The sequence below is a fragment of the Rutilus rutilus genome (genome assembly GCF_951802725.1).
Source record: "Rutilus rutilus genome assembly, chromosome: 20".
NCBI lineage: Eukaryota > Metazoa > Chordata > Actinopteri > Cypriniformes > Leuciscidae > Rutilus > Rutilus rutilus.
The window spans coordinates 10,510,025-10,582,113 of NC_140225.1; the positions used below are offsets into that span (position 1 = coordinate 10,510,025).

General features: G+C 37.9%; 3 protein-coding genes and 2 long non-coding RNA genes across 6 annotated transcripts in view; 4 read left to right on the plus strand and 1 right to left on the minus strand.

Annotated features, from left to right (window-relative positions):
* Window positions 1-905, plus strand: part of LOC311279988 (complement factor D-like) — a 3,453-nt gene extending 2,548 nt beyond the window's left edge. The window contains exon 5 of the mRNA XM_084391852.1: window positions 1-905. This exon is cut by the window's left edge and continues 1,268 nt beyond it. The gene's annotated coding sequence lies outside the window, so the exon portion shown is untranslated.
* A 30,559-nt stretch (window positions 906-31,464) lies between these two features.
* LOC311280218 lies at window positions 31,465-33,331 on the minus strand. The gene is made up of 4 exons (XR_014625652.1): window positions 32,587-33,331; window positions 32,461-32,500; window positions 32,260-32,350; window positions 31,465-31,862 (listed from the first exon to the last, which is right to left on the minus strand). It is a non-coding gene; the product is annotated as an uncharacterized lncRNA (long non-coding RNA).
* Window positions 33,332-34,669: 1,338 nt separating this feature from the next.
* On the plus strand, window positions 34,670-50,164 carry eif3s10 (eukaryotic translation initiation factor 3, subunit 10 (theta)). 2 transcript variants are annotated; one of them, XM_084390791.1, is made up of 22 exons: window positions 34,670-34,880; window positions 35,580-35,770; window positions 36,327-36,463; window positions 36,662-36,825; window positions 37,525-37,724; window positions 37,986-38,194; window positions 38,383-38,554; window positions 38,895-38,999; window positions 39,806-39,904; window positions 40,014-40,130; window positions 40,326-40,511; window positions 40,600-40,947; window positions 41,057-41,161; window positions 41,314-41,427; window positions 41,658-41,780; window positions 41,952-42,105; window positions 42,315-42,496; window positions 47,188-47,267; window positions 47,363-47,898; window positions 48,338-48,467; window positions 48,999-49,162; window positions 49,522-50,164. In XM_084390791.1, exons 1-22 carry the CDS (start codon window positions 34,832-34,834, stop codon window positions 49,701-49,703), a joined length of 3,747 nt encoding a protein of 1,248 aa, XP_084246917.1. In that variant the 5' UTR covers window positions 34,670-34,831; the 3' UTR covers window positions 49,704-50,164. The 2 variants fall into 2 exon arrangements, with proteins under 2 accessions (XP_084246917.1, XP_084246918.1); XM_084390792.1 differs by having other exon boundaries at window positions 47,363-47,883.
* Window positions 50,165-55,252: 5,088 nt separating this feature from the next.
* On the plus strand, window positions 55,253-59,166 carry emx2 (empty spiracles homeobox 2). Its single transcript, XM_084390527.1, has 3 exons — window positions 55,253-55,896; window positions 57,243-57,427; window positions 58,878-59,166. Exons 1-3 carry the CDS (start codon window positions 55,506-55,508, stop codon window positions 59,043-59,045), a joined length of 744 nt encoding a protein of 247 aa, XP_084246653.1. The 5' UTR covers window positions 55,253-55,505; the 3' UTR covers window positions 59,046-59,166.
* A 9,428-nt stretch (window positions 59,167-68,594) lies between these two features.
* LOC311279281 overlaps window positions 68,595-72,089 on the plus strand; it is a 3,600-nt gene continuing 105 nt past the window's right edge. Inside the window, exons 1-5 of the long non-coding RNA XR_014625544.1 lie at window positions 68,595-68,656; window positions 69,680-69,712; window positions 69,859-69,917; window positions 70,102-70,267; window positions 71,693-72,089. The exon at window positions 71,693-72,089 is cut by the window's right edge and continues 105 nt beyond it. This is a non-coding gene — a long non-coding RNA (uncharacterized lncRNA). The remainder of the gene's footprint in view (window positions 68,657-69,679; window positions 69,713-69,858; window positions 69,918-70,101; window positions 70,268-71,692) is intronic.

Here is a 72,089-nt window from a genome sequence, read left to right on the forward strand (position 1 = left end):
GAGATGATGATCAATTGAATTGAAATCTGGGGACTTAGAAGGCCAAGGCAAAACATTGAACTCTGTCATGTTCCTCAAACCATTCCTGAACAATTTTTGCAGTATGGCAAGGTGTATTATCCCACTGAATGAGGTCACTATCATCAGGGAGCACCATTGCCATGAAGGGGTGTACGTGGTCTGCAACAATCTTTTGGTAGGTGGTACATGTCAAAGTAATATCCACATAAATGCCAGGATTTTGAGCAGGTTTTGAGCAGAATATTGCCCAGAGCATAACACCGCCTCTGCCATCCTGCCTCCTTCCCATAGTGCATCCTGCATCTGTTCCCCAGATAAACAACATACATGTACCTACCCGGCCATCTCCCTGATCTAAAAGAAAATGATTCATCATCCTCAGACCATGCAGGCAACCCTCTTCCATTACTCGATGGTCCAGTTCTGATGCTGTGGACAGGGGTCATGGGCACTCTATGCAGCTCCACACGCAACAACTGCAATGTACTGTGTGTTCTGACCCCTTTCTATCATGAGCAGCATTCCATTTTTTTGTAATTTGAGCTAGAGCTCTTTTGTGATTGGACCAGATGTGCTAGTCCTTTACTCCCCATGTGCATAAATGATCCTTTGGCGCCCATGACCCTGATGCCAGTTCATCGGTTCACCTTCCTAGCACCTTTTTTGGTAGGTTCTAACCACTGCATACCAGGAGCACTCTACAAGAACCAGTCGTCTAGCCAGCACAATTTGGCCCTTGTCAAAGTCACTCGGATAGTTTTTCTTGCCCCTTTTTCCTGTTTCCAAAATGAAATTCAAGATCTGACTGTCTACTTGCTATTTAATATATCCCATCCCTTGACAGGTGCTATTTTAACAATAAAAGCAATGTTTTTCGCTTCACATATCAGTGGTTTTAATGTTGTCGTTCATCAGTGTATTATATTATATTATATTATACATTAAAAATATATCTCTTCATAGCCCTTTTACTTTGACAATCACTTATGCAAACCAAAACTGTTTTTAACAGCATTTTTAAGAAATAATTTTAGGAGGAAGTAGAGTAGTAAGTAGAGTTTTATTTTATTAATTAATTTATTTGCAATTAAATGCATTACTAGCTGATAAGAGTGGTGGTCTTCTGTACGACTGATAAAAAAAGAATTTCCACATATTCTGACAGTTTAACGGCATGATGTTAAACTTTTGTGGATTTGTTTGTAGTATGTTGCAATGCTAAACTGCTCATTGTGTTATGTAAGACTTTTTGAATGCATCATTAAATCTGAGTTATGAAACACAATGTTGTTAATATTATTTACAAACGACATGCCAGTACAACCCAACGGCTGGAGCTAACGGAATCTTTCCCCAATCATTATGTTAAACAGACCACTCAACACACATCTGTGTTGCAATCTGTTATCTCTAACTGAAACAGTCCTTATCTGGTCTTTTGAGGAGGGTATTTTTCAGTTGTTGGTGTTGCAAAACCTCCATACTGTATGAGGCTGCAGGCATTTAGAAGCCAGATCTGATATTATCAGATTAACCTCCTTGACCTGGTTATAATTAACAAAGTGCAGGAAATTTCCATTGTTTTGTGTGCAATATTAGTTCCCAAAGACTGCCCTGAGATGGACACCACCTGGCAGAAGAAAACAAGTGTGACCTAAAACAACATGGAAAAGCTTAGCTCAGTGATGGCAGAATTAAACGAGATGAGTCTGACATGGGCAAGGCACAGCACGCTGGGTCGAGTTAAGTGGAAGGAAATTGTTGTTGCCTCATGTCCCACTAGAAACGAAGAGGAGTAAGTAATAGTCAAGGAAGATTTTTGGAAGACTTCTTGAAAAATGCTTGATAACCACTTTAGCTTACTTTGGCAGGATGACAAGGAACATTACTGCCTCAGCTGCTCATTAGGACCTTTCCCTCTCTTCCCTCCTTTCCTTTCCAAACACTTTGAAACGAAAAGGCCTGTAGGGTCAATATTTCAGAAGAACTGAATTTTCTCGTGTATTTCTTTTGGGTTCAGTATACTCTTTTTGTTCTTTTTTTTTTTTTTGCAGCCTGATACATTTATCTCATTTTGTAACATGTTATACTCCTAATGACTCTGGTTCATGTCTTTCCATCTCCCATGCTGTGAGAGTAGAGAGTGGCCTACCTGTGTCCAGTCCTCTGGAAATAGGCCAACAACAAGAATCTGAATTAAACACAGAAATTTAACACCAGTACTTACTCAATGATGTTGCACATGTCTTCTCACGTTCAGAAGTGTTATGCTAAAATTGTTTTGTTTAGAAAGTACAGTTGTCAGTCATGTATTTGACTCCGTATACGGTTACGTTCACACACAGTACGGTTATTTACGGGTGTGACAACCGCAATCTATAACCGAATTCACACCTGTAAATTTTCAGGACTCAACGGCATTTCCGGAAAACCAGCGCTGTGTGAACGGAACCGTTACCGGACATTTATAGTCATGTCATACAGTGTGAGAAAGCCGCACTGCTGAGGGGTTTTGTGTGTGCCATCGTTCTAAATCAAGTCACTGTTCTCCACTGGAGAGGCTCCCGTCAGTTTTGTGTTTTCTTTGCACGACTCAAATGCCATGCAATGCATGAGATACCAGTGCAACAGTTAAAGGCGTTCATCTAGTGTGTTTACATCAAAGCTTCTGTCGGTTAATGAAGATTTGAATTGTAAAACTCTCTAATTGAATTCTTACTAGTAAAAATGCAATTACGACGAGTAACGCTGGGAACATTTTAAAGGGGTCATATAATGCCATTTTTGTACAAGCTAATATGATTCTTTAGGGTCTAAATTAAAAGTTTGTAATATACTTTAATTAAAAATTCTCATTAGTATTGTAAGAAAACACTAATTTTACCTGGTCAAAAACAGCTCTGTTTTCAGCACGCCGTTTCAGTGCATGTGTCTTTAAATGATAATGAGCTTTGCTCACCCCGCCCCTCTGTTCTGTGCGTACACCGTTTGTAACACAATAACCACGCGTTGTTCATTATAAACGTGGGATTATGAATTATATTGAGAACGTCGTACATAGAAAACATGCTGTAATGTACCCTGAGTGTAAACCTTAGATGCATTCATCATGAAGCCTGCAGCAAGGTTTGCAAATTTCGCAAAGATTAATATAAATACTAATATAAAGGTTAATAAAACATTACACTCACATCTTCTGGAGGTTCAGCAGTAACACGTTGGTACCGATCCGTTTTTTCTCGTTTGTAAAGCTGTCTGGTGTGAAATGATTCGCGTAAACATGAAAGCATGGACGATCGTGGGGAATCCCCGTGAGGGAATCCCCGCGTCAATCCTTTGGGCATATTGCTTCAAAAACAAAACTCAGCCACTGCATCTATAACGGCTCAGATTTAGGAACATCCAAATGACTGCTGTGTTCCTTATTACATCTAAGAACAGAACACCACAATCGCGTAGACGCCATTCTACTCCAGCATATCAACAATGGCGGACTACTATGATGACGGCTGTCACAGCTTGCTCAGGGCGGGTCTTGTGTTGAAGCACGGCTGTCAATCACAATCGCGGGAGGGGCATACGATCTTATGACGTCACAATATCGAACGGCTTGATTTCATAGATGGTCAAACATATAAGGAGATTAAAACAAAACCACTGGATGGATTTTAATCATGATAGGATGGTTGTGTACAGGCACTGCCAACAGACATTTCAGTGCAATCAACTTGTAAAAGTGCATGTACCATTATAAGACCCCTTTAAGCTAGACCGATGAACTTGTCGTGTCAAAAGTGACAAGACTTTTCAGTTTTATGGACATTGCCATCTTTGATATTACTTTGGTCACTGTTGCTATGGTTACTGGTTAGAGAGTACAGGCTTGACTCTTGTTGCTCGTACATACAGACAGTATTGGAGACGCTGCTGTAAGAACAAGACATTGAGACTCACAGCTGTAAGTTTAGTTATCAGTCCCAAAAATTTAGTGTAAACATAGGCAATATGTCCGCTACCTTTGTAACATCAGCAGGTGGAAGACGAAGGTCAAGCGAAGAAACAAAATACTCAATATTTATTTCCATAGGCAAAATCCAAACATACACGAAACAGTGTGCAAGTGCACAAACAATAACCGACAATGAAAAGGAGTGAGAGGGGAACTTAAATACACAGATAATGACAAAGACAACAGGTGACGGTGATGATGACGGTAATGAGCAGGTGCAGGTGATGATGACATGATTCTGGGAAGTGTAGTGAAGACACAAACGATGACAGACGGTGAATGTGACATTACTCCCCCCTCCCGCTAGGCGCGACCCGCGCAGCAGAATGCAGAACACGGGAGGGGGGGGTGGGCATCCTGGAGTCCTTGACGGGGAGGCGAACCAGGCTGAGGAGGTGGCCACGGCGAACCAGTCTGAGGAGGCGGCCACGGCGGAGAGGACCCTTCGGGCGGCCACGGCGGAGAGGACCCTTCGGGCGGCCACGGCGGAGAGGACCCTTAGGGCGCCCACGGCGGAGAGGACCCTTCGGGCGCCCACGGCAGAGAGGCCCCTTCGGGCGGCCACGGCGGAGAGGACCCTTCGGGCGGCCACGGCGGAGAGGACCACGGCGGAGAGGACCCTTAGGGCGCCCACGGCGGAGAGGACCACGGCGGAGAGGACCCTTAAGGCGCCCACAGTGGAGAGGACCCTTCGGGCGGCCACGGCGGAGAGGACCCTTCGGGCGGCCAGGGCGGAGAGGAACCTTCGGGCGTCCACGGCGGAGAGGACCACGGCGGAGAGGACCCTTAAGGCACCCACAGCGGAGAGGACCCTTCGGGCAGCCACGGCGGAGAGGACCCTTCGGGCGGCCAGGGCGGAGAGGAACCTTCGGGCGGCCACGGCGGAGAGGACCCATTGCCCCCCCCCGCTAGTTGTGATGCTTAGCCAATAACAGGAAAATCAGATAGATAGCAGTAACAAACAGGAAGTCAATTCCTCAGGGTCAAGTACTGGAGTGCTTTCCAGGGTCTGTGTTCCTGTTTTCTGGAGCAGCAGTCAAGTTCAAACAAGTCAAGAAAAACATTGTGGGGGAGTTTGAAAAGGTGTTTTCTTTCCAGTGAATTACAGTAAAAGCAAAGGTGTTCAGCATCCATCTATGGGGTATTTTCTTTACCGTGGTCCTGACACAGTCTCAAGATATTTATATAATCTAAAGTGCCTGTGCTTGCCAATTAAAGGTACTCTAATAAACTGGAAAATGAAAGTTGGCTTGTGTTTGTCTGAGTGTGTCTTTGTTTTCGTATTTTTGGCAGGAGTTTTGTGTTTGTTTAAGGGAAATTCAACAAACTGCCTGCCAGGTCTTTATCTTAAGTCTTAATATACACAAAGCCATCCACCGATGTTCCTGTTTTTCTATTTTTGCAGCTCTCAGACCTAACGTTACACAAATGAGTAGGCTTGATAATTTTGCGATAATGTTGCGAAATGTGTTCTTCATTTTCCAGCCCCAGAATTTATCTATGTTTTGGATAATAATAATAAAGGCTTAAGACATTTCTAAAACTTTCTCACAGGACAGATATGGAAAAACAAAAACATGGGAAGAATCCCCATGATAACAGTAGTAGGCTATAGCCTGTTTCAACAGCTAATGTCACACAACACAAACGTGGCATTACAAATCGAAGACAATAAAACAAAACAAACATTAAACATAACTAATATAAAAAATTAAAAAATTAAAAAAAACTTCTATTTGAATTTTTTCGATGTTCCTTTAGTAATATAATTTCTGAGATTATTATTATTATTATATACATATGTAAATCCGTTTTAATAACTTAAAAGATTATTGTTGTTTAATGATTTTTTTATTCGCATAAAGAAAGAATAACGTTGCTCGAGGATTGCATGAGACACTGATAATATTTCTTCCTTTGACCTCAGCGGAGGAGGCGGCACGTTACACGGAAGGGGCTGAACGATGGAAAAACTAAGTAATTTGTTTACAGGTGGCATGTAAAAATTCTTTTAAGTAGTGTAAGCATTGTTTCCAACGATATAAGTAGTTATTACTTCTATGAGTCCATTTTGGACCATCTGTGAGAGAGCGCCCTCCGGCTTCATGTTTGAATGAAACTTACATTACTTGAGAGGGTTTAGCACTCCATAATACTTATATTGCCCTGTTTTGGGTAAGAATAAAACTTCAGGTCATGCATAGAATATGTTGTCTCTTTTCATTTAAATCTAGATTTATTCACATGACAACCTCGTGAAAGATTTGAATGTATGCCCATAGATAGGAAAGCTGGACTGTAAAAATGTTTATTCAAGTCAAATATTGTTGATGTCTTCAACCTGACTACACCAGAGAAAGTCATTTTTAATGGTCAGGACAGGTAGAAATGTCTCAGTATAGTGATGACTACAAGTCACCTTCATTTATATAGCGCTTTTAACAATATGAATTGTTAAAACTACACAGTATTCTATTTTTGCAGTGAGTGTGAAAGTGAAATGTGAGGGGCTACAGAGGAATGTGTGTCATTGCACCGCGTCCTCATCCTTCTGTTCTTTGCTTTTATTTTTTAATTGGACCCGGATTGCAATTTGCAGCTCTCTGGGGGCCACTCTCCCCACAGGGGTGTAATAAGCTATTAGACGCTCACCCCCTAACGCCTAACACTAATCGACATGGACAGCCCTTTGTACAGTACTGGGACAGGGGCCGCTATTGTACAGCTGACCTCCTGCCCTGGGACAGCAAAGGCAGCTTGGGGTACAAGGAGGGAACAGCTTCTCTACATACATTCTGTTAAAAACAAAACAAACTTTAACACTTCATACATTTCTTCTCCCTCGCTGGCAGCCAATGCAATCATAAGCTGATCCTCTTGCAGTTCACTTGTATAGTCAACACTGCTTCATCCCAATAAATGACTAACTAGTGAATTAAACACAGCTATTTATGGAACATATATCTGTGTGAACCACATTGCGTACATGGATGTTTGTGTACTACAAAGCCTCTATGAAAAGTAGAGCATAACTGACTACTGCACTGCTGTTGCAGGTTTTTTTTATTATTTTTTTTATTGCTAACAAGGAGACAAGCATGTAAAGCATGTAATGACAAAAGTGTTCATTGGTTTTGGGAACTGTGATCATGAAGCAATGAAAAATGATTCACAGTTTTGGTCCGCATAGACTCCTGTTTCACTGAATGTGTGAAGAGTTTTGAACGTGACTTCAGAAGGATTTTATTAACAGATTTTATTGAAACTAACTGACCCAGACTTTGTCTTAAAATATAAAATATGAATGACTTTTATTGACTGTAATGGGATTACTTTACTAATCACTCAGTCTGAAAAGTATCACATCTCCAATTAATTTACTTAATCGTTTAATTAACCTTTACTAGATGGACAATAAGACAGAGATTTCAAATTCTGTTCAAAGCATAAAAGCATAAGTCACACGCTGTTGTTTCACAATTATCTTTTATTATTTTTCCACATGGAACTACTGTTAGATTTACATTCTAAACAGGTCAAAGTCAGATTTATTGTACTGTTCAGTGTGAAGATATAAGCCTTGACACAGATTCTTTGCACAAGTGCATGAATGGCTGTTGCAGTTGAATGACAGATGAATGTATGTGTGTGTGTGTGTGTGTGTGTGTGTGTGTGTGTGTGTGTGTGTGTGTGTGTGTGTGTGTGTGTGTGTCAGACACATGTTGTGCAAAGCTGAAGCAGGTGTATAAAGTGGGAGGTCTGTCTGCGGTCAGAGTCCTGGGACACTTGCCAGTGCATGTCTGCCTCTTTGCTCTCACCTTAAATGCTTTAGACATCTTTGCCTTTATCTTTCTTTCATTCATTTCATCTTCCAAAGTTTCCATTTTTCCAATGTTGTCCTGTTGAGTCAATTAACAAATCACTCACAAGTGTCACTTCCTGGGGAGTTTCTAGCCGAATGTTGTTGGCCCACTGACATAAGGTCAGAGCCGTTATCTGGAGCTCCATTAGATGCGCTTTAGTGTCACCCTTTCGCCATCCCCCAGGCTGAACATCTGGTCAAGCCGGGTTCTCTGAGCCATGGAGAAGAGCTCATTAAGAAGAGCAGCGTCCAACCTGAGCAACAGGCCCACTAATCCAGCCCACTGCCAACCCACTGCCCTCACAGACAGGTTCATCTGGAGGACGAGTGCAGTCTGCATGAAGGGAGAGGCCGAGTGGGGGGTTGGGGACTATAGTGAGTGAGTGCATGTGATTCCTTATGCCTTATGAGTCAATGAACACCTGAAAATGTTTAGCACATTATGCTTAAAATCTCTCATAATGTGTTTTATGACACTAAGGAAGCTAGCTAGCTCCTCATTGGTGAACGTTGAAGTACAATATGATCCTGGAACAACATTCCAATCAACCGATCAGATTTGAGGGACATGTTTACAGTTTATGTCAAGTTTAGGCTTACAGCCAAGGTTGGGTGCTTGTACTTCAGTGTTATTCACCTATCATTTCCCCACTAACTTTAGGGGTACGTTATTGGTAGAATTAGGTTCAGGGGTAGAGGTGGGGATAGGGTTAGGACAAAATTTTCAGACAGGAATGTTATTCCAGGATCAACAAATGATGTTGATTCAGGAACATGTCTTACTTGGCAAAATCACAGTGACCCTGCTTAGTTATTCTCTAAGGGCCGGTTCACACAGAATGCAGTTTTGCCATTAAAATGTGAGATGGTCAGTCGAAAGAAAAAAGTTCAAGGTCTAGAGAAGCTTTTTTTTTTTTTTAAGTTGAACTTCTTTTAACTTGAGCAACGTGTTTTTAGAATGCCATTTCTTGTGCGAGATGCTGTAAAAGAGGAGAGCGCAACGGTTAAACACGTCCATCTAGTGCGTTTTACGTTGGAGAGCAATGGAAAAGTTGCACAGTGGACACAACACTGAGGTCAACTGTAGTCTGATTAACATGTATAAGGTGGACAAAACCCAGCTAGAATAGCATCATTCAGATCCAACTTCATAAAAACTGGAAACATTTATGATTGGATTTGAAAATAACAAAATGTTTAAATCTGACTGTAAACTAATTTTTGAAGTGCATTTAGTTCTGAGTTCTGTGTATGATGTAAAACAGTTTCAGGCCAGCTTCAGAGGCACCAACAGCACATAGTGATCTAAATCAAACTCAAGTGAAACATAACCAAGCAGATATTTTGTGACTGCTTATTTCTTACATTTACATTTATTCATTTAGCAGACGCTTTTATCCAAAGCGACTTACAAATAAGGAAATGCATGCAACAAGCGATTAAGGGAGCAATAACTCGATAAATTTGCTAGAGAAGTGCTAGCAAAGTTCCAAACAGACAGATGAAGACTGCATACCGACGACTACATAAAAACCCACTGAAGCTCAATTATAACCACGCATGTAAAGGGTCAGATTCAAGCATATTTTGAACTCCTCAAACATATTTCCCTCCATCTCACCACCATATCCCGCTTTATTATCCTTGTTTTCCAAAATGGTGTTGTGTTTTTTAGGCTTTGCTCAGTGACTGCTAAATAATTCCTGAAGGTCAGCTCCCACCAGGTAACCCTGTATGCTTTGGATGGGCCGGCATTCTGGACACTGATTGGTTTAGACAGAGGCAGGCAGGAGGGACGAACATCTGGAGAGGGAAAAGCTCCCTCGAGTGTGGTAGCTCCTTCTTTTCTTCATGACCAGACATGACCCAGCAGCTCAATCTACAGTAGATGTACCCAGTCTTCCATATACTCCGGCTCACTCTTTCCCCAGACTAAAATGGACAAACACCTCAAGCGATTAGGGCCTAGAGACCTCTTTGCTGGAACATGGGAAAAAATAACAGAGCTGTGAATGGATCTGATTCTGAACATATTACAGTTTATATTTTATTAAATAAAAGTGGCAGAGATTACAACTAACTGCACAGTTGGTGGTGGTTTGGTCTGTAAAGAAGGGGGTGCTGCATGTGTACTGGCACTGTACTGTGTTATTATTGTTTAAGCTGACCCAAGAGAGGGGGGTGGGGGGGGTGAATGTGCGACACTGTGAGAAAATGAGAGAGGTGGGCACTGGTGACTTGTTTACAGTTTACACAGGTCCGTGGTATTAATGCATCAAACTCACAGCTTTGTGTTATGGGTAAACACTCTCATCCGCCATGACACCAGCTCGCACACACTGGGATATGTTGACAGTTATCGTTTCAGGGATTGGACTCAGTGTCGTGGAAGAGGCAAACTTCCTGCTAGAGAGCTTCTGCTGAAATTACACCGTGCAGTTGCAACACGTCGACAATTGCGAAGGAAGTGCATCACACTAATACGCTCCCACAGAAGCGAATGAGGTTCAGTCTGTGATGGTTGTTGTGAATGAACATGGTTTCTAAACTTCTTAATCTGTGAGAGCTGGAGCGATGGTGGGCAGGCGGGGGAGGGAGTTCAGGTGCACGGCTGGGTCATTGGCGTCGCTCTGTTAGCTTTGGAGGGTCGGGAGGAGGGAAGGGTCATACCCCCTGCGCAGACGGACTGATATTCCTGTCAAAAACTTGAAGCAAAGCCCAAACACACTTACTGGAAACTCAGTGGAAACTCTCTCTCACTCTTTCTTCTTACATTTGACAATGTCAACAAGTAAACATTGTTCATTGGTATCACTGATGCATTTGATCTTTAGCCTTTACATCAATTATGGTAAACACAGTAGCTTATGTCATCTAGCAAAGTGAGATACATTGCTAGACCGTATTGTAGGTTAAAAAGTGAAGACACTAGTGTTGTCACAATACCAATACCAGTCAAATTTCACTTTAGTCGCGTTTTCACCACAGGAACTTTCCCCAGGAACTGGGGACTTTGGAGTGGTACTCGGTGTGTTTCGACTGCAGGAACTAGGGTCTTAATTAAGTTCCGGGTAAAAACTTCCCCCTCAGAAAGTCCCTGCTCGTGAGGTAGTACTTTTTCAAAGTTCAGGAACTTTTGGGGGTGGGACTTGGGCACTGAACATGCTGATTGTTTGAGTTCACACAGCATTTTGATTGGTTGAATCACCAATGGAGTTTAGAAAATATGACCAATGGACCGGCGGAGTAGGCGGAGAGTAGGCGGTCTTTTGGCTGTTCAAACACATTCGACCACATGAGCGTTTACACTACAAAAGCAATCCAGTCGAATGCGTTTTCGACTCACTCTGGAAGTGGTCAAAAGTAGAAAAGCTCAAGATGTTTTAGACCCCGTTTACACCCTTAATGGTAACACTTTACAATAACAGGGCATGAATGATCATGCACTAATACCTGAATTAATAGTTACTTCAACATGAACTCATGATTAGTGAATATATGAACCAAAAAAAAAAAGAAAAAGAGCCAAACAGGGAACATGAACTAAGGTCAGGGGAACATTTGCTGGGATCAGAAGTTCACTCTCCATCCAGACGCAGGCCGTGATGATACTGTACCTCCGTTCTCTGACTGTTTGAAAAGCCACACAACATCACTTAACTGGGCTGAATACTAGTTGTAGTACATGTGTATTTGATAGTAAGATTATGTTAAATCATGAGCTGAAATTGGTAAGTAGTTAACACTGAATTAATTATGATGTGCCCCCTCAAGTAAAGTCATGACACAGTCATGCAATAATAAGCCATTACTTTATGTTAGTGTACGGTTAGTTAATAATGAATTAATTATAATGTGCCTCCTCAAGTAAAGTCATGACATAATGATGCACTTACAAATCTATTAACTAAAATATGAATAAACATATACAATAAGAGTGCCATCCTTATTCCTTTCCTTCCATGGTACCATAAAAAAAACAAAGATAAAAATGATGTGTAGTTCTTTTATTTTTATTTATACAATTAAACATATATGGACTTAAAAGAAAGCCCAAACATACCTGTAAAGACACACATAAGGCACATTTACATGTAAAATAGGGCATTAGCTATAAGCTAATGCTAATCGAAGCATATACATTTAAACAACAAATGCAAACATTTCTTTGATTATTAATTATGTTTACAAAAGCAGTCATCATTTATGAGATAAAAATGCCAGTATTACCAGAAACACAACTAAGGTGCGAGCGAGCACCTTGTGTGCCACTAATGAGTGTCCCACCAGAAACAAACCCTACATACTGTAATTCCAGGATAGCTATTACTAAACATAGGCCTAAATGAACTATAAAAATCAGAAAACAGTTTAGATGAAATTAAATGTATTAGTGGAAGTTATTAGTCTATTTTCCACATTTGATTAGACGGATCTGTGAAATTAATGGATAAATAATCATGTGCCACTCCAATTATTTGTCACAAAGCTGTAGATGGCAGATTGTGATACTACAGTTTAAATTATGGCAGTGTTAAAGCTGAAGTCCGTAGCTTTTCCACTTTGTCGCCATCTCTGTTCGAAATCTGCAATTGCAGTTATTTGCGGAATTATCCACTTTACGTGGGTTGTACATCGGCATGACACAGCGCGGATGAATCCAATGTTTTGAGGTGAGTGTGCGGCTGTCAATCACCGCGCCGGTGTGGATACGGGCATTCAGAATCAGAATATACTTTTTGGAAGTATGACCAATATTAGAATTTTCAACGGAAAATGACGTCTGAACAAGTAAGTAACATCCAGTTTTGTTCTGATCAACTAAGGGAAAAAAAGCATTGCAGTAAATCGCGCTGATTAAATCTAACGATCGCTTATTATATCATGTCAAACCGTGCAAATCATAGACGAGCAGTTATTTTGTACAAACAAATAACAATCATAGTGCTATGAAATAAACGGTGTATGAACGGAATCCCTGTTATGCATAAACATGTTATAATATACCGTAATATAAACATCTTACGTCAGGAAAATTTTCACTTTACCTATCTGATTCAGATCCAATACTTGACAACGGAGGAGGCGGGTTTGATTTTCTTGGAGTAGAGGTGAATTGCTCCCTCTCATAGCTAGCACAAAATAATTCATATTTACCATAATAGCAAAAACGAGAAAGGCACAACAAAGGAAACTCCGTGACTGTGTAAATTAAGCGAACAAGTGCGCTACGTAATTGAACTGTCTTACCTGTCTAGCAAAAAAAAAAAAGCCGTCTCTGCGTCCGTTTTGAACCCCTTTAAAACACAGAGTTTATGCCATCTTTCAAAAGCCCTGCCGATGTTTAGGCTATCCTTGTTTTTGCATGGGCCCTTTGCAGTCTCTTTTTTTCTCTAGCCACTCCGAAGTCCGAAGTTTTTTGGGTTTTACAACTGGTTAATCTCCAGTTGTCACTGGTGATTGTCGTTTGAAATATTCTGGATCCGCTATAAGTTTAAAGTCCCTGTAAAGGCAATTCTACAAAAAAATTCTAAACACATTATAAGTGCTAGAAATGTATTGCTAAAACATGTTACAAAGACTGAGAACTGTGAAGTACTAAATTGTGGAGTTAGACCGTTTAACAGTTTTTCACCCTTGCTGTGAGCCGGATTTTTTGGGCGGGGCTAAAACGGGGGCTCGATGACGCACTGCGACCCCCTGAGCTTGATTGGGCCCCTACTTGATGACGCACGGAGTCACTAAGCCTATCGCTCAATCGCGAGTTACTATCAGACAGCCTACAGTTTGCTAGCTACTAACGTTATGCCCACGGCTCTGGCTATGCCTTCGTCATGTAAATGCGTATTCCCTAGATGCAATCACTTAGAAAACAGATTGGTGTCCTTATTTAAATTTCCGAAAAATGATCATATCAAGAAGAGGTGGATTTATCTTGTGAAGAGCTAACGTTACCTTGATGGAGAGCTGATGATCACCACCACACCCGCCTCTGTAGAGATCAGGATAGTTTACTTTCGTTGGAGACAACTGGAATTCACTGATAATCCGCTGTTACTGGTGAATGGGGCCGAACCGACTATCTCCCGCTGTCCGCTTCGGCCTTCATCCTCCCGTCGCGCCGACATGCACGAGCTGTGCGCGAGTCATATTTCCCGCGAGTGGGCGTGGTTTCAGCGCAGCCAGCGGACACGCCCCCAGCGTTTGAGAGCTGAGACTACTGCTCATTTTTTCGAGATTTTGATAGCTTATTTTATTTACTTGGCGGCTTTTTTAATCATTGAAATTGGGCTGGGTGGCTAATAACACATTTTTCGGTGGTATGACAAACTCAGAACACATACTTAATTTTGACTTTACAGGGACTTTAATTATTTCAAATGCTGTGAGAAAAGGCTATAAATCTACACCTCGAACATCCTCACACACAATATAGCCTACTTGCCTGGACTCCTTCTTTATGTGGACAGATATGACGTAATGATGCACAGACATGCTCGAATTTCCCGCGGAAATCCACCAGTACCACTGGAATTAAAATCATTATTAAAAGCTAACCGATTTGAATCGAGCTAAGGCAAGCAGATAGTGCTGGTTATGTTTTTTTTTTTTTTTTTACACAAAAAGTTACGGACTGCAGCTTTAAATAATATGTTTAATTCAAATTTAGATTACTTCTCATTTATTCTTACGGAGCCTGATTGATTTAGTTTACCCCTAAACATGAATTACTTCATTAATTATCAAACATGTACTAACATGTTTAAGGCTGCTGTTATTCATGCATGAATCATTATGACTCCTGTCATATAGTTAAGGATTGCTCTTCATTGGTTCATGATTAGGTCATATCTTCACTAATCATGAGTTCATGTTGAAGTAACTATTAATTCGGGTATTAGTACATGATTATTCATGCCCTATTATTGTAAAGTGTTAGCTCTATAATTAGTGTTGTCCACTTGTGAACCGAATGACCAAAGCTCATCGTAATACCAGGTGTAAATAGGGCCTCAATATTAGGAGTAAACATTTGACGTATGCTAAGGAATGTTATAGGAAATGGAGATGCTCACTACACTGTAATGTAAATTCCTATAGGTAATGGGTTATGGTGAATGGTGTGAATGAGTTGATGATTAGAGAGCAGTGTTTCTAAAGAGTTGCTTAAAATGATTCATAACAAAAAATGCATCATTTGTCTATCAACACTTGACGGAGAACAGCCTATCATTGAACAAATAGGGCTGACAACACGCATACAGTACACACACTGACAGAAGATGACTGTAAACACAAATGACATTAGCAAGAAGTTGAGCTGCAGAGCAAACCTCAGTGTTGCTCCTCATTTTTATACAATACAGTAAACGTACATGCACACATCACAGTGGCATTCTGATACATTGACGGTGGGGGTGTTTGCTCTGTTATTCTGTTGGATTGGCAAAAGTATCAAAGGGCTGAAATCATATTCACTCTTTGCACTTTGATGAGTCCCTGACTTGCTGCGGCGTGTAGAAGACATTGTAAGAAAGAAAACCTTCAATCTTGAAAGAAAAGAAGGGAAACCGTTTTAAGTTAAAGCAAACAAAGCAAATGCACATAACACAGACTAGAACAATAAAAAGTCTGCTATTACTGCGATAAAATCCATTGGTTGAAATATATAAAGACCTTTTGAAAATAATTCAGTATTAGCTAAAATCCCATTTCTAAAGTCTTAAAAATCTTTCTTCAGCAACCCTTCAGAAGACACACACACACTCACACATCTCCAGTCTGAGACTTCAAAGGCAGGTGGAGTGAAACCATGAAATTACAGGTACGGTGTCACTTACCCCTTTGAAACCCAGCACTGCTCAAATCCAGGCAAGACCTGGCCAGCCCTGGAATTAGAACAAATGAAAAAGAAAAAGAAGAAGGGAAGAGAATGACAGAAGTGGAGGGGAGTGGCTCTGAAAGGTGATTTAACAAGCCATGTTGACAATATGGCAATCATATAAAAAGGTCTAATTTCTGCTGTAAATTACCTCATATTACACACTCATGTTACGCATACCACAAAACACTGCACTCGCACATCAATACTGTATGTACATCAACCCAATTCGATTATTATAGCGATAATTCACTTTTATCATTTTTCATGTAAAGGCACCCACACACTACAAGATAATAGGGGCGATTTTAGGAAGAACACTATGGCCGCACTGGTCGTAAATATTGATCGATCAATTGGGGCCTCAAATTGTAAATATCCATGTTGAATATTTTTTTACAATCAGAAATCCTCTTATTGCCATTTCTTCTTACCCGTCCTCTGCTATGTTTGTTTACTCTAAAGTCACGTTTGACCGCAAGAGATTTTGCGAGATTTCTCTTGTTCACAGTCGGGATCTGTGAGTGTTTGGTGTGCTGTCTTGGTCACATCGCGGCACTCCACACACTATTGGAACAAAACTGTTAAATCTAGGATTTTTTTATCGTCATGTTTATAGTCTGTCACACTTTGAAAATCTGTTAAGACTTTACGGTGACTTACGGTGATGATAAAAAAAGAACTTTTCTTTTTGTCATATGAAGATCACATTAAAATGCATTTTACCAAACTTTTCACCCTGACTTTGACATTTATATTTGCAACTATTAAAATGTATGTATAGGTTTTATTGTCTAAGACTTATCTTAAAATACAAATGCATGATCTTTCTAAATTCTAAAATGGTTGCTATAAGCATAGTTCCTATTAGCCTTATTAAGACGAATTTTATTAATGTTTAAAATGTCAATTGCATCATAATTTCCATCACAGAACACTATTAAATTATACATCATTTGGAGTGGTGGAAATGACAGTTATGAAAAATGACAATTCTTCTGTGGTGCATGTAAATCCACTGTTAGACATTTTTAGCAGACAAAGTATATAAACTACTGAGAGTCTGAAGAGGGTTTGGAGAGAGTTTATTTGTTTAATGATCCACAGGGCCAAAGCTGAAGAACAGCTCAAGAAACACCCATATAAATTACAACAGTATTTTTACTGGAACCTGAAACATATTTATGACCTGCTTCACCAACAGTAATCAATCCTTGAATTATTTGGAATTACGCAGATGGAATTATTTGTACATTTACATAATTCATAATCAAAATGAAGAGAAGCAGATCATCCATATATCATATGGCTGACATGGATAAGATAATGACTCTTATTTTGAAGACTTATTTCCATTATGTATTGGCCACACAGGTATATTCAAAGATGAACTGATACACAAACCTGTCTGGGTATGACAGTGTTTGCGTTTGTGTCTGTGTGTTTTAGGGTGCTGTGAGTGTGTCAGTACAGAGATTTTTCAGATAACTGCTCCAGTTCTAATAAAACACGTCCACTCCGTGTGCATGCAACGCCGTAGGTCTGTGGTGAGAAGAAGATGACAGGAGAGTGTTTTATACTCTGCAATAACAGCGCTGTGCTCTGTGTGAGCGTGTCTGACATATAGCGAACACATGCCAGCCAAACCACTGTATTTTTCTCCACTTCCTCAGAAAGCTCATTATCACTCGTTTTCATCGCCTTATTTATTGCTCTTTTGGTTGTTGTCATTTTCTTTTCCTTTCATCATCTAAATGTCTGGGCACTTTATATAGTGTACTAGTATGCCTTTTTATATTTATTATTATTATTTATATCATATAAATGTATGCATTTTATATATATAATATATTATTAAATGCATCAAATAATAACTGTTTGAGTTACCCGATTCACATTTTTGGTCACACTTATATTAGGTGTCTTTACAGCATACATTAAAAAATATATTGTTAGGTACAGTGTACTTATTGTGTTCATGTTGTGTTGCTATTGAGGTGGGGTACGGGTAAGAATAGGGGCAGGTTTCATGTTATGGATAGGTTTAATGATGGGTTAAGGAGTCATTTTTAAATATAAGTACAATGTAAAAACATATTTTTACACAATAAGTGCACTAAATATTAGTCATAAAAATATTTTATATAAAGGGCGACCAAAAATGCAGAAGAAAGCTGCTCATGACAAATTTTTTTTTTTTTGTCTCACAAAAAAGTGATCCAATGAGGAACCTGAGGCTTTCAGCTAAAATCAAAGCAGCCAGAGAAGGGTTCAAACAGACCTATATGCACCACTGCTGATTTATCCTAGATATGACTGTACACTACAGTAAATACACATGTCAAGATACAGATACACCAGTAGTTGTGTAAAGCTAATAAATACCAACTGTTTTGCCTGAGTGTCTTTCTATGCGTGCATGCGCACATGTGTGTGGGTCGGGGGGGATGGGGTGTTAGAGATGGATGTGTGGCTTCCTGTGGCTGCTGACAGGCTCAAACGAGGCCTGAGCAAAACAGGAACCTCAGGTGTGACTCATGAAATCACAACAACACGGATTAAACCTGGCCAATCCTAAACCAGCATCAAATATATATATATATACAGATTACCTCTGATAATTAATGATACAACTATGCTGTCCGAATATGCAGGTAAAGTATTTGATTTAGGCTTCATGATATAGGCTTCAAACTAACTGACGACTGGACTTTTTATTGGTAGGCCTATTTTAATTTATTTTTTCAAGACAAATACTGATGAATTTATTTATCTGATTTGTCAATGTATTAAGGTGTGTGTGTGTTTATGCTAAGAATGAATTTATTAAATCATAAATTAAATCACCATATTGTTTCCATTAAGTCATGAACTGACAAAATGTCCTGATATGCAACATCAATAGCGTTTAAATCCTTTCACAGGTTTCAAGGTTTAGTCAGTTAATTAGTCATAGGTATTTGGATGAAGTTTATTTACCTTTTATTTCATGACCCTCCCTTTAACCACAGTTCTGTATACACACTACACACACAACCTCCTTTGAAGGAATTTGTAAAAGTCTTTTGCGGGACTACAAATACTCAGTTTAGATTTGTAACTGTTATGGGATTTTTTTATGTTTGGTAAAGAAAGCACAAAGATTGTTGAAAGTTTGTGGTCTCCCTCTAAAATCATGATCTCTACATTTTGTAAATAAGTGAGGTGAATGAACTAATTGGGTTGTAATTAGTTTGCCTCCTTATGTGGAGAAAATTATACACCCGAGTTTTCAGAGGACTCAACCTCTAGGACAAATCTAGTGGTTGACGCTTCCTCCATTCCATAAAGGAAATATGTGGTGGTTGATTAATGCCTGGTAAATGTCAATCAGACATTATGCATATGCTCTACATCTGCTAGAGCCTTATCATTCAGAATCATCTCTAGGGAAGCCACTTACCAAGACAAATATCTCAGAGGGTGGAACCTTCTATTAGCGAAACCACAGAGAAAAACAGTCTGCGAGATTGCACAAAGCTGCTATTGTTCTTCATTGCATCAAGATGAAATTAAGTTCTTTAATATTCTCATATATCTTTTCGCAGGCCGGCTTATGAGAACCTTACTCTAGATCAGCCGCAGGGAAACAGGTGGAAAGGACTGTGGTCTTGCCACCCACCCCATTACAAAAACGACATTGCAGCTCAATATGAATAAAAAAAAAAAAAAATTTGGAAAAAAATTTCATTAGATATTAAAAGCTTTATTTTGTAATGAATGAGTCACCTGAATGCCATTCAATATAGAAAACCAATAAACTGAGATAACGCTTTGGTCAGGCACGCTATGTGCTGTGTTTTTGGCATGGCATGGCATTTTTTTCAACGCAAGGGCTTGTTGCTTCACTAATTACATGGCAGGTAAAGGCAGATGATGCGGCCCTTGCTCCTGACAGGTGACAGTTGTTGACAATCGACTCGTCTAGCCATAATAAAGCCTAAGGGAGAGGAACCGACACTTCCAACCTAAACACCGTCAGAGCAGGCTTCAAATGCGTCCGGCTTTGCCCTTGACAACTGTAACTATATTCAACAAATTAGTCAGAGAAAGCGGGAGTGTTTACAAGGCTGAATATGAAAGAGATCGCCTCTCTCTTGACTGACACCCTGATCCACATTGGTCCTGGTTTGTTTTTATAGCAGGAGACTCTGAATGTGAAATGTGGGCATTCCTGTCTGTCAATCACAAGTTCAAAGGAGGATATGGGTTTCTGCTCTTGACAGAGCATCCTCGAGGCGGAGCGGTAGACGTCCTGTGCATGCAAAAAGCCGTTGACGTACTTTTTAATTTTTAACTTCTCTAAGGCCTGTTCGTGTCATTCTTTCATTCACGTGACATCTGCTCGCCCTGAAGGAGCTTCCCCTTCTGGGAAGATTACGGCTGATGCAACCAGTGTCACTGGAGCCTCTCCAGGCTGACAGGCTGAAATGGGCCGCACTGGGTTCTGCAGCAGATATAAGGTGCTTTCCTGTTTGTGGACGCTCTGAGAAGAGATGGTGCTTGCGTGTTCGAGTGTTATCAGTTACACTCAAAGCAGTGCTGAGTGACTGTTAGTGTTGGGTGGAAATAGGCCGTGGGTCAGTGACTCTGAGTTCCTCTTCGCCACTGCTCGGGTCCACATCAATCCCAAAAATGCACTCACACACTGTTATCTGAGCTTCAAAGAACAGTTTAATACTTCAAAGGCTCCCAGACACACATTCTGCGCATATACACTAAGATCAATTCTGTTTCAAATAAATAACAGATCTTAAAAAAAAGTATTACGCATTCATAAATATACCCAAGATACTATCCTCTCAGCAATCAAGGGCTTCTGAATGCTGTGGGATGTGGCCTGAAAACAGGTCTCAGAACTATTAAGTGAAAATTAAGTGCAAATCACTATAAAAAAAAAAAATAAACAAAAATGAAAAGTTGCTGCCTTCATTTTTAAGTACAATCAACTTGAATGATTAAGTCATTTAAACTTAAATCATTCAACTGACTTGAGTTGAAAAATTTGTTGAATATTGTATAACAAAAAAAGTAGGACTTATTTTGATGAGTTAAATCAATGTAAAAACATGTTGTCAAAACTTATTGATCATAATTTTGTACAATATATACGGTTATCTTGCAAAGTTAGGATACCAAAATAAATAGGTTTATCTTAGTTCAAGTTTCATTTTTAAAAGGAAGGAAAAAACTCTTCTTGTGTCTTTTGTTGTTGACATCAAAGGCTGTGCAATCAGATATGGTATTTTGGCATAAATGCATCTGTCACTTTCTAGATGCTTGCCAAATTAGACAGATGCATGACATGCCCGTGTCCTTATCAGCATTCAAATTCAAGAGATGTTTGAAAACAGATTATTCATTTAAATAAACAATTCATATTTCTGGATGGTAAGTTAGTAAGTTTATAGGGATAGTTTTTTATTTTTACATTTTAAAATTTTTATTGTCATCATTTACTCGCCATCATGTTGTTCTAAACCTGTATGACTTTTTCTTCTGTAGAACACACACACACACACAAAAAAAGATATTTTGAAGAATGGTGGTAAACAGGATTGGTTATCATTGACTTTTATTGTATGGACAATATATATAATATATATATACTTCAAACGTAAAATCTATTACAATCTACTAGCAGAGGTGTCAAGTAACGAAGTACAATACTTTGTTACCTTACTTAAGTAGAAATTTGGGGTATCTATACTTTACTGGAGTAATTATTTTTCAGACGACTTTTTACTTCTACTAATTATCTGTACTTTCTACTCCTTACATTTTAAAAATAGCCTCGTTACTCCTATTTAATTTCGGCTTGTTTTCATTCCGGCTTGTCGTCGTAAAATAAATAAATAAAATGAATTGCATTAATTGCATTTTTTTTCCTTACATTACTTTTACTTTTATGCTTTAAGTAGTTTTGAAACAAGTACTTTTATACTTTTACTTGAGTAAAAAGCTTGAGTTGATACGTCAACTTTTACAGAAGTCTTTTTAAACCCTAGTATCTATACTTCTACCTGAGTAATGAATGTGAATACTTTTGACACCTCTGTCTACTAGTTTAGAAACTAATTATATATACAGTATTGTATTTCATGCAAAGTTTAGATTTTCTGGTGAGTACAAATATTGCACATTATGCTGGCAACTTCACACAAACGTAAAAAATAATTTGACTCTATAGAAATAATCCAGTTGACAGTGAAGGACTCACAATGGAGTGAAAGTTTAAAGAATTCATCAAAGTTAATGCTAGCCCCATAATGTGAACAATATGTATGTTAACATGATTTTAGAGTGAAAAGAATTGCTTACTGGCCCTTTCTATGTAAAGTTACAGTATATCCAATTTTACTACTTTGTAGCAATGACAAAGTAATGCTTAAAACTCTAAAAATGACAATAAAAACAATGCTACAACTTTAAAGGTTTAAAGGTGAAAGGTTTAACAGAATAATTAATGTAAGTGCTTTTATAAAATTATATGTTTCACATTTACTGAACCCAGAATATTCTTTTAAAATATATGCAGTAAGAGATAATACTTGTGGAATATTTGAGGTGAGGTGAAGTAGTCAGGAGATCAGGAACTGCATGATGTCTGGGAATCTTGGGAATCCCCATCCAATATTCTCTGGCCCACCACTGAAGCGGATACTTGCTTCACAATGAAGAGAAGACCTGGATTACTGCATCCCATGGGAAAAAAAACAGAAGGATAATGATAGGTAGCCTGCAGACTTGCAAGTGGACTTGTCAGTAGTGTTTGACAGGCAATATGTTATAGATTACTGACTGTTTGTTATCTGCATTCATTTAGACTTAAAATGAATTTGACCGTGTATCCAATGGTGAATTGAGCCTGAAGGCTGCACTAGGTGTGTAATGAACCACTAGGATGGACATAATAATTATTATAGACAAGCTGTGTGAATTGTTTAAAAGTCTAAAAAGTCAGATTCTCTGGAGGAAACACAGGAGATTATGTGAATTTAACAATAATCCCTTCCATTGGAAACTGTCCAGAACTGAACACGGGACTCAGGAGAGGGAAAGGGGGGAGGTTACGTGGAGTGATGGAGAGGTGGGACATTACACTCAGACACAAGATAAGAAACGTCTCTTAAGGCACAGAAACTCCCACTTTTGATAACTGTTGCCACACTAGACCACACACACACACACACACACACACACACACACCTGCGTGTGGTCTTAGCAGGGTCTGGCGTGCGACAGGTCTCAACCACTGTTTTTGCCAAAAACAATTTTTTCCTTTTTTCTCCCATACTACCAGAGGGCACAGGTGCAGGCTGTTCCCTTCAGTACCACAGAGGAAACTAAGGCAACACACTGTATCATCACTCATGTTCATTAAATCTTGATAGACTTGATGAAGCTTAGAACTTCCAAATTTACAAGGCCTCTTTCATTCACAACAACACTGATTCTGTTCACCTTCAATTGTGCATTAACACCCTTAAAATAAAGATTCCAGTGGGAGCCTCGTGGGTAGCGCTCCGACATAGCACAGTTGCGCTTTGGACGACCCAAGTTTGAGCCAGGCTCGTGGTCCTATCTCTCCAGCTAAACTAAATATAAAGAAGAAAAAAAAATCTTAAAAATAAGTTAATTAATAAAAGTTCCAAAAGGGGGGTTTTGTACTAGTGATGCCATTGAACAACACTTTTGGGTTCTCCAAAGAACCTTTTAGCGAAATTGAGTTCCGGGGGGCACCGCAATACGACTGAAAGGGCACTTTACTAATAGCGATTAAAGGGGCACGGGCTCAAGCCTTACTAAATTAGAAATTACAACTTTTTATAACATGTGTCAAGGATCCACCAGTGCTTTCATGTACTGTCTTTGGCCAGTAGAGGCCAGACATGAGACGTCTTTAATGTTAATCTCCTGTCTGTGAAATTCGTCTCATTTCAAGATGACTTTTGGAAAATATTCAAAGACATACTCAATAATGTAATCAAGACTTTCAGCAGGGTTGATATACTTAAAGTTATTTATCAAACTATGATTTTAAAGTAATGAAAGTAAAGTAATTCTTTGATTTGGACATGAAAACAGGCAGGAAAATGACCAAATGAGATACAATAAGATACCAAGATACAGTAAAAGAAACCAGTTTTTCGAGATGAAGAGGACGCATAATGAGGATAAAGACTTCTTGTGCAGTGCTTCCTGAAATGGTACACAACCTCCTTATAAACTCACACAACCAAATAAGTCTGTCAAAGATACTAATCATCATACAAACATAGGCAAACATCAGCTGTGCTAACCGTAAATGTGTAAATACTAAATATGCAATTTCAATACATATCAACATTTTTCTTTAAAGGATAGGATGAATCGAGAGCATCCTGGTCAGCCATAGTCTTTAAGAGGATTTGTGCTCAACGTTAATTTGGTTGATTTGTTCTTATTAATGGTGAAAAACACTGGGAAACACTCATCCCAGGGTAATGCACAGGCACAGAAACACCCATCCCAACACAGCACTGGGGAGTGATACTTTAAAAAGAACATTTTACATTGTGCTACACTACAGAAGATGTTTGTGATTAAAAAGCATATAAAAGTTCTTAACAATGAAACACTTTTTTTGTCTTTGCTGTCTCTTTTGTCAGTGTGTCTTTTCCGAATAAAAGTATTCATTTCTTTTTTACATTTATTAAAAAAGAAAACAGTTGCTTTAAATTATATTTCACTATATTACAGGTTTTACTGTATTTTTTATCAAGTAAATGCAGCTTTGGTGAGCATAAGAGACTTCTTTATTCATTTCTTTTTTACATTTATTAAAAAAGAAAACAGTTGCTTTAAATTATATTTCACTATATTACAGTTTTTACTGTATTTTTTATCAAGTAAATGCAGCTTTGGTGAGCATAAGAGACTTCTTTCAAAAACATTTTTTGTTAAAAATCCAAACTTTTTGACTGGATATGTAAACATTCAACACTCACATGCTGGGTTTCTGTGTTTTATGAGGACTCTCCCAGACATAATGATTTTTATACTGTACAAACTGTACATTCTACCCCCTAGCCCGACTCCTAATTAACCCTTACAGAAACCATTTAGCATTTTTACATTTTCACACACACACACACACACACACACACACACACACACACACACACACACACACACACACACACACACAAAAAACTGTAGTTTGATTTATAAGCTGTTTTCCTGATGGGGACCAAAATTTTGTCCCTTAACATCAAATTTTTATTTTTTTACCTTCCTTGTGGGGACATTTGTTCTTCACAATAGGGAATACCTGGACCACACACACACACACACACATACTGTAAACAGGTGTTCAAAACTGTGTTTTCTCCTTATCCCAATTCACTATTGTAAGCCAGTAATTCTGATGTATTTGATGCGTGAATGGGTCTGATTTGGTTTGAAATTTCAGAATTACATAATTCATCCTTGCTATTTAGTACATCATGCTGTGAAAAAAGCAAAGAAACTATTCCTCTGTTCTTGTCATAAATTAATATAAAATAACACAAAAAAAGACAAAAATTTCGTGTGCATGTGAGCATATGCATGCCATGTGAGAAGACATGAGAAGTCTGTCTGAACTGAACATTGTGTCCTGGTCAGTTGTTGGCGGGCCAGAGCGGTTTAACAAGAGGTCATGTACAGTATTCAAGCACAAACACCGTGTTACAGGCCTCTTCAATGCCTTTGTGCCCTTTTCATGCTCACAGGCTGGACCGAGCCAACCCCATAATTATCTAAATCAATTAATTAAGGATCATTTGGCTCGCAGACAATCTTTTGAGCTCTCATTTGTTTGGAGATGGTCATTGCGGTCATCATGTTTGATTTGATAATCTGAAGTTTGTTATTTGGTGTATTGTTTTTTCCCCTCAGATGAACCGATTCTGCTTTATTCTTCTTATTTGTCAGATCAAGTCATTTTGTGTTGAATTTTTCACAGTCTATGTTGTTTCAAAGCAGCTTTACATATAATAAAATCCCACTGGATAAAAGTTTATTATGAATACATAAGAGAAAATGACTTTTCACACTGTTAAAAATGATATGATCAATAAGTTATGACAACATATGCTTTACAAGTTATACAAGATTCAACAAGTTGAATGTAATTTAAGTTGAAATGACCAACAATTTAAGGCTGCATCTTTTATACAGTGTAGTAAAAAGAACAAAGTGGGAGTATCACTGTAAAAAATTGTTGGTTTAACTTTAAAAAAATTATTTAATACAATAAAGGAGAACCAAACCAAAATAAATAGAAACTCAAAATATTATGTTATCTGAACCACATTAATTATCTAAGTTGATTTGACCAAAGAAAAAAGTTTTTCGATAACAAATCATGAGAATAATTTTTTACAGTGTATTTATTCATTCTCAACCAAAAAGGAGGGACAATTCAATGGCAACACTAATCCCTCAATGCCTGTTAGTGGGTTTCTAATGGGGGAGGTATTTGTCTGTATCCTATTTTTAGGCTTTGAAGATACTACTAAGTACTTGAGCAGAGGAAGACGTCATTCAATGGCGGTTTCTCATGTTCCGAGAAACCGCTTCTTTAATCCCAGCTGCCACCTCTCGAAAGAATATGCTCTCCCATGGGGATATGAGCAGAAGATCAGCAGATGCTCGAGGACTCTCAACCTGAGAAAGGCTTGGGTGGTATCTCCTGCATTACCTCTAGTTCTTGATAATCTGTTGGATTACACCTTGACTAACAGAATGTAGTCTCAGATTAGATGCTGTGACAGACCGAGCTCGGTCGTGACCTCGTTGTCTGACCCCTTTGTGACCATTCCATTGACAGGTCATGGTTTAACAATGCAATGTAACTGTAATTTAAGTCCATGAAATGTAGAAGTGGGCTCAAGAGAAAGAGAGAGAAACATGAAGAGATGGTGGTAAAAGTGAGAATGGATTTTAAGATCAAAACTGAGACTATGAAATGGACATTTGATTATGATGTGTTTATAGGGGGTGGGGTAATGAACCTACTTCCTATCCATTAAAAGTGTTAAAAGATGAGAGTGGCCTCTAGGGACAAGAGGGGAAGAGGAAACCCTATACCACAACACATACAAACATTCAAACAAAAGCAAGATCAGAGGCAAATTTGATTTTATGACACTATTTCTTATATAGCATCTGCGGAATTATTGAATTTGTAAAAACGTTGAAAATAAAACTAAACATTAATGAGATGAATGAATGGAGTTTGCTGCATTGCAAAACAGTTCAAACTTAAATATGACCAAATAACAACACCAATAGTGGCGCTGAAGTAAAATACGCTTCAAAACAGAAGGTTAAGAATAAACAGAGCAAATGACGTATATCTCATCAACTGATTGAACTAAAGCTTCTCTCTTCCTCAAGTCAAGGAGATACTTCCTCCTGTCAATCATTCTTATGCAAGCCACAGAATACAGACTGACCTCTGACCCCAGCACAAGGGGTCAAGTCACCCCTTCTCACACCTCTACACAATAGAGACATATTAGGATCTTTATCTTTGTGTCAAGTTATTCGTTTAATCAGGTACATTGATGGTTATATATACATCACACAACTGCCAGAAAAGCGTCCCATGAACAGCTGGTTGTACTCGCTGTCCTGACAAAAACTTCTGTATGCAGATCTAAAAATCCACTGACAGCTATAATCAGTCTCTGCCGCCCCCTTGCGGACATTATATTGAAGCGCACAGAAACTGAGTTGAAACATCTCCATGGTACTTACGTTACCTGCCCTTTTTCAAAATTATTCAAAAGTGCCCTTCTCAAACAAATATCAATGATAATATTGTGGTCAATAAAACAAAATGCATTTGATTATAATAATTAACATGACAATGTGTACAAAACTAAAGTAGCCTAAATTCACGTTTATGTTTACGTTTCTGATAATCTGAGGTCGGTGCCGTTGCCACAACGCGTTGCTATAGGTTGCGTCACTTGCGTCAAGTTGCTTGTGTCTTGCTTCGGACGAGGGTCTAAAACTCAGGAGTAACTAGTGTGTGTGGACGGCAGGCGTAACCGTAGCAAAAGTTATGCGTTTTAAAATGAAAATGCACTAGTGTAAATGTAGGTATTCCACAGTCTGTTCGGGAACCGATGCTTTCGAGCCAAATATCGGTATTTTAGTGAGTAGGCCTATATGGCTCGACGGCAGGAAGGAATAACCAAACAATTTTTTCCCAATAACAAAAGTGTCGATTCAATTAAAAATCCACATATCAAATATTTTAAAATATTACATAATTCAATGAAGCCTGTTTGTCATGTAAAATACACCGATCAATCGTTATCTGGCATAACAAGTTCAAATTTCATTGGACAATGTGAAGTGGAGCAGTAATTTTCCAGTCATTCATAAATCGTTTGAAAATTAGATGGACAGACGAATTTACATTTATGAAGCGATCTGAATCTGCGTCGTTTAAACAATAAACCAGCACCAAAAGTCGCATTAATAGGAAGTAGTATTAAAGTCGCTTTTTATTTAGTCTATGTAGCCTATATTGATACACCGTTTACTTTGATCAAACTATCATAGTTAGTTAAATGAAGCCCAGGCGCCACCTACAGGCCTATTATGTGAAGTGTAGGCGGACAACAAACACGCGAAATGGTGACGTGAAAGGACTTTGACATTTTTAATAATTATGCAGCAATAGTATAATAGTACAGTAGCCTACTACTGCTGTTCAAAAATTTGGACACATTACTATTTTTATTTATTTTTTTATTTTAAAGAAGTGTCTTATGCACATCAAGTCTGCATTTATTTGATCAAAAATACAGAAAAATATTAGTGTTCCATATATGGAGGACTAAAAATGCCATTGAAAAATAAAATGAAGAAATTGTTTATTAATGTAATAATTATGAATTGAAATGTTAAATGAAACAGTAAATAATGATAATTCTTCATTTTGTTTTTAAGTGGCAATAGTTTCATGCTCATTATATAAAAGGCTTTATGTACTGGTCTGGTGAGTTTCAATGTCATATATTATTTTTCTTATATTTTATTTTTGCTTTATAGGCATGAATGACTTTAGTTATCTCCACACAAATTGTTTCAAAATAACGGTAGAACTGTCCTGTGATAAATTCCCACATGCCAATGAGCTTCCTATCGAGTGGGAGAACAACAAAGAGTCCCTCCTGCTGTACATGGAGCAGGTTAGTTCATTTTCCCTCTGTCCTGTATGGAAACATGATCCCAATGGATCCTACTAGGATCCTAACCTTTTCCATTTTCATCTTCTCTCTCGCTCTTCTGCAGGTGCACAGAGGTATAAAAGGGATAAGGACACTAAAGCTGGCATTGCAAATGCTATCATTAAGGTGGACGGCCTGGACCACGACATAAGATAGATCTGGTATACCTCTAAAATCACTTTGCCAAACAAACAAACAAACTTTTTTTACATTTTCAACTTTCTTTAGTGTGTAATGTTTCTGTTTGAACATGAAAAAGGTCTGTGAAGTTACAAAGCACAAAGTCGCTCCAAAGGTAAGCCTTAACAAAGTTAAACGGAAGTGAGGAGCTCATTTATAAAACAATAAGCCGGTCTGTCACAGGTTGAGGGACATTGCGACTTAAGAGACAGATTTTGAGATTGTCTGATTTGAATGTTTTTTTTTAACCACTAATAGATTTTTAAGAATGCCTCATGTGAGCAAGACTCTGAGATTGTAGCTGGTTTTCTACTCTCAGAATATGATGTTGATGATGATGATATTATAATAAAGCTAATACAAGATTTTACAGGATCCACCTCTTAGTTTCTTCAGCTGTTTTAATTCAGTGATGTATAGAAGCTTGTTTCCGCCACAGAATGAAAGGTAATTGCGCCTTTTTATCTCACAATTCACATTTCTAAGCTCCTTATATCCTGCAATTCTGACTTTTTTCTCATAATTTCTAGCCTTGATTATTTTGGACAAAAATCATCACTGCACAATGTCCTTTGCATTGTGATGGTGGGAGTGGTCTATGTGCAATGCAGTCCTTGGGACGAGGGCACGTTCATTTAAAAAAAAAAAAATATATATATATATATATATATATATATATATGATGTGCATGGATAAATAATTTATAATAAATTATTATTTCTTTATTGCAATATTCAATAAAAACAAGAATTGTCCAATTGTCCATTTCATGGTGACTTTAATATGTTGTTTAAGCAGCACGTGCATATGATTATCTTCACTTTATGTATATTTATAATTAAACAAAATATGATATAAATCAAATAAAACCGAATCGGGAAATATGCATACTCTGTTTATCTTCAAGGTATATTTATAATACAGAGAATATATTTATACATGAAAATTAGCTATTTTGGCTTTAAATGTAAACACCATTGTTAATTCATGTGTATCGTCCTAATAAATAAATAGTTACATTTTTTTATTCAGTTCATTTTACAAAGTACAGATGTTGGTGATGCTTCGTTCCCTTGTTCATTCGCTGGTATCCTTAGGCATGCTGTGCTTTTTACATGGACTTCGCTGACTTGCACCTACATTTTCCTTTTGAGGAAATAGACATAATCAGGTTTAATAAGCTGGAAGGAGGTAAAAAATCACTTAACTTGTTTTACCATGAGGGGTCTATGAATTTTACTGAAATATACAAAGTATTCTAAATAGAGGATAACAAACAAAGTAGCTTAGTTGAAGACCGTGTTTGTTTGTTTTTAATAAATCTGAAAATAATTTATCATAATAAGAGATAATTTTCGACAATTACCCTTAATATCTGGGGGAAAATGTGGGTCCCTCTCAATGTCTATGGTGGTTGCAGCCTTAGCTGAAGTTTTTACCTTGGAGGTCAGGAAACCAAGTCTTGAGTTTTCTCTTGAATTCAGCTTTCTCTTCTTCACTTGGTTTAGACTCAGATACTGGAGAAATAAAAAATCATTAAGACACAATTGGGGGAAATAATCAATATTAAGAGAGAACACATTTTTACGTTCAAGAATTTATAGCTGGGGAAAAAACTAATTAACGAGTATCCTAAATGTTTCAGAGAAATTGTCTCGGTTATGTACACTCAAAAAAATAAATTGTTGAATGAACATGATTTAATCGTAGCACCCATTATGCATCTAATCAAATCAAGTAAACTTGGAAAGCTTTGAATATTTTATTTCAACACAATATTGATTTGTAGGTTAAACATGATTTTAATATGTCAATGCAACTTCTCTACAACTAATTGAATCAAAATGTTTGTATTGTGTTAGACTAATCAAATTTATTCTCATTCACTCAAAGCACTTCCATTCAACACAATTCTGCCTTGTTACATCAACTAGTTAATGTCTTGTTCATGTATGGTTTTGGTAGTTTAATGAATATCTATCTTTTTGTTTCAATTAGATTTGTTTTAGATGACGGCACTAAAGCCCAATTTATACTTCTGTGTCGAACTCACGCCGTAGCTACGTCCAGGCTGTGTGTAGCGCGCGTACCCTTCGGCGTACCCTGACGTGCACCTCTCCAAAAATGTAACAACGCGTCAACTCTACGCGGATGCAAGCGCTGTGATTGGTCTGCTAGGATCGCTCCCTGGGGTTTCACATGCTCCCTCTGCATGTGTAATTGTGCGTCAACGTGGACAACGACGCAGAAGTATAAATGAAAACCAACGCGTAGTCTATAGCGTAGAGACTCCGGCGTAGGTCCGACGCAGAAGTATAAATCAGCCTTAAGCATGACATTACCAAAACTTCAGTAATCTATAAAAAAAAAGTACAGAAAACATGCAAACAATTAAAAAAAAATATTTTATTTTATTTGAGCTCAAGTTCAAACAGTATATCAGTCCAAATAACAGAGCACAAGCCTGTGCAATGCTACTCATTTCACTGAGGACTTCCACATCTTCAATTATGACACCAATGTCTGCTGGGTAATTGTCAGACAGCACTCCCCCACAGTTTGCTCCAAGGTACTTTGTGACTCAATGTCTGAATCCTGTGGGACGAAATATATGAAAGATCACAAACAAAAATTAGCTCAAATATAGATCACAAGAATTGCACATTATACACTCACTGGCCGCTTTATTAGGTACACATGTTAAGTAAACGTCAGTCCGATACAGGAAAATGTATTCTACATTTACAAGGTTATAATTTCTCAGGTTTTAAGTTGAAACTGTCAGAAAGGTGATAATTCTACTATGTTTATTATTGAGGTCACAGTGGGTGCTGGGCTGTCATTGCAGTGCATTATATTATAAGATTTTTATAATTTATTTGGCCACCAAAATGAATGAGGTGGCTAAAACATTAGAACCATCTTAGAATATAATGCACTGCAATAAAACAAAAGCATGGGCTTTTGAAGCTGTATTTTCTCATCAACTCACCATATATGCCTTCACTAGTTTTTCAGGGTCTTCTTTCAAGTAGGTGCACAGAGACTTGATGACACAGGCTCTTCGGGTATGCAGTGTCATCCTGTGGGGTGGGGACAAGATTAACTCAAACTTAAATTTAAATATACACAAACATAATGATTGCCGCTTACAAAACAATGGTATAGTTTATAATGCTTAAGTAACTTGTACCTACAACTCTCCTTTGCAACACACTGCCACATACATGTCCCTGAAAGAGAAAGAAAAGGAAAGTTCAGTAATCAAGGATAGGTAGTTGTACATTACTGTATGTGAGTGTTAAGAAAACCTACTTACCATGTAAAAAAGGTGAGGTTCACACCAGAAGAGCAAGGGGCCAGCCGCCAGCTTTATATTGTGATGCATTTCTTTTTTGTATGAAGAAAAGGAACATTTTCACTGTGAAAAAAAAAAACTGTCTAAAAGTTAATCTGCAAAACTGCAACTTATTTACCCTAATGTGTACGCTAAGGCCAGAAAACAGAAAAACACATAACACAAGCAGTATTCTCCTAATTTCAAAGACTGACTTTAAAAATTGGGCCAAAGAAAATACCACTACTGGCTGTTGTTACTAAATATCAAGTGTTTTACTTATATTAATAACCATATTCCCTGAATAAAACCATGCAAACCTATTCCATCATGACTTTAATTATAGACTATTCCTTTTGTTAGGACATTTCAAATGTATGGTCGACTGCATCATAGATTTTACTTGACAATTTTTGCATACTGTATTCAATAAACTGGGTAGCATGTGGCATTTTGGAACTATGTTTGAAAAGACAGAAATGTCTAGTTACAGAACGTTTAAAGTAATATTTTTTTCTGATATACACATGAAGGGCCAGGCCAATATTAGTTAATTTAGATAATAACAACAACAGTCCCTCCGTTGGCACACTCTCAGCAAAATCTCAAAAGAGAAATAAATAAAGCTCTAAACGTTAACATGAAAGGATAGATGAGAAGTGCACATTGATCATTCAACATTAACTTCTGTTGTTTCTGATGTAACCGATAGATTACGTAAATATACCCCGGGTAGGCTATGTCGTAAAAATGCCACATTAGGCATAAACCAGCTAACGTCACACTAACTTACAAACAGAAAAAAAAAAAAAAAACGAGTGTGTTCGACTCTGCATTCACCTTATCTCCTGTTTTACCCTCCCATGGTTGAGGTAGAGTTCAGGTTTAACGTGGGTTATGTAGTAAATAGTTAGGCGCGTAGCTAACATTGAATTGTGACAGAAATGCACCAAATTGTAGCGCATATATTAACGTTAAGGTGAAACTCGTATCTTAAGTGTTTTGTATTCTATAGGGATCGTTTCTACGATTTTTTTTTTTGAAAGGTCAAACAGCCATCCTATGAATAATGTGAACTTTAAATGTCTACAATAAAAGGCAGACAATTTCATTTTTATTGTCATAATGTGTCAAACTGCTTTTCTGCAGGTAATTGATTTTCTTTTTTTTAATGGTTGAAAAATGTACAGTTCCAAAGTTACACTGGCTTTCGTCAGATTCGTCGTGAGTAACATTTCAGTAATGATGAATTTATTTAGGCCTATATTTAAGTAGCATGTTGTTGCATCATGTCTGTCATCTGAACTGTATGAGCCCGTGGAGGAAGTGTGCGCAGTGGACAGAGGAGATAAGACCTTTGAAATCAGTTATTTGTTCAGACTCAAGTTCATCATTGGTTAGCTTACAATACAGTCATTCGGAAAGTAGACCTGACATTTTAATAGAACTACAGCAAACAATATACAGAATTCAAATGATGGGACTTACTGTGATATTTTTATACCTGCACATATTGGTATCCAAGGAAATGAAATGGCAGATAAGGCAGCAAAAGAAGCCATAAAAAACAACAACATTAACATAAGTGTTAGTATAAAATGAAATCAAGAATAGGCTATTATTAAGGAAAGGTTAAGGTGGCAAAAACAATGGGATATGGAGAAGAAAGGTTGATGGTTTTACAGAATTCAAAGGAAAGTGAAAAATCAGGAGGGATGAGATAATAATTTCAAGGATGAGATGAGGACATACAAGACTAAACAGTACACTTTATAAAATGGGTAAACATGATACGGGAAGGTGTGAATTTTGTGGGCAAGAAGAAACTGTGGAACATGTTATGCTATAGGCTACTGTCAGAAATACGAAAAATCTAGAAAATAAATAAAAATGCAATTTATACTAGGAGAATTTATCAGTATCGTAGAATAACTCATTTGTGGGAGAGCATAATCAAAATGTCATTTTGATCCACACTCCAGATCAGTCGGTGGCGGTAATACACCATTTCGTTGTTTGTCCACCGCCAATACAATTTCAAAGAAGAAGAAGAGGAAGCGTGCGCGCGCACACCCATACGGGAACTCTCGTCATCGTCGCCGGGGTGCAGTTCACGTGTGCTAGTTCTTTCTTGCTTGAGCGGCGAGAAGTCACAGCGCGGATGGACAGGCAGAGTCAATAAAACAACCTCTACAACCTGAAAACCGCCTGCTAGCAAGCTATAACAATGCCAGCCTATTTCCAGAGACCGGAGAATGCTCTTAAACGAGCAAACGGTGAGTGAATATTGTAACCTGCCGTCTCTTGGACTGTAGTCGTGAGTTAGCTGTTAGCTCGATATGGCGCGTGCTGGAGTAGCCATGTTTCTCACAGGCTCTGGTGCAGGCCGGATGTCACCGTTACTGGGCCCGTGTGTCACGTATGATGCAGCGTTTCAAATGTCCTGCATTCAATATCTACCTCTTCTTAGTGTGCTCACAGAGAGGACTCGATTAGAAATTAACTTAAGTGTAAATAATCGGCATTCTTTTTAAAAACAGATGGGGAGAGCGTTTTTGCGTGTTAGCAAGCTATTCCATTCCGCTAGCTTAGCTCTGACACCTTCTGGTATCGAAGGATGAAGATTAATGACAATATGCGTGGAAAAAATCCTTAAGACTGAAACAGTCTAACGCTTATTTATGAATGAAGAGCAAATACGGTGTCATTTGGTCATAGTAACAAACAGATTGTGAGTGGAGTGGCACAGCACTGCGCACCTGCCACCAGCTTGCACGTATAAAATGGTTTCTTTTCTTTTCTCTGATCTTATAGTCAGCTGTAAATGTCATATTTGGGTTGAAGGCTTTATGATACATAAATGAAATACTGCAGCAGTCCCAGTGATTCATTCCATTCTGGATGCAGTATATTTCATAATTGAACAAATTCCCAGAGGTTTGCAGGTCATGACAGACTTTGTTTCTCTTTTTCAGAGTTTCTTGAAGTTGGTAAAAAGCAGCCAGCTTTGGATGTTCTCTACGATGTCATCAAGAGCAAAAAACATCGAACATGGCAGAAGATACACGAGCCAATTATGCTCAAGTACTTGGAGCTCTGTGTGGACCTTCGCAAGAGCCACTTGGCAAAGGAGGGACTGTATCAGTACAAAAACATCTGTCAACAGGTTTGCACCCCTATTATACAAACTATATATTTTACTAAAGCAGTAAGTTATACATTTTAAGGTCGGAATGAAATGAAAATTCACCCTATCAATTTTCTAATTTCATGTTAAAGATCTCATTGTGAATAATTCGTCTTTGCACATCTTTCATTTTTGAAAAATGCTTTGACCTCGATCTTCCAGTGAAAAACGACAGACTATTCTCTGGTCCAATCGTTTAGTCTGCCTAAACCTTTTTCTGCTTCCACTTTAAAAATGCAAATGTTTTTTATTCCTTTTTCAATAATCTGTTACACTTGTATGTACTTCACAATATGGAATAAAAGATCTGTTGCTACTTCCGTTTCATTGTGACTTTAAACTTTAGTTATTTGTGTCAAAATGCTCTTAGGTTATGTTTATACAATATTTCCAGTCGTGGTGATTTTCAGTGAACCTTTTATTGTATAATTGGCCTCAAATTTCTGTATAGATGTAGATGTAACAGACATGTAAATGATCAATTCCATCCTTCTTGAGGATGAAGTTACTGGTTAATGCTAATTATATGCTTCAGGTGAATATCAAATCCCTGGAAGATGTGGTCCGCGCTTACCTGAAACTTGCGGAAGAGAAGACCGAGACAGCGAAAGAGGAGTCTCAGCAGATGGTGCTTGACATTGAGGATCTGGACAATATTCAGACCCCAGAAAGGTACAGGAACCTAAAGGCCTAAACAGTTCCTTCCTAGTGATGTCTCTATAGAGATTTTGTTGTTGCTGTACATTTTTTGTGTAATTTCAGAATTTATTTACATCTAGAAATCATGTTAAATTTTAACATGCTGAAAGGACTTCTACATTCATGTTCATGAGGACAATCAAGTTAAAAAAAAAAAATCCTTTTTTTTAGTGTTCTGTTGAGTGCTGTCAGTGGTGAAGACACTCAAGACCGCACTGACAGACTTTTGCTCACGCCTTGGGTCAAGTTCCTGTGGGAGTCGTACCGCCAGTGCCTGGACCTGCTAAGGAATAACTCCAAAGTTGAGCGCCTTTACCATGACATTGCTCAGCAAGGTCAGTGTACACTTCATATAATACAGAAACATCTGTTTATGGGAGTTTTAGCATATGGTACAGATAAGGGTTTATATGTTGAGTTCGGGAATGTCGTTCCTTCCTATTGATGTAGTTCAGAATCAGATTACTGTGGATAAATACATGCACTACCATCCAAAATGGGATCGGCAAGAATTTTTTTTTATGTTTCTGAAAGAAGTCTTCTATTCTCACCAAGGCTGCATTTATTTGATCAAAAATGCGGTAAGAACAGTAATATTGTGAAATATTAATGTAACTTAAAATAACTGTTTTCTATTTTAAAGTTATGTATTCCTGTGATGTTTGTCAGTGTCTAATATGCTGATTTGGTGCTCAATATTTTTTTTTATGAATGTTTAAAAGCAGTTGTGCTGCTAAATATTTTTGTGGAAACGATGTATCTTTTTAAATTAAGATTCTTTGATGAATAGAAAGAACAGCATTTATTTGAAACAAAAATATTTTGTAACATCATGAATGTCTTTACTGTCATTTTGATCAGTTTAATGCATCCTTGCTGATTAAAAGTTTCATCCAAAAAAAGGGAAACATATTGATCTCAATCTTTTTAACGAAAGTATAAGTATAATCATGTTATGTAATAGCCTACCTAAAATGTACATTTTGTTTGTACACTAATTAAACCTTTTTTTTTTTTTTTTTTTTCTCTCATAGCATTTAAGTTTTGCCTTCAGTACACCCGCAAAGCAGAGTTCCGTAAGCTGTGTGACAACCTGCGCATGCACCTGGGGCAGATCCAACGTCATCACAACCAGAGCACCGCCATCAACCTGAACAACCCCGAGAGCCAGTCCATGCACCTTGAGACACGTCTGGTCCAGCTGGACAGCGCTATTAGCATGGAGCTGTGGCAGGTCTCTGTGCTCTATTGTAGGCACCAATGTTTCATAGAAATGTTAAATTCATAGAAATGTTTAATTTGATCAATTCAAATATATTTAGTTGCATATACTTTCCATTTATACTGCTCCTTTAAACCTTTTTTTTTTTTTTTTTCAGTGCAAAGGAGAGAGTACATAAAAATAAATAAAATGCCAAAGAAATTGTTTTTGCTTGTTATATGTTGCACAAGCTTTGACTTGATGACTGATCACACTGGTTGCATTCAAACATAGGAAGCGTTCAAAGCAGTTGAAGACATCCATGGATTATTCGCCCTCTCAAAGAAGCCCCCTAAACCTCAGCTTATGGCCAACTACTACAACAAGGTGTCCACTGTATTCTGGAAGTCTGGCAATGCTTTATTCCATGCCTGTACCCTACACAGACTCTATCACCTCTCCCGAGAAATGCGCAAGAATCTCACCCAAGAAGAGATGCAGAGGTTAGCATTAAATAGGAGTGATTTTCAGCTTGAAGAAGGAATTGGATTAAATGCTTTGTGGAATTCTTTTTCTGTCATTTTACTGTAGGGTAGTTTTCCCTTGAAATCAGAACTTATCATTTCATTTATTAGTTCATTGAGACTTGAAAGGTTTTAATTGCTCTGTATATTGTACTCATTTCCCTCAGAATGTCCACTCGTGTGCTCTTGGCCACTCTGTCTATTCCCATCACCCCTGAGCGCACTGATATCGCTCGTCTTTTGGACATGGATGGCATCATTGTGGAGAAACACCGCAGACTGGCTACTCTACTTGGCCTACAGTCTCCACCCACCCGTCAGAGTCTCATCAATGACATGGTAATAGCCTGTCTATTGTCATACCTCAAAGGGATGGTTCACCCCAAAATAAAAAATTGTCATCTACTCACCCTCATGCCGCTCCAAACCATAACATTTTGTTTATTTTTTTTTAAACACAAATTAAGATATTTTTAATGAAACCTGAGATGTTTCTGTACTTCTATTGAGGGTCAATTTAACAAACTCTCAAGTTGAGTAAATGATGATAGTTTTTGGGTGAACTATCCCTTAAACGTTGTTGTTTCTTGATATTTGGTAGATCATGTGTGACAGTGTTGTTAAAAGATTTCAAATATTGCAAATTATACACTCTTTGTGGGTGTTATTCTTGTCATAGGTGAGGTTCAACCTGCTTCAGTATATTGTCCCTGAAGTTAAAGAGCTCTACAACTGGTTGGAGATGGACTTCCATCCTCTTAAACTTTGTGGAAGAGTGACTAAGGTGAGTAGCACTTGCCACATAATGCATATTTGCTTTTGTGCCTTTAAATTAAAGTAACGTGTTAGCTTCATTTCATTTAAATTGTGTTAAGTCTATTCTGGTTGTTTTAGTTTTTTTGATGATCTAAGAATTTACATTTCCAGAATAATGTTAACATACATCCACGCTGTACCATTAAACCTAGGGCTACACGATTAATCGCAATTTACATGAGACACACCTAACCGATTTGGCTTATCACGATTATGAAATGGCAAAGGCTGCAATTTATTTATGCGCAGCTTGTCATTGATGTACGGCTCTGTAAACGCTGCTCCATCTGAAAGCACTGAGTTTGAGTCACTTATACTGTGCAAAAAGTAACATTCGTCAAACATGAGAAGCATTTATGAATCTCATGTCCAACAAAAGACTACATTTAATAACATGCTTTTACTCCAAACTCACGTCATAACGACAGTTGAGCATCCTTCTGTGAGATGATGCCCATAGGAATTTCCTGGAATGAGTGTTATCATACTTGGCGTGTCTGTGCGACAGCCCCCTCTAGTGTTCAGATGGAGCAGCATTTACTACCGATCATCTGGGCTGCAAATCGTGTGCGGTTTCATTGCGATTAATCGTGCAGCCCTAATTAAAACTAATAAGTGACAAATTTTCATAAACTTAGTTGTAGTTAAGAGGAAGAGTGATGCCCTTGTTAGACCATTTTGACACAGCAGTCTTCAATGTTGTGGTGTTCTTGAAATCAATGCACATTAAAGACATGTTCATGTAGTGTTTGTGTTCTTGCTGCTGATGCTTAGGTATTGAACTGGGTGAGGGACCAAGCTGAGAAGGAATCAGACCTGCAGCATTATGTTCCTCACTTGCAGAACAACACCATCCTTAGACTGCTACAGCAGGTTGGTGTGATTATCTACCCCCAGACTTCAAATATCTACTTGAGGAATCATTGCATGCACAGGTCTTCTGCAAATCTTCAGTCTTGTCTTCTGTGTTTTAATGTATCAGGTGGCTCAGATCTACCAAAGCATTGAGTTCAGCAGGTTGGCATCTCTGGTACCATTTGTTGATGCTTTCCAACTGGAGCGCTCCATTGTAGATGCAGCACGGCACTGTGACCTGCAGGTACAGTACATAAAGTTTTAGTCATCAAACAGTAATATCTGGCTTTCATTTGTCTTAACATTTCTTAACCAGCACATGTATATCTTTCACACTTAGCTTCTAATGCAAGCATATTAGTGTAGGTGTTTAAATGTTAAAGAGGAGAATCTTCAAAATGTTGTAGTAACTTTCACTTTGTATTTATTAAACCTAAAGGTGCGCATTGATCATTCATCTCGCACTCTGAGTTTTGGCTCCGATCTGAACTACTCTACTAAAGAGGATTCTCCAGTAGGTCCATTCCTACAGAACATGCCCTCTGAACAGATACGAAATCAGCTCACTGCCATGTCATCCTCCTTGGCTAAAGCCATTGATGTCATCAAACCTGCCTCCATACTGGTAAGAGAACCGTTAATTATCATAGAATGTCTCCCTGCTGGTCAGTTTCAGTTTTCAGTTTGATGATCAACTCCACCTTTTCCCCCAGCAAGAACATGAGGAACAGAGTCAACTGGCCATCACAGCCTACCTGAAGAATGCAAGGAAAGAGCATCAGCGCATCCTCGCTCGCCGACAAACAATTGAGGAACGCAAAGAGCGTCTGGAGAGCCTCAACATCCAGAGGGAGAAAGAGGAGCTGGAGCAGCGGGAGGCAGAGCTTCAGAAGGTGCGCAAAGCCGAGGAGGAGCGTCTTAAACAGGAGGCCAAAGAGCGAGAGAAGGAGCGTATCATGCAAGAACATGAGCAGATCAAAAAGAAGACAGTGCGTGAGCGACTGGAGCAGATCAAGAAGACTGAGCTTGGAGCCAAGGCCTTCAAAGATATTGATATTGAGGTAATGAGTTTGTTAGGGAAGTGGCCATTGAGCCCAGAACAAATCAGAAAGTTTTATTGGCAAAATACCCTGGAAATTAAATAGTTATTTACATTTTTTTCTGCTGTAGGATCTGGAGGAGCTGGACCCTGACTTCATCATGGCCAAACAGGTTGAACAACTAGAAAAGGAGAAGAAAGAGCTTCAAGAGCGTCTGAAAAACCAGGAGAAGAAGGTACAGTTTCCTTACCCATTCATTAAGTACTTTTATTGCAAATAACTGTTGGTAATCTGTTTAAAATGTCAAAGAATTAGGGTTAATTCTGTTTAGGTGAATAGATGACTGCAGAATATTACAGTGGTGTGATGATATTATGCATATTCCAGATCGACTACTTTGAGAGGGCCAAGCGCCTTGAGGAGATTCCTCTGATCAAGAAAGCCTACGAAGAGCAGCGCATCAAAGACATGGAGTTATGGGAGCTGCAGGAGGAAGAGAGGGTAATAATCGCATACTGCCTTTTACACTTGAATGTGATTTACTTTGCCCTCTGGTCAAAGTGTCTCAAATTCCCCACTTACTGGAACATACTTTCACTTTAACTGTAGTTTGAAGTATTTCTTAAGGCCCTACTTTGTCATTGTCTGGTTTTAGTTTGATTCAGATGTAGTGATGTCATGTTGTTTAGTGTAATTGAAGCTAAAGCTTGTTGTGCTCATCTGTTGCTCAGATAAGCAATATGAAGATGGAGCGTGAGAAGGCACTAGAACACAAACAGAGAATGTCCAGGATGATGGAGGACAAGGAGAACTTTCTGTCCAAAATTAAAGAAGCTCGAAGCTTCATCTATGAGGTAATTTGTTTTTTTCTCATTTAAATCTAATTTATTCAGATAATGTTTTACAGATTATGTATTTGCTCTCAATGACTAGTATGGACAATGTACAAAATGTAGTAGCATAAAGTCCTTGACGTTCAGGATATTAACACTTGGCTAAGCTTTGAGGAATTCTCATGTACCCAGGAAAAACTCAAGCACTTCCAAGAACGTATGGTTGAGGAGAGGAAGAAGCGTCTTGAGGAGCGAAAGAAGCAGCGCAAGGAGGACAGGCGAAATGCCTTCTATCGCCAGAAAGAAGAGGACGCTCAGAGAATCCACGAGGAACAGCTCAAAAAAGGTTCTTATCTGCCGTTCATCAACCTTCAGTTAACAGTGATTCATTATAATTGAATGAATAGTCTCTTTGCAGGTTCTTTTGTTTAATTTGTAAAAAATTATGGCTTCATAAAACTTTTTAAATATTCATGTCTTATTTCATGTCATGCATTAACTCTTTTTGCCACATGTGCATGCTGTTGAATTGGTTTTTGATTTTGTGTGTTTTAGAGCGGGAAGAGCGGGAACGCTTGGAACAGGAGCAAAGAGAGGAGGAAGAACGCGAATACCAGGAGCGTCTGCGTAAGCTAGAGGAACAGGAAAGAAAGCAGCGTGCCCGACAACAGGAAATTGAGGAGCGTGAACGTCGTAAAGAGGAGGAGAGGAGGGCACCAGAAGAAAAACCCACCAAGGTAACAAATGTGAACCCTGCTTTAATTAGCTTGAACACCATATACTACTAGGGCTGTCACAATTCCTCGATTAAATTTGAGTGCTCGAATTAAAAAAAAGCCTTGATTTGCATATTAAGTGTCTATGAACTAGCAGAATCCATGAACTGCATTATTAGACTATAGCATTGGGCTGGGCGATAAACTATATCATTTAGATCACGATTAAAATTACACGCAACATAGGGAGCTTTGACCTCACCACTAACGTGCTGCTTTAGCAAGGTTCCGAGAAAAACGATTAGCTTTTATTTTCCTTTTAACCCTCTGAGGTCGGCAAACGCGCCCCCGCGTTTTGCTGGATTTTTTTCACATAGCAGCAACATAAACTTAAAAAAGTCCGTCATTTACGGTCATATTAATAAAATAAATACATGATTATAAACTATAGAGGGTCTTCTTTTTTTTGTGTACACTCACATTAACATCAAAACCTTGTTTTTATTTTTAAATAAATAAAATAAACAGGGTGCGCTTTCAGCTCACTCTGTCTCCGCAAAAATCTTTTTGAAACAAGTCTGGAAAATGAACTGAAACTCAGCTAATACTTATCACACAACCATGAAACATGCGTCTAAAGAAAGCTTTAAATTTCTACTTTTAAATAAAACAATTCACATTCAAAACAAATATTCTCCTGCAATGTAATCTGTAAGAAACTAAAGAGAAGTACAGTTTCTCCCGTCTCACCTAATTATCGGTAATGAGTTCACACCCACTCGCAGAGCGCGCTATTCATAAGATAATGAGCTGAGGTGATCTATGCAAAATAAGGTAAACGCCCCCTGAAATGCCTTAAAACCAGCAAGTTTCATTTATTCACTTTCCTGTGCTGTTGGAAGATGACACGAGTTCAAATTTTGCTCAGAAGAAGAGCAGGACTCTGACGACGAACGTTTGTATTTTGAGCGACGAACGTTGAGCGACTTGATCCAGCCGTGGATAATATTTCGGGTAAGTCTTTTTAAATTTACTTGCATTAGTTGACACATGTTCGCATTTATGAGGAAAAAACAATATTACGTGACAGTTCTCCATTATGGACGCGAGCGCTCTGAAGCAGCACTAAAAGACTTTCAAACTTTCACAGAGACTTCAAAACAGAAAGCACAAATCCATTCTTTAAAACGAATTTCGTTTTGTTTTAATTGTATCTTAATTTTAATATTATTTTCATTAACAAATTTCCTGGATTTAATACATAAAAAGTAAATAGGCTAGCAATCACAACATAAGGTGCTTGAACTGGAGATCATCAAGTGGTCTAGTGGTAGAACATTTGCCTAGCGTGTCAAAGGTTCTGAGTTCAAATCTGCACTCATAGTTTTTTTTTTTTTTTTGTCAAATCAGATTATGTTTATCAGTGGTTGTATATCAGGCAGAGACATGTGTGTGTGTGTATTTTGTTTTGTAATTTCACTGGAACGAAAAGAGAGTCTCCACAACGGATTGAAGCGCGCGTCCGAGTGAAGACTGCGCGAGCCTAAAACAAACACAGTATCCGCGTCTGACTCGCGGGAATCCACGGCGCAAACCTGTGAGGGGCTGTGTTTTCTCGAGCCCCATATCAAGTTTATTCAGATCATTACTTGTTTACACCGTCTCGCAGTGCTGTGAGGAATAATAATAATAAGGGAAAATGTCCCTCAAAAGGTAGATGTAAACAAACTATTAAAAGGTAAATATATTTTTTTTTCTTTAAATAATTTTTATTGTGTTTTATTAGTAACAAATTTGGGGAGAGGATAAATATTCCAAAACTGAAAATACAGTATGAGAATTTACTGCACAATTACTAGACATGTTTACCTTGGATATTATACAATTTACAAGCACAATTTGTGGAAAAAAAAATGTATATAAAAAATATAAATAAAATTTATTTTTGTGTATAAATATATACACATGTATATGTGTGTGTGTGTATGCACATATATATATTTGTATAAGCAACGTATTAAACTGCAAATTAGCATTTATATTCCTTATAATAAATATGAAAGACCTATGTTACAGACATATGAAAGACAACATTTCGTTGATTAGTTTTGGATAGATTATACATTTTTACTGTAAAATATCTGCCACCTCAAATAAGCTTTTATTTGCCAATTTTTTTGTCAAAAATAATCAAATAATCAATCAAATCCTTAACTTTGAAATATGTATGATAAAATGTATACTTTAGTTTGTACAAAGAAAGATTACACTTGAATTGTTGTTTATTTAAATATTTACAAGGTAGATGTAAACAAACTATTAAAAGGTAAATATAAGCCTTTTCTTTAAATAATTTTTATTGTGTTTTATTAGTGACAAATTTGGGGAGAGGATAAATATTCCAAAACTGAAAATACAGTATGAGAATTAACGGCACAATTACATGTTTTCCTTGGATATTATAGGCCAAATTGCAAGCACAATATGTGGAAAAATAAAAAAGAATTGAGATGCTTCCAACTGTTGCTCTTGCATTCTTGTGGCTCAGTGACTCACCTGAATGAATGGCTCATTAAGTATGCGGTCCTCAGGTGTGAACCACTACATATGCATGATCTGTGACGCCCACTCCGCATATGGCCTTTCCAAACAGAAAGTGCTTTGCAAAATTCAAATCAATGTATTGTGTTATGTGAAGGATTAGGCAGGGTGATTTTCACATAATTTTGAAGAAAAAACACTAGGCGATGACATCCATTAGACAAAAGTCTTATTGGCACATATTTAGTGTGTGTTTTGTGGTCTTATTTCAGAAACTTTAGTTTTTAGTTTTTTCAATAACCACGCATAAACATTATTCTCTCAAAAATGCAGACATGTACATTCTTGTTGCTCACATATTATGGTAGCCCTGTTTGTGCTAAATAGTGTGTAATTTTTTTTTGCCATTACTATGTTTATAAGCAACTGAAAAAAGCACAAATGTCAGGGCATGTCAGAACATCTCAAGGACCCCAAAAACACCTCAGACCCCAGAGGGTTAAGCCCCGAAGAAGGTATTACGGGTTCATCAAGTTCGTTGAACTTATTGATCACTTTTAATCAGTTTTGACAAAACTCCTCTCAGCTAGCGCGTCTTTTCGAAGTGACTAACAGCCTTTTCACCTGACCTGAATACTGCGTGGAGTGCGCGCTGATTTGCTAAAACGGACTTATCAGGTTGTGTTCACAAACAACAAGAGTGCTTGTCGGTTTCTGCTGTAAAACATGAACTTGTGATGCCTTGACAGTGGACAATACTGGCTTTTGTGACAAAACGTGTTTAGGGTTCAGTCAATCTTGGCAGGCGTCTATTTCAGCTGAGAAAATAATGTTATAAAGACACATCGGCAGACAGTATGGTGAGTAATAAGTAGATGAGTAGTATGGAAATAAGTGATGGATGTGGAGAGTGTCAAAATAAAGGTACTTTATCAATATTTTACGTGTGGCATCGATGCATCGATCTATATCGATGTATTGTTACACCCCATATATATATAGCCTCAAAAGCACGCAAAAAACGCTTGTCTACACGTTGTTAATGAGCAAGCAGTACTTGGCTCATCTTAGAGCGTGCGCACAGAAAAGCCACTTAACGCAGTTTTAAGAACACTTTTTTTTTTTTTTTTTTTTTTTAAGCAGGTCTTGCAACAGTAGACTGTATTTTACGACAATCACGGATCTAGCTAATTTGAAGGTTAAGTTTGGCCCTGAAAGCGCACTGCTGTGAAGATAGAAATGCACTAAAATCGCACAGCCCTAGTTTCTAGCTGTCATTGCTGTAGGGCTGCTGTCGTCCAGATGACTCCACTATCTGCAAAGAGGTTGCAAATTTATTGTCCTTTTCAGATACTTGGTAGAACTGCCAGAACGGTGAATGTAGTGAATCGGTTTTAGCTGTGCATAGAGAAATTGTCTCGCGAGTTTCACGTCATCTGATCGGCCTTTATAGAGACCAACGATCAAACTATATAAAAATATTATTGGCCGATAGCGAACACCCTTATTGTAAAGGCTATTGTTCACTTAGGTCTATTTTTATTTCCACAAAAAATAATATCCAATTAATCAACTAAAAAAAATCCATCTTTGATAATAAAATATCCGTCAAAAAAAAATCATAGACCAATTACTCGATTGCCAAAATAATTGTTTGTGACAGCCCTATATACTACTGTTCAAAAGTTAACCGTTGGTAAGATTTTTTTTGTTCTTTTTTGTTCAGCAAGTCTTATGCTGTCTAAGGCTACATTTATTTGGAAAAGAAATTGTCAAAACTGTTTAAAATAACTTAGGAATAAATTACATTTTATATTATATTATTTAGATTATAAGTTGAATTTTCACCAACTATTACTCCAGTCTTCAGTGTCCCATGATCCTTAATAAGAAATGTTTCTTTAGTACCAAATCAGCATATTAGAATTATAATTTTTTTTGTAAATGTTGAAAAGTTGTGCTGCTTAATATATATATATATATATATATATATATTTTCAGGATTCTTTGATTTAATAAAAAATTTAAAGAACAGCATTTATTTGAAAAAGTCTTTAACATTATAAATGTCTTTTTGTGTTTTTCTAACCAGATGATGACAGAGGTTAGTCGATCAGATATAACACAAATATTTATATCTTGGATCAAATTTTTAAAATAATTTTCTTCAGGAATTACCTGAACGGGAAGAAAGCGGCTGGAGGAAACGTGGTGAGGGCGAGTCAGAGTGGCGACGTCCTGTTGGTGACAAGTAAGTGATATCAATTTAATTGATAAGTAAAAAAAAAAAACTTAAAGATGCCATGTATGGAGATTCAGTGTCTTTTTTTTTTTTTTTTTTTTCAGGGACTGGCGTCAGGAAGGACGTGAAGGGCGTGAAGAGCCTGAACGAGAAGACCGTGAGCGTGAACTGCCCTTCCGGAGAGGCGTAGAAAGTTCTCGTCGTGGCGGCTCAGATGACAAAGGACTCCGACGGGGCTTTGATGATGAGCGAGGTCCACGCCGGGAAGGTGACGATGACCGTGGACCCAGAAGGGTCTTTGATGATGACCGTGGGCCAAGGAGGGTCTTTGATGATGACCGTGGGCCAAGAAGGGGCTTTGACGACCGTGGACCAAGGCGTGGAATGGACGATGACCGTGGCCCCAGACGAGGTGATGAAGATCGTGGCCCAAGAAGAGGCTTTGATGATGACCGTGGGCCCCGTAGAGGCATGGATGAACCCAGAGTGCCTCGACGTGGGGCAGATGATGACTGGGGCCCCAGAAGAGGTGGCGATGATGATAGGGGAGGCCGCAGGGGTATGGATGACTCTGGCCCGCGTCGTGGAGATGACCCTCGACCCTGGAAACCTCTTGGGAGACCAGGTGTGAGCCCAAATGGTATTTGCATTTATTTTCTTGCTGAGGGCAGATTGACAAATATTTGTGTTACAGGGGTCATATCACAAGGAATCTAATTTTCCTCTCATGATACAATGGAATTCAATGTGATGCAATGTTCTGTTATTAAGGATGAAGCAGTTTAAACCCACAACTCATAATTAAGTGCAGCAAAGTGTAATTTCATTGGCGAAAAGGAAATATATCGGGGCCTTGAGTCAGAGGAGGGGTGGGAAAATAGACAAAATTAACTGACTGTTTGTTGCAAATCCTTGACTAATATTTGTGGATCTCTGGGGGGTGGTGAAATATGACCCCTTTAACCATTTTGTGTTTGATCTGTGAATTTACAGTTACTATTTGTTAACTGTGGTCAGTTCAGTTTCAATAAACTTTTTTTATTTTTTTTATTTGTGCAATTACTTCATGTAACCTTTAGCAGGTGGATGGAGGGAGCGAGAGAAGGCTCGGGAGGAAAGCTGGGCACCTCCTCGTGATACTGACCGTGATGATGATGAGCGCGAGGGAGATGACCGTACTGGGGGATTTAGAGAACGCCCTCCTCCCAGGTGAAAATATCATGCAACTTTACATTTTATCAGATGTAATCTATATGAATAATAAACCTTTGTCTGAAAGCTTTTCTGTTTTGAACTCTGATGCAGACTCTCCGCTGGTCTTTAAAAAGTCTTAAATTTGATAAAACTCAACTTAAGACATTTCAAGGTCCATAACAGTTCTTAAATGGTATGACAAAAGTCTTATCATTTTTAAGAGGACTTGAATTTGTGGACAGAAAAACAGATCACGATAAGGACTAAACTGTTTATTAAACTTCAAAATCTTAAATCTGAGAGTAGTTCTGCACAACAATTGCTTATGATCTACTTTTAATGAATTGAAAATGTTTACTTGCTGTTTTTTTTTTTTTTTTTTTTTATATGTTGTAGATGGTGGTTAAGGATGCAGGTTTTCTTTTTGAGTGAGCAGCTGAAATTAGTAAAGCGTAGATATTTCAGCATAAGAGTCCTGGTGTATTTAGGCTTTTTTTGTATTTAAAAGTCCTAATAAGTTTAATATGAATGTGTGTGCATGTGCAGGGAAGAAGCGAGTGTCTGGAGAAGAGGTGGTGATGAGCCGAGCAGTTGGCGTGATTCTCGTCGTGAAGAGACTGACCGTGGTGAACGCCGTGACCTAGGGGGGCGCAGAGATGACAGAGACCGTGAACGTGAAGTTAGAGCCCCCCAAAGAGACCAAGATGAAGGTTAGTCTTATGATTATGATCTTAAATACACCTTTAATAGTGCAGTTTGGATAAAGAACTTGAACTTTTTGACAGATTTGATTTCAAATGTACACTTGCCTGAGATGAAGACACTTATCAGTGGCCCAGAAAAAGCTGTTTAACAGTTGGATCATGAGTGACCAGAGTTACTAATAGCAATGATGACAAATTTACTGTGAAATTGCTGGTTTGGTAGATGTAAAAAAGAAAAGAAAAGAAGTCAGACTTAATGCATCCACAACAGTAGGTGTCAGTATAAAGTCATGGACCTGTCAGTGAAATGTGCTTGGCGCACATTTAAGAGGTCAGTTTTATCTTTTTTTTTTCCTAACTCAAAGGTGGTTCATGGCGTCGTGGTGGAGAGGAGCGCAAGGAGGAAAGAGATGCTCCTCCCAGACCACGTGAACGGGACCGTGAGGGTGGTGAGAAGAGCACCTGGCGCTCTGACAAAGATAAGGAAATCCAGCGTCGGACCAAGAACGAGACGGATGATGATGGCTGGACCACTGTCCGCCGCTAATACTAAAGCATCAATTTTTTTTGCTTGATGTACTAAGCCTTGATGTGTCCTCTAATCAGTACAGGTCACTGCTTACATTAACATGAAATGCATAAAGCTTTGCCATAGAATTACTACACTTACAGTGGGTTTTCAAACATGGCAATTTATATTTCATCCCTTTTTAAAAACTTCAACTTGCATTTGAAAAGTAGCTCATTCCTTTTTGTTATGCATGCTTAGAGGATTAAATTGGTCACACAAAATTAAGTAGACGTTTTTTTTCCTTTTTTTTCTTTGAGGTGCAGGTGTTGTAGAACATAAGTTTTTGCAGACATGACCTCAGAGGTGTAGTGCTGAAGTTTTAAGATGAAATCATCAGGTTATCCTTACAGCTGTGTCCTTGCTGCTTATGCTGTGGTTGTATGCCCTCAAGAAATATGAAAAAAAAATCTTTATTAATAAAGTCGTTTGCTCATTAAGTGACTAATTTCAATTATTATCACACAGAAGGTGACAATATCATGCTTTTTTGTCATAAATGGAACTGGCTGGATTAAGAATCGGTGATTGAGTAGCCTTTCTTGCATTTCAATGGTTGATTTTCTTTTTTTGCCACTAGGTGTCACCTAAATGTCAAGAAATCAATAAACCAAGTAATATTAATTTGATCCCTATAATCTATTCACTTATGTTAATTAACTTGGCAGTCTATTGTGGCAAATAGGACACAAAAAATGCAGGCAATTCTAACAGTAGAGAGATCTATACAAAAAACAACAATGGCATAAGTCTCAATCTCGATTAGGATGGCCTTTTTCTTTCAGGAAAGTTTTTGGTGGTACGTCCCCCCCTTTTTTTAAGACGTACTGGCTCTTGGTTAAACTAACTGGGCTGGGGTAGGAAGACCACACGCACACGTTGATAAGAGGTAATCCTCGGTAAACCTCATCAATGCGAGTTCTTAGTTTCATGCAAGGGCTTCTTTGGATCGTGATTCTTCCCGCTGCGAGGGTGATAAACTTTTGCTCGCATTATATCATTATGCAGAAAAAACTAGAAAGAAAGAGAAACAATTATGTTAGAGGTCTTTGTTGCATTCTAGTGGAAAATCCACAATTAAGGCCAATAATCCCACAATTGGAGCCTCAAATTCCCACGCAAGAGGTTATGAACTCCCAAACTAGATTAGACCCTTATATTTGCTAAGACCTGCTTTGTGAAGGTTGACCACGGGTCACCGTGTGTAAACTCCGCGGACCTCGAGCTGGAGGGGTGCTGCTTGTGAATGTGGGATAGCCTATGCCTTTTAACACGACACGTATCTCTGCATCTGCCACCCAATGCCATCTATCAATGTCCTGAGATTGTCATTTGAACTGATTATTTTCTGACAGAATTTCATTGATAAATTAGTTTGAACGCCACTCCATAGGCTACTCTTATAGTAGGCTACAAAACAAGAAAGCAGTCGTATTGCGTAGCCTATAAGAACATTTTTGTTCCAGGCCAGCCATTAACTCAAAATCATGTTTAATAGGTGAATTAGCCTACTTATAAACATTTTAGAAGTTTAGTCTCGCAGAACCAAATCGATTTTTAAAAGTCGATAAAATATACTTTTTCCGAACATTTCACTAGTAGCAAGAGGTTAGAAACGAATCATATTCGCAAAAAAAAAAAAAAAAAAAAGAAGAATGACGGCCGTTAAGCGGCATGGAAAACTGGAATGTTACAATAATGAACATGAGATCAAGAAACAATGTTTGATAGTGGGAAAGGCTTCTTGTAAAGTCTTCAGTTGCTGTACTTATTGGTCTAGGACAATATTTTATAGGCTATGGCTTGTAGGCTAACGTATTTTACACGTGACTTTTGTAAGATTCAAACTGATCAATGCTAGCTGTCAAATGCTTCATAGTTTGGCGTCCCTATGAAAATAACTAAAACAGGTGATCATAGCATAATATTTCGTAGACTATTAATTTGCGTGAATTTCATGTTTTTTTTTTTTTTTTATCATTCAGACAAACATGGCCTACTCAATAGAATTAATGAAATATGTTGATAAATATAAATCTAGCAACAAGTAGGCTATAGACTACAATTTCTGAATTAATTTGCTTTTGGCCCACTACAATTAGGCTATATTTAATGCGCTTTAAGTGTGAATACAATTCTTGAATTCAAAATGCAAATCATTAGAAAAACAAAAACCTGAGTAGGCTAATATTTAGTAAAAAAAAATGCTTACTTGTGGAAAGATTAATATAAATGCCAGAATAATTCCTTTCGATATATCTGTGCTTAAGTTATACATGGAGTGAAAGGAACAGCTCTGAGGTAATTCTTGAATTGGAATTGATCTTGCGCACTGAATATGATTGTGAAGCCTGCAGTTTGACGATATAACATAATTCAGCTGACATTTCTATTGCAATGCTCTACGAAAAGCTGTTCATGGGCGTCAGTTACATTTCATAACATCTTTTCAAAAGCAATCCACATAATTATTGCGTATCCGGCACATTTTTAAAGGATGGATCGAATAAAGCTCAATGCGCTTTTGTCCTTTGATTAGGTCTACGTCACCGGCAACTTTTTAACATTTTTCTTTATCCTGAAGAAAAATCACTAGGTTTTGGAGACTAAAACGATGTGCTGATATTGATCAAGTGTTAGTGTTTTTGATAGCATGTACAAATGAACGATATAGGCCTATTGCACCGGTAACAAATTATTCTTTTGAACCCCTAAATATTAGCCTCCTTTCGACAGAGTTCAAGATCACTGCCTACGTAAATATGAAGAGTAAATGGAGAGATCTGAAAAGTTAACCAGCTGACAATAGTTTAGGCATAGCCTACTATTAATAATAATAATATATATATTATTTGCTTGTTATATACATATTTGCTTGTTATTAACATGTTGTATGCGATTTATTTACGGTTTTTAGGACCGCAAAGTGTTGCAAATGTTTAGTAGGCTATTAGCCTATACAAATTCTGGGTTGATTTCAAGTGAATTTAATTTCGGGATTTGAATGTTTTCGTCATACAGTCAAAGCTTGTCATGAGCTTGTCATTCTTTGTCCACGGGAGACCGGTAGAACTAGGCTTTAGAAATAGGCTATCACTAACTGCAGGTGGTAACATGGACGATGAACGAAAACTTTCGATGTCGTTGAACGTCATCGAAAGGTGTTGTAAACATGCGCTAACGATAAATGTCCTGGACAGTCATTTTCCTGAAAAAAAAAAAAACAAAGTTAGCAATGCAGACAATCGAGACAGTAAAAATGTGCTTCCCATTGCTGCGACCGACTGTGAAGCCTACGTCCAAGAAATGTTGGAAAGTGCATTTAGTTAAAGTACCAGTTGGTGTCGCACTATCCTTACACTTAGCCTACACAGTGCCAGATCGAAGAGCAGATCCTCATATCCAGCACATTCCTTTTTTTTCTTTCTTTATGTGCAAAGCTGAAATTATAATGTAAAATATCCAAATCGATTTTAAAAGGCTCTATATGCCTTATTTAGAAAATTCACAAAAGACAGAGGTTTAACAAATTTGTGTCACAATTTCTTTTGCCGTTTTTCTCCAAACGTTTGTGCTTTATTTACATCAGCAAACGATAAATTCATAATAAAAATCGAAATGTAGTGTCTTATTTATGTGTGGCCGAGGAATTAGAAGTTAAAGAAAATTTGAGGGGTATAGGTTAGGCCTATCAGCTGTTTGGAGTCAAAAAGTGCGATAGCAAATATCCTAGAACATTTACTGCACGGAAGAGCAGGCTATAGCAAAAACTAAGTGACCTTAACTCATGCTAAAAAATAGACTCGTACGATTTAAATATTTAATTGATAGCTAATTGTTGATATCTGTCTGCTATACGCATGAAGATTCTGGATTCTTTTTAGAATCAAGAACTTGAATATTTGAGCAAGGATTAGAAAAACAAAGTTTCTTTATGAATCCGACACGCCGACAACAGTATTTGCTAATAAATAAGACGCAAGCAAACTAGACCGACATAATAATTAATAGGCTATAGCCTAGGCATTTATATATTCAGATTTAGCCTAATAATAGCCTAATAACGATAATAATATTAATAATAATAATTAAATATAATTCAAACTAAACTACTCCATAAACTCACTGTGCGTTAACACAAGCCTAAAAGCTAAAGGGAAAGGATAATAGTTCTAAGAAGAATTCCTTATGCATGTTTTATGCAGCATATGAATCGTGTAGCCTACCACTTCCCATTGTCATGCTGCGTCCGTACGTTAAACCAATAGCTGATAAATTGTTCATTTATTTTAACAAATGTGGGGTGTTTGAGAACAATAGGCAAAATTATTAAAGTTAACAATGACCGTGGGAAAATGTAGATGTATTTAGTAAACATTTAGACTAATATTTCATTCCCACACTGCACACTCACTGCCGTGCCATAAAACACACTTGTAAAAATGAGCCTACATAAAACGCGAGTTTTTAACATGGACAAAAGAAGAATAGCTTTTTATTTATGTAGACTATTTATTTGACTGTTATAGCCTATATAACGGTAGAAATTGAAGTGTAGAATTTGTGCTAAAATGTCTGCAGTTTCCGTATTTTTATAGGTGAGCTACTAATATGGCCTAAATTTGCCTTAATTTGCACCCAATAATATGTTAAGCTATTGTAGTGCTGTGTGAGATTTATGTAAAGTAAAAAGAATAAAACATTATTAAGATATCACCGAACTACCTCACACCCTGCAAAACAGACTCTAAACCCAAGAGATATCGCGTTGTCAACTGTGCATACCTGAACTTTCGAGATGCAGAATGCACATTAGTAACCCATAATGGGATTGAACTCAGCTAATTTAATGAGTAGTTAGAGGGTAATGGACTCTTGTAGTCATACGACAAACAAACAGGGCTGAAAATATTGTCTGTGTCTAATAAGCCTCATCCTTGTCTCCTGGCCAATAGAGAAAGAGAGTCTCTCATCCCTAAACTAATCACAAACCCATCGGAGAAAATGAAAACGCGGAGAGACAATACAGCGGTGGGCGTTAAGGCCCACCGAACTGACAGAAAAGTAGAACCTTCAAAAGTTTGATATAGGCTATACGCAGAGATTGTCATTTGAACTGATTCTTTTCTGACAGACCTGCATTGATAACAGTCGTTTGTTTAAACGACGCTTCGCATTGATACTTGTGTAGTCAAGTACAAATCAGCATGTGTAGTTATGCATCTAAACGTGCACTGATTATAACTGAGGCACAGCGTGTGTAAAAGCTTCGTTATGCCCTGTGTGCAACACAAATACATGCTGAAGTACCTTGAGTCTCTCAATGGGATCAGCTGCGTATGTAAATTGCTCCACAGCTCTGTTTCTGGGCGAATCCGTTCCGTTTTGCTTGAATCCGCCTCTCCGTGCTCGTTCAGTATTGACGCACTTAAAGACTCTTCCCTCAACCTTAAGGCGAGCGGCAGCGACCAATCACCAAGCCATTACAGGCTTCAGAGGAAACTGTTTATGTGACTCCAGAGCTAATTAGGCTCATGAACTAACAAATCGCTAGCACAACTGGTGAGGAACCGATCACATTCATGGATTGTCTGGAGAAGTCGGCCACTTCTCTCACGATGTGTTGAGCTGTGTGCTTTTGAAAGATTTTTTTTTACCCTTTCTTTAGCTGCCACTAACTTGTCTCTTGCTGACAAAACTTTGGTCTTGGGTGTGGAGTATTTTTTAGTGCTAACGCGTGTACCGTTTTCACTTAAACTGGGGAATCCTGCCTGGTGAACCATGTTTCAACCTACACCGAAGAGGTGTTTTACCATAGAGTCTTTGGTAGCGAAGGATAATCCTTTGCCAGCGTCGAGATCCGAGGAGCCCATACGACCAGCGGCGCTCAGCTATGCAAACTCAAGCCAGATGAATCCATTTTTAAACGGCTTTCATTCCAGCGGCAGGGGCGTCTACTCAAACCCGGACTTGGTGTTCGCAGAGGCTGTTTCACATCCTCAAAACTCCGCCGTCCCAGTCCATTCAGTACCTCCTCCTCATGCTTTGGCTGCTCACCCACTGTCGTCTTCGCACAGTCCGCACCCTCTTTTCGCAAGCCAGCAAAGGGACCCTTCAACTTTTTACCCGTGGTTGATACATAGATATAGATACTTGGGTCACAGATTTCAAGGTAAGTTGCTACAAAATATTTTATTCGCCAATTATTTTGACCAGTCGTCCAGAGAGAGAGAAAAAAAAGGCCACACGGCCCAAGGACACGGCGGTTTTTCATTGATATTTAGCCAAATATCCCTTTTGTGCTATATATTAGAAATCCTAAAATTAATGCTATCGAAAAAAATACATAACCATTTTATTGTATCAAAATATTGGCTAATGTTGTGGAGTGAAGTAGCCTATGGCATTATACAACGGTTCTCAGTAAATTTCTGGAAGAAAGGAACCCGGCTTTATTACTATATCGCCTACTAAGCTGGTTCAAAACTCACAAGTAAAGTATTTACAACTTTCATATTTGATATTTTAGCAATTAAAAAGTAATTAAGTAATTATTTTAACAGGTTTAAATAGCCTGTTTATTTTATCGTAGCCTAAATTGTTTCAATTCTTTAAAATTAATTAATAGGATAAAACATATCGAATGCAGTTGAATATATGTGAAACATTTATATAGCCTATTACAAAAACGCATTCATATCACTATGAAAAAAACTTAGGAGCTACAAATTAATTTATGAATAGAACAGAAGTAGCCTATATTTTCCGTTCGACTGTTTTTTTTCTTTCTTTTCTTCTTCTTGTAAAATGATAATTTCGCCTTTATCTAAAAGTGCGTTTGTCTGGTTCCTAAATGTTGTAAAACTGTTCCCTTAAAAATGAACGGTAATATTATTAAACGTTAATAAGTGTGATACTATTATCAAACTGAAATTACACATACATGCTATAGCAAAAGTCTAACTCTTTTATTTTACTTTCGTAATATTAAATATTGGGGAACATTTGTCATCCCAGCTGTTGACCGAAACACTCGTATGGAAACCTTTATTTACCACTGTTCAAGATACTCAAGGCCATTGAATTAGTTGGAGAATGTTTCAGTTCTGAAATAAAAACAGTCGTAGCCTATATTTCCGTTTGTTTAATTTACAAGTGCTGGAAAATAATATTGTGAGCATTGTATTTTGAATGATTAACGGTAAATTAACATTATTTTGTCACTATTTAATTAGCCACTGAAAACATTAGCACTATCACTATGTGCCGATAACAAAAAAACTAAACAAACTCTTGCTTATTTTTATTTGAGATGACCGGAATTTTTTTATATTATTGCAGGCTATATTTTTAGTAAGATGTTGCATTCTATAAAATGTTTTAAAACTTCAGGCCCTGTAGTAGGCAATTAATTCATGAGAACAATGATTGTAGTCTAACAATTAGGCCTATATCGAAAATTAATGCTTATATAATGGGAGACTATATGGGTTTTGATTATCATCATTTTCATTACAGGAAACGAAACGAGTCCGGAAAGCTTCCTATTGCACAATGCACTGGCAAGAAAGCCCAAAAGGATTCGTACAGCTTTTTCACCATCACAGCTACTACGGCTTGAACATGCTTTCGAAAAAAATCATTACGTCGTCGGTGCGGAACGAAAACAGCTCGCTCACAGCCTTAGCCTCACAGAAACTCAGGTAAGAAGATGTTTACCTGTCTTCATTAGCGCGGTTGTGCGCATGGTGCTGTGGATATAATAGCCTATACGGCCTAAATTACAGCTGAAATCCTTGAAACGGCTACATATTATGGTTATAGGCTACTTTAAATGTAATCATATATGCAATGTTTGCGTCACAAAAATGCAATTCTGAATGATATAATTAATAATTAAAGCTTTTAAATTGTTCTTTTTTTTATGCAGGCCTAAATATATATTTTTTTACGTTTATTCGTTCTCTTTGCCAGCATATTTGCATGTAGTCGCAATGAGTAGGCTATTGTCATAAGTAAGTGGCCATATAGCCTACTATATATTTATTAACCTATTTGTACAGATTTAGCGACATTTTGAAAATGTTGTTGTTTTGTTTAGCGTTTTGTTGGCAACCACATGCGGAAAGAGCTAAGCATTGTTCTTAAAGCTGAATGATCTGGAGTGAGTTAAATCCACCATTTCGAATTCACCCCTGTTTTTGATGAGGTTGAACGATTCCGATTGAGGCAGATGGCTCTTGTGGGAAATGTTTGACAATTAACCAGTTAACCGATTTAAATGGACACTTAAAAGAATGAGGCGGATTCTATGAATTTCCCTAACCATATTTAAGATCGTATTTGCGCGTATCGTTCAGTGGCCCGGTCGGAATCTATTGTCCCAGTGACAGCACCGGCCCTTTTTTTAAACGGCGCCTTTTCTGAAGAGCAAGAGAGAGAAATGGACTACGTACGAGCCACTTCAATGCTTCAATTAGCTCACTGAATGCACATTAAATGTGCCTCACTTGCCAAGTTGTCAGCTGTGAGCTTTACGGATGATATGAATGATAAAGGTGATGAATTAAGGGAAAGACTGAACTTTACCAATGTATGCTAATAGAAAAGGTTTACGGGGATGTATAAAATGAGGGGGTGAATTCTAAATAGGCCAGCTAACATATCCGTGATAAAAAGCGACAGTGTCGGTGAAGTTTCACTGGTATCACACTATTCTGTACACTCACATGCTGCTTCTATTGTATACGGAGTCAGTTAAGTTTGAGTTTGAAGTAGCAGCAGGGAATGATAGTGATGATACAACCTGTCGTTAGTAAACAGGTCAGGTGCACTTTAAAAGGAAAGCCATGCCTAAGTCTCATACTCACATATCAGTAATATTGTATTTAATAGGCTACCTCATTTAAATTCTTTGTTGCTTTAATTTATTCAGACCGAAGACACTAAATGAAAGTCGACCAATGCTCTCGCGACTAGATTGACTGTGAGATACCTGGCAGTTCTTTGTCCGTCTAGCCCTAGTTATTCTTAAGGCACGTTAGTGATACTTTCTGTCAGGCCAACTCTCTTTGTTTAATTGTCTTTATTCAGAGACCAGCGAAAAGCTGTTGTATTTTACGCTGATTATTTTCCTTTTTTCTCTCGCCGCAGGTAAAAGTTTGGTTTCAGAATCGAAGGACGAAGTTCAAGCGTCAGAAACTGGAGGAAGAAGGGTCGGATTCACAACAGAAAAAGAAAGGAACTCATCACATAAACCGATGGAGAATGGCCACAAAACAAGGAAGCCCTGAGGAAATTGACGTCACCTCAGACGATTAAAAGACTTGAACTGTTCGAACGCGGGACAGCGGCGTGGCTTGAAGGATGTCACGGATAAGGATGCTGTGTACTGACTGAGGGAGAGGGTAAAGCCAATATCACATTTTGATTCTTCGAGATCGGCAGCTTGAGGGTGAGAGATCCTGATGGTGGCACTGCTGTCACTACAAGGGAACTGTCAATAAATTGCACGTTGCCAAGGCAAGGTGATTGACAGGTATTACATGCAGCGCCCCCCCCCCCCCCCCCCCCAACCCCCCACCACACTACCCGCACCACCTCATCACCACTATTACAAAACATAGCTCAAATGCGCATAGGACATTTGCACTTCTGAGAGGTTTTTTCCTCTCGTTTTATTTTTTCAAGACGTGAACCTTCCCACATCAAGATACCAAAATATACAGCTGTTTTTGTAAAACTTGAATTGCATGGTAGAGCAATGAATTTTTGGTAGGTTAATTAATTTGACCTTTTTCGAAGTAAATTTGTTTTGATTCGATTTTTTAATCTGAGAAATGTTGTGTGCTTCTTCCTCTTTTTTTTATTTTACAACAGTGTGCAGTCTTTGAATTTATGATTCTCGTGTTAAAGTGATTGTGAAAACAATATGAAGTAGCAGTGCTGCGTTATAGTGTTTTTAAGGAGTAAAACAAATTTAAAACCAGATTATATAATAAAAAAAAAAAAAAGTTTACCACATACAATAGTAATTATAATGAAAATTCTCCATGACATTCCTTAAAAATGTAAGCTTTACCATGACTCCGTAATCTTGGTGCGAATATATGATCGGGACTCGCCCCTCCTCTAAAGAGTTGCCTCGAAGGATTAATGCAAGAATTGACGGCCGCCTAGGCAGCAAAACTTCAAGCACTGAGCGTATTCCATGTATAGAGATACTAAAAGCTAATGTTTATGTTAAATCGTCTTTTACAAGAATGTAAATAATTTTGTGTTTGTGTTAAGTTTGCTACAATTTTAACACAAAGTATACTTCCAAGAAGTATGTAATTGTCAATATTTTGTCAATAAAGTTTTATCAATATGTTGCTCAGAATTAAATTAAAGCCTTTTTGTTTTTACAAAAAGATGCCAAAATGAAACGTTTGCCCTGTATAGTAAATGGTTTAGGATGCATTATCTGTTTTGGAAAAACATTATAGGACAGTACTGAATGGGTTGCACTGACAGTTCTCTTATTTTGATTCGGTCCCATGGTGTCATTGTCATTTAGGACAAACAAGCGAGGTATAGTTATCACTTTTCAGTGGAGTTATCAATGGAATATTCCACCAGCTGCGTAATTCATCTGAGTAGGCTATATAAAGTATGTAACGGGGAAAAGGACTGGTTAAAATGTAACACAAATAGAATGCTAACAACGGTCTTGAGCTCGGTTTTTCCAGAGCGAAGTGCTTGTTTTTTTCCTTGCCTCATTTGCCGCTCAGTCTGATAGACTGGCATTAACCAGTTTTATTTCCATTGGTAGACGAGCAGCGTCTGGTCTGTTCAAGCTACAAAGAGTCCTGAGAGCTTTTGTGAAAGTGCAAATCAGTTTAGGCAATTATCATACGAGTAATATGTGGGGGAAAGGGGATGCATTGCCCAGTGGTCCACTTTAATCTGTTAATCCGGGGATCCAAGGGGGCCTGGTTGGACATAATTTAGTACAATCTGACTACCTCTCACAGTGCGATAAGAGAAGGTTTGCAATGTGCCGCAAAATAGGAGCTTTGTTTAAAATCTTGTCGGCAGCAACGGATGGAATGTATCTAGCCTTCGTTTTTAGTTCCTGTTTTTTTTTTTTTTTCCCATATATGAATAATAGGCTATAGAAAGCTAATATTAATTTTACACGTCAATTCATCCATTACCTTGTATTTTGCGTCCATTTAAAAAATACAATATCCCCAATAATCGACTTTTTATAAGTAAAATAGCATAAAAATACTATTAGCCTATTTACGTGACCAAATTTTCCGAAATGCAAAGAAAGACAATTGCTGAGCGTATCGTGTTGTCCCCAAAACTTTTAATTGTAGTTTGATAAAGGTTACACTTTTCAGAGGTCTATACACATTCTATATAAGGGGATTTTTGAACAGTCCGTGGACTATAACGGTAATAAAAAAAAATCTGCGGAGAATACTATTAGCTTTGAAAAACCCCTAAAAGCTTTATTACAAACCCAGCTTTGAAATAGAGGGATTAGAAGGCTGAAAGGGTCCCACAATAGTTAGAAGAAAAGGTTTCATGCTAATGAGGTTAATGCCCTTTGTATCTCCGGACTCCACAACTTCATTACTCCTATCTCGGGCAACACCGAGCGGCTCAGAGCCCACAATCCACTCGAGCTGTTCCCTACCCTGCCTAAAGAAGGATTTGATAGCAGCCCTGTTCAAACTAGATAATTATATCTTTTCAAGTTGGAATTAAGATAAAGAAAGTGCAGTGAAGGCGGTGAGCCTTGATCCGCTGCAAACAAATTTGGCGCACTTTCTCCCTCCGTTGTGCCTCAAAAGACAGGACACCCCCTCGTCACCGCTTGCTCCCCTTTATTAATTTTGCATTGCCGATTTAAATGCGACTGGTGCTTTGCATTTAATGGTGGACAATTAGCTGGATTTAAAGGAGGAAAATTATATTTCACTGAACAGAACAGGCTTAGAAACTTTTTATTATTTGTTAACGTATTTGAGTTGAGAAGACTAAATTAATTTTAAAGTCTCAGCGTACAAAATAAAGAGTAAAATAAGGTAATTAGAGAGCCGAGGCTATACTTAATGTAGGCTATTCTATTTTATACAAGCCTGTTTCCAAAGCATAGGCAACGTGTTTAATTCGATTATGTGTCGAACTAATTATTCACGTTATAATCAACTCATGTGTTTAAATTAATCATTCAAATATTTTAGAGAGATTCAACCCCACAGAAATGTCATTATTCAAAAAAAGTGAGCGCTGGACTATGACTTCGACCCTGCATAGGCTAGGCCTATTAATCGATTTGCTTTTCTAAACAAGCATATACGGGCCATGGGACTCGCTGTATTGAGAACCTCCTGACCCGCTTAAGTTACCCCGTGCTGTGATAACTTGTTTCAGAAGCAACATTAACTTAAATGTTCAACAACGCCACGCTTGTGCAGAGGGAAAACGATCAATCACAGAGGGCCATTGCCATGATTCATCATATAGTGAGAGAGAAAAAAAAAAGTTGGTGTAACTTGCTTGCAGTGGTTTTTTATCGAGGTCTGGATTTTAAACAGGTGAAAAACCTGCGCCATACGAGTGATGTTAAATAATTACCCGTCATTTAAATCAGCCTCCTATCAAATAGCCCCAATGACCCAAAACCTCTAATCTGCAATTACTAGCTTTAATTACGTCCGCTGATCCCACTAAAAGGCAGTTTTACAGTACGGTGGACGGTCTAGGCTGCTTTGCAAAATAAAGTTATGCCTTGATTAAAAAAAAAAACTTATAAAAAAAAATACTACCTAGCAACTTATAAATGTATTGCACCATACTGATGTAAGATTACCCTTGACCAATTTAAAAGTAGCCTATAATGGAAACTGATGAAGCCTATAGTAGCCAATTCAACTTCAATTTATTGTCAGCTGAAAAAAAACCACAAAAAAAAACAATAGTTGTCTTTTGATCAAAGGTCATTAAATTATTTGCAGGCTTTTGCTTTATAGTTTCGTTGGACTTTGTATTTGCTGAGGGCCGCATTCCAGTTGCAACTGGCCACTAATGTTGGTTTGAGGTTATATTTATAGCATGGACTGAAATGTGACGTCACGACAAACACAATCTATCCAGTTTCACAAATTGCTTTTGAAACTGATCCTTGTAATGGGAGAATCAACCCCCTGCACAATTCCCGCGGCCTTGCCATAAGGTACAGCGATAAATATACAAGACTAATGAGCAATTACAAAATAATCACCCTTCAAAATAGTTGTTACAAATTAAATATCATCATCTTAGATTGAGTTTCTCATTTTATTATTAACGAAGAAGAAGAGGCCTATGAGTTTCCATTCTTAAAACGATTTAAGAAGGACTGTGAATTGCGCCGTTATTTAGGCCTATTGAGGACATTTCTAAAAGACAGATCTAGGTTAAATGAAGATAATGCAAGTGCGGTGAGAATTTAAACCTTATTCCATATGCCTTAATTGTTGTATCCTTGGTCAAGTGCATTGTACTTATCTTTTGGCAGCTGTCAAATCTTCTAGCCCTTGCATGAAGGCTCAATCCCCGCCCCTCCACTAAACACACAAATATCAATGGATCAAAGGTAAAACACGGGTGACAGCAGTGTGACTGCTGAGACTTTATCGAGCCCGCAGCGTGAGATCCATCCAGGGCTTACCTTTGCTTTGTTATGGCTTTCACCTGCAGTACTATAATGGCACAAAGCGTCATTTCATTGACAATTTTAACGTCATTACATTTTCCGGGTTTTTCATCCGCATTGAAAAGTCGGATCTCATTTACAGAATACAAATGCTAAAACGTGTTAAAAAATCTATTGCTAAAACGCGTCGACTTATTATTAATAGCATATATAATGGAATTTTTTGGCACGATTATTAGGTGAATGCATTAGTCTTGCAATGGCAAAATGCATTTATGTTTAGCTATTTGAGTAAAATTACCCTATTTTTATTTATGGTGACGTTGGAAACGAAAATGATCCTGGACGAAAACCTTTAAATCGCTCAACAGACAATTATAATTTTTTTTTTACCATAGATCATTAAGTAGAACATAAACCTATAGGCCTACATTGTGCTGTCAGGTATAAAGGTGGCCACAACTTTCGCCAGTAGCCCATAGGCTATGTGTCCGACAATATTAGCCTACCTAGGATGGCGTGAAAATATTGCCAAACATCAAAATCGCACATAATCAAAGTAAACTTTCTGAATATCCACTAGGTTAATGAATAAATTATTTGAGCTTTCGGAAGAATTATTATAATATATTTTTTAAAGACAATGAGTAAGAAATGCAGGACAGCTCAACTGCGTGGATATAATGCACGTGATAAAATATAACAAGATACAACGCATTGTTAATCATTTTAAGGGACACTGTTTTTTTTTTTTTTTTTTTTTTTTAACCTATTCTTTTGTGCTGTTTTAGTCGACAACTTAATAGATCCAATGCATTTATAACTGCAATCAATCACCAACGTCCAATATGTGACTGCCATGCTGAACCTGCCATCGTAGAATGTGGTGGAGGAGGAGGAAGAGCAAGTGAAAATAGCATTAGCTCTCTCAAATTCTGTTTCCTGAAGGGTCGTTTTTTTATGAAATCACTATTCTTATCAAGGTAGGACTAAAGGAAGCCTTGTCATCTGTCATGTAAATTTGGACCTATCATGTGGCATACACAGACTGGACCATTGTTTTAAAGGGGATTTTTGCCAGCACTTTTTAGATTACTTTTACTTTTTTTATTCTTGTAAAGTGTTATGGCCTTGCAATTATGATAGTAATTTATTTATTAATAATCCTTTAAAGTTTCACGCAACAGACTTGTTTCGTTTTAATTTAGGAAAGTTTTTAGTTGCTGGTTAGATAACTGTATGCTTTTGGTAAACGTTATCTAAGGACCAAGTATAGCCTATAACTGCAACTAGCGTTCTACCTTTAATCTAGCCTATACTGCTTCTTGGAAAGTAAAAGTTTTTTTTTTTTTTTTTTTTTTTGGAAAGTAAAAGTAGACATCTGTTACACCTGTAAACTCTGAAGACAGAATTCACTTAACATAACTAAAATCTATAACTTCAGCTTTAAATTAAACAATCTCTATATCTCCCCATTGGTCTATGGATTGATCTCACAGACAGCACACTTCTACATATGTTGGTGTCTGAAGACACATACAGAGCGAGTGAGCGAGCGAAATTGCGCACGCATGAACGTAGCTACAGACCACAAATATTGTAGGCCTAGAAACAAACCTGAAGCGCTTACATTAACAATGGAATTCATCCCAAGTAGCCCACACTGCCTTGCGTAGCTACCTATTTTATATTTGAAAGCAATGCACGACGTTTGAAAGTATCACATTAGTGTTGTAGACAAGCTTATTTAGCTTCTCTCTCAAATTAAATTATATTTGAGCCTTTTACGAAGGAGTAAGCCGAGCGTGCAAGTGCAAAGTTAAAGTTTGTTTCTGAGTTTAGACTTTGTGATATTAATATTAATAATAATATAAAAACAACAATAATATTAATAATAATTTGAAAAAGGCATTCCATTTAAAGTACTAATGTATTCCACATGGCAGGACTGTACACCTGATAAAATATCTCGGAGGCCTCGCTGTTTGGAAAATCCTCGATTCATTCACTAAATAAAATAAACAATGGCTTCACTAAATATATCACATGTGTTGCTGTATTGATTCGCCTCGTCTACTGCCTTTGCGGTCACTCCTCTCATGTCTAAGTTAATGGTATGCTAACACTATTCATTTAGTGTGTGTTTTGAAAGACATTGGTCAGCTTTGATTAATTTAAGACAACACACTTTGTGGCGAACTGGAATAATTGTGTCCATCTTTAAGCTAAAACAATTACAATGGCAATTTTATTCGCAGATTTTTTCTTTTTTCTATTTTTTTTTTCTATAGAAGAATAGAATAGCTATTTGTGACAATTAATGAGCGGTTGATCTTAAACTCATCTTCAGGCTTGAATTCTATTAGCCTACCACAAGCACACAAAATTGTGTTAGATTCAGTCATTACACATTCAAGTTATACGATTATGCATTTCATTCTGCCTTGACAGTTTTGAAAGTTATATTTCAAGACTAAGGCCAACTTGATCTGTATTATCTAAAATGTTTGGTATCTTGCTCTATGTGCACTCAAATTGCTTGTAAGTTCTTGATATAAGATCTATGTGCACTCAAATTGCTTGTAAGTTCTTGATATAAGAACACACACACACACACACACACACACACACACACACACACACACACACACACACACACACACACACACACACACACACACACAGTGGTCTGGCATTCCCACAGACTCATTTCATTTTCAGTTTGGGACTTATGTCAATCCTTTGACATGTCTCATGCAGACAGAAAACACTAAACCACTTGACATAACTCACTGTCAGTGCCAACCTCTGAAAGTCAAAGACTCTATCCCTGATTCAAACTGGAATCAGTCCCAAATTAACTGGTGAGTTGCTTATAGACCAAACATTGTCCAACAGTTGCAGTTGCATGCAACAAAAAGAAAAATTTTCTTAAAGGGGAAAAAAATGCTAATGATCCATGTTTGGCTAATGGAATTTAGTGGGAAAGATTGGAGCAGAGAGGAGGGTGCACGAGATCCAAACGTTTGGTTAGAGGAATTCTGTTCACTTTCTTATCTAAGAATGACTCCAGTTAAGTAGCCTAGATTATGAATATTGTTTTGAACTGAATAATTAATAGAACTAATAACTGGACCTAATGTGCGTTTACCAAAAGCATCATTGGCTTTCCGTAGTTACTAACATAGTTGAACGATTTGGCGTTTCCAAAAACCATAATTCCAACTTCCAAAGAACAATTGCCAACAGCGTCGCAAATTTAAGTGGTTGGAACTACAGCTCTCAGGCTGTAGTTAGAAGCATAGTTTCTAAATAAAATAACATGTGGACTTAAATAGATCATGCTGGACACAACAAGCAAGCTAAAATTCAGTACATTTTATGTCTTTATTCCCTTTTAAATATTCAACATAAAGGCATATTTTTTAGCATGTCAACAATCAGCGCCATTTACGGGAATTCCGAGGGAACCCGCGATAAAAACATCAAATAAAGCAAAACGACTGGGAAAAAACACCAACTAAGTATAGTCCTCAGTTCGTTACAGCAGCATGTCAGAAAAATTATCGTAAAAATGTTTTACGTAAAAATACGTTAGGCTACGTGGACGAAGAAAGCTGCTGACTGATTGAACCGCATCATAGGCTACGGATAAAGTATGGCCTATGCCTACCTCAAATATTGAATGTTTAAAAATGAACGGTTTCTGTTGTTTATGTAGGCTAAATGAACTATAATAATATTGATCGATCTCGAGTGGATTAATTAACAGAAGTTATTACTGACGTCATAGTTATATTGTTGAACTAACGTGGTTCAAACGACAGAGGTGCGACCGGTTTCGGGAAACAGTCGTGACTAGCATCGACAGCGATGCAAGTAACGTCGTTATATGGGAAACGCACCCCTGGACAGTTTTGTGCAAAGCCTGAAAAACAAACCCAGGACCACAGTTTCAACATTTTGACCTTAATGTTTTGATAGCCCACAGTTTTAGGAAAGCTCACTAGATATCCATCAACAGCAGAGCAATGTGGGAAGAGCAGAAACTGCTAAATAAAATAATTAATTCATAGTATTTGGGGCTAATAATGAAGGATTAAGATAATGTACTTTTCTATCTAAGAAAATACTATCCCCTATTCCCTCTCAAATACTATCATCATATAAACTATTCACATAATTATTGTATTATTTTTAGTATCAAGGATCCTCAAACATTGTGTAAGCCATATTTTGGGGCAATGTGAACACATTTTTGGATTACATTGCATTTTCAAGCTGATAATTATATTTGATATTAAATAAAACTACATTTAGAACTAAGTACATTGGACCTTTTCATAGTCTTACGGTTTGTGTTCACTAGAGGTTGCTTTTTAATCTAAGTGAGAGAAAAGAGTAAAGCAGGCCACTTCACACGTGAAAGGTGGTGTGTACATGTGTGATTGTGAGAAGCTCTTCTTCTCTCCTGCCCAGTCACTTGCTGTCCTTTTAGGGACTCCAGAGGCTAGTTAAAAGGTGTCTGATTCTCACCATGAATCTAATTAGATCCTTGACTGAGGTCTTAACATTTCCTCGGAGAGAGAGAGAGAGAGAGAGAGAGAGAGAGAGAGAGAAGAATTGTTCAGAAAGGGGAGAAAAGGTGCTAAAACAGCAACTCGTTTCTCCTTCTATACGAGCCTCCACCCCCATCCTACTGGCCCCCTCTGAAGAAAAACAAAGACCAGCAAGCTAATGAAGTTGGTAATTAAGAGGCTTCTGTCAAGCACAATGGGTAATTAGGAACTTGCTTCCCTTGGGTGTTAGTGGTCCAGTCTCATCAGCGCTATGGCCTGCTGTCTGACCACAGACACTACACTGTTAAAAATTACCAGCAATTCACAATAATTAACAGTATTATTTTACAGTAACTTGTTGTAATTAAGTTTCCCTGTAATATCCCAATGAATACCTGTAAAAACTACAGTATCCTTGGATTTTACAGCATTTAACTCTTATTTTACAGTAAAATATTGCAATCTAAAACCTGCTGTTATATCACAACAAGGTCTGTAATATCACAGCAACACAGTGAAAAAAAAAAAGGATTTCACAGCATTAAACAGTATTATTACAGTGAAATATTGTATTGAAATTATGCCCTGGAAAGTCACATGACATAACCGAACTGTTTTGAATTTGAACTGAAAAGGCGCGGTCGTGTCCCTCTTCTGAATTTCCGGGCTGAATGGAGAAGGTGAGTAGCATACATGTTTGCAGCACTTACACCCATGTTATTTTAATATGATGATAATATTTACTTTCAAATAAACGTTTATCGCATGACACAGTTCACATTTTGTTAGCAAGTGCCCGGAATTGTTGAAAGTTCTCTCACAGCATTTGCTAATAGTAGTAATGTTAGTAGCTAATGAAGAGAGTTTCGCTATAATTTTTCATGTCACTATCACCGTTTAGACAAATCTGGTGTTTGTAAAGTTTATAAAAACCAATGATGGGACAAACATTACTATTTATGTGTGCACATTTCTGTAATTAGTCAAGGTTATCATAGATTAGCAGGGCTAACCGTTAGCTGTTTAACTTTAATAACTTCGTGATTCAAACGGTCCATGAAAAAATATTTTTTCAGCGGATATCCTAGTTACAACATGATTGAGCTAACTGTTAAGGGGGTCGCACACCGGATGCGCAGCGCCACGTCTTTTAAATTCGAACACATTATTCTCTATGAGAATGTAAGAGGAAGATATAGGCTACATCTCTATAAATGTAAATTTAATATAAAACCATGTAAATGGCGCTCTGTGGCGCGGCAGGATTTTGAACACGGTCCTGAGCCGTTGCTGGGCGTCGCGGACAGACGCCGAAAGGCGCCGCCGGTGTGTGTACTCTCATAGAGAATAATGTGTTCGAATTTAAAAGACGTGGCGCGGCGCGGCGCCGAGCTGCGCATCCGGTGTGCGACCCCCTTTAGTCTCATGTCGTGTTCGACAACGGGAGGGTTTTAACATTAGGGTTTCCCACTTGTCCTGATATGAATGAATAATAATTGTAAAAGTTGTAAATGCATGTTACATTGAGTGAGCAATCTCAAAGTGCTACAGAAAAAAAAAAACACTATATATATATACCACTATCATTTTTGACATACGGCTAAAATTAAATTACAATGATCAATAATCATAATCTGCATTCAAACTGAAATTCTTATTTTTGTTTGCATTTGTGTAATTTCTCCTTTTTCTTTTCTTTCCAGGTCATCAGAGAGAGTTTGATGCTTGAAGTTGATGTAAGATTTTTTATTCAAATATTTAAAATGCAAAATGAGTGATTACATTATCAACATTTACCTTGCATGATTTACTACCTCTGACCAATGAACAATATTTATCCTTTATCCTAAATCCATGCTATTGTGTGTTAACTATGTTACAGCCATGTGCCACTGGTCAATACTGCAGAACTCCCCAGCAGCCCCTGCTTGATCATTCAAGGTAATGTTACTTTGATCTAGTATCGACATTTCTAACTCATTATTTTGTTTTCATTCTAGAAATCTACAAGACCACAATAAGTAATAATAATTATAATTATAATAATTACATTTGTATAGCCATTTGTATCTTAAGCAGATCGCAAAGTGCTCATAACACATAATGCTGTATCTGTTCATTTCAGGTGACATGATGAAGCCCTCTGGATGGCTTATATCCATCGAGGGACATGTCGTGATGGGCCCACACCCTTTCTTTTTACACGGAGTAGCTGCTTTCTTCAGCAGCTATTACGTCTTCAACCTTGAGTATCCTGCCGCTGGATCGTCAACGCTGGAGTTCATTCAAAGGTATTTTATAAAGATCACATTTAATCTTGTAATTCACATTATAGTACAGGCTTCCAACTCAATGATTGTCTTGAGGTCTAAAATGCTGACAAACGAGGTACCTGAGGCCCCGTCCACACTACCGTGTTTTTGTTTAAAAACGGAGACCTTTTGCTACGTTTGCACCTCCCGTCTACACTAAAACGGCAAAAACGGAGACCCAAAACGGAGAAGTTTAGAAACGCTGCCGACCCGTTTTTCGTTTTGAAACTCCGGAGGGCGTTTTAGTGTGGACAGGTCAAAACGGAGGACTTTAGAAACGATGACGCAGAGGCTCGCGCTCGGCTCTATGATTGGGTGTCATCAGTCATGGAGTATACACAGGTAATATTCAGTACCAGTAAACTCCACCCGCTGGAACAGTTTCTTACAGTAAGAAGAAGAAGAAACTGCCTCTTGGAAGCGTCTCAGGTGCGGCTCGCGCAGTAAACGCATAGCACTACATGCTATATAGAACCGACGCCTATTTTTCATGCGACACGCAAGCGTGTTGGAAGCGTTTCCAAGAAAAATAGAATAGGAAAACATGTTTATATGTCATTTTGACACAAATACATATTAATAAATGATATTTTGATGTTTGAAAGCATTTTTTTACAGTCTATGTTTGAAAGTCTCTAGGTTTACACCGGCACGCGCATGCCCAGTGTTGGTGAATGGTCACGTGATACGCGTTTTCAGTCGTTTTAATGTGGACGGAGATCAATTCTAATATGCAGCTAAAACGCTGGTGTGGACGGAAATCGTATTCGTTTTAATTCTCCGTTTCTAAACTAAAACGCAGTAGTGTGGACGGGGCCTGAGGCTAGCCTGGTGAGACCACCCTGATCTCGCGAACTCATTCAATTTCGCTCTGCAGATCAGTCTGGGTTTCTACACATGTTATGCTGACAAATACCTGCTGGTCCAATCACAGCTATTTATTTTGTTTTGTGGCAGGCTATGTGATGATGATTTTGAAACGTCTATTGCGAAATGCGAATGTATTGAATGAAGTAGATGAAATTTTCTTTCAAAGCAGAACAAAATGCTCTCAGGCCCTTTATTGAAAAGGATATGTTTGTCATACTTTCAACAGGGTTTGGTTTTAATTTACCAACTGGCCAATTGTGTGAAGATGCATTTCAGTGGCGGCACACGTTGATATGGCCTCTCATAGTAGAAAATCAACCCTATTTGCCTCAGGCAAACCTAACCTGAGGCACCTTGGCTAAAAATGGCTAAAAAAAAATTATGGTGAGAGTAAGATCTAACAAGTTTGGATTATAAATCTATTAGGGTTTGATGTGGGGAAAAAGCACAGCAAAAAGCACACCTTGATAAATGCTGTCTGCAATACATACTGTAAGTCTATTTAAAACTGAAACTATCTTTGCTTATTAACAGGTGCTTCCTGGGCATCAATCCTGAAAGAGGCTCAAAGACCAAGAAGCGGACAACAATGAACCCTCATGTGAGCACCCTTTTGAGGAAACTTATTGACTTTGAGTGGGCATCATAGTTTTTTTTTGCAGCGGTAGTTGTCAGGCTCAGTTTTGAGTAGCCTTGTTCTTTTTGTAATTTTTCAAGACAACTTTGCACTACAAGATTTTTACACAATGCTGTTGCGTGTGGACTCATTATAATGTTTGAGACTGAGAGGAGCACCTGACCCCTTTACGACATTCCTTCATCGCTCTCTTATCTTGCCATGAAGGCCTCATTCCCATCCTGTCCATTACTGTTATTGTGACACAGCTAGTTGAATTGCAAGTTTGCACAATTTCTCTGCATTTTCTGACTT

Coding starts and splice junctions, on each gene's coding strand:
- eif3s10 (XM_084390791.1), top strand. CDS start 34,832: ATGCCAGCCTATTTCCAGAGACCGGAGAATGCTCTTAAACGAGCAAAC. Junction 35,771..36,326: donor ACAAAAACATCTGTCAACAG/GTTTGCACCCCT, acceptor TATATGCTTCAG/GTGAATATCAAATCCCTGGA. Junction 39,905..40,013: donor TCCTTAGACTGCTACAGCAG/GTTGGTGTGATT, acceptor TTAATGTATCAG/GTGGCTCAGATCTACCAAAG.
- emx2 (XM_084390527.1), top strand. CDS start 55,506: ATGTTTCAACCTACACCGAAGAGGTGTTTTACCATAGAGTCTTTGGTA. Junction 55,897..57,242: donor CTTGGGTCACAGATTTCAAG/GTAAGTTGCTAC, acceptor TTTTCATTACAG/GAAACGAAACGAGTCCGGAA. Junction 57,428..58,877: donor TTAGCCTCACAGAAACTCAG/GTAAGAAGATGT, acceptor CTCTCGCCGCAG/GTAAAAGTTTGGTTTCAGAA.